Source organism: Pistacia vera, unplaced genomic scaffold, assembly GCF_008641045.1.
Source record: "Pistacia vera cultivar Batoury unplaced genomic scaffold, PisVer_v2 Contig188, whole genome shotgun sequence".
NCBI lineage: Eukaryota > Viridiplantae > Streptophyta > Magnoliopsida > Sapindales > Anacardiaceae > Pistacia > Pistacia vera.
In genome coordinates, this window is record NW_022195981.1 from 887,140 (window position 1) to 948,087 (window position 60,948).

Consider the following 60,948-nt stretch of genomic DNA (forward strand, 5'->3'; position numbering starts at 1 on the left):
TTGGTCAAGAGAAAGTTAGTGAAATACTAGGGAATTTGGCCTTTAGAATAAGCTTAATTAGGTTAGCAATATTTGTCAATGTATAGGATTAAATTGGTGTGAAATCTGTGTCCTCGGTTTAGTCATATTGATTTTCAACCAAAGTTCAATAATCATTCTGCTGCTATTTACTTTTTAATTTTTTTTACTTTTAATATTTCTTTCTTAAGGATTTTGATTCATCAAATAGTACTAAGATAGATTAGTTTGGTACTTGGTAAGTAATAGTTCTCTTGGGATTCAACACTCGTTTACTCGAGCTTTACTACTTGCGCAATTTTGTACACTTGTGAATAGCTTGTCATCAAGGCATAAAAACTCGCCACAAGTGATGATAGATTATTGTTAAGGAAAATAAAACATGTAATAACAACTTGGAAATCTCTGCCATCACAACTAGGGTAGGGTTTTAATTTCATCGTGTATTTCTCTTTTATCATATATTTCATGATTGAGTATTTATCTCTTTGCTCAATGACTTTTGGATGCTTGATCATCATTCAAATGTATTTTGTTCACAATGAGACTGAGAAGTGATTTGTGATTGTGCCTCTTAGGATAAATACCATAGATTGAGCGAAAACTAGAGATAGATAAACGCGATCTATGAAATCTAGATAGAATTTCACAAAGCTTAAGAGACTTCAAATTATTAATCTTCATTTTGTTAGGTGCGGCAGCTTAATAGGGATAAGTAGGAAAATATAGCTTGAGAATGTATGTTTTACAACTTAGGGAATTCGATTTTCAATCAAGGAATTAGAACTTGGGTAATAGATTCTATGATTTGGGTTAGCGTATCTAGGTGAAATCAGCACCCTAGCATTTTTTTAGCATTGGTTAATTAGTTAAGTTGTTGGGTTTTGCTTTAATTTCATTATCATTCATTAATATTTTTTTAATTTGTATTTAGTTGTTAATTTTCCATCAATCCAATAAATTGTTGCTTCAATTAGGACTTAAACTAGAGAAATCGGTACTTAATAACACTATCCTCGTAGGAACGATACTCTACTTATCATTTTATTACTTTTTGCGACTAGTGCACTTTCTACTCATTGCATGTTGTAAAATCAATGCATCAAATTTTTGGCGCCGTTGCCAGGGATAGTTGATTATTAATATTGATAGTATCTAGTGTAGTGCTAAATTGAAGCTTTTATTTCATTTTTGTAGTTAATCGTAAATATTGTATAATCTTAAGCTTGAGTTCTTTTGGTTGTAGTTTTTATTTTTTATTTTGTAGTTAAGCTTAATTAACTATTTCTTGTAGTGCATGTGGAGATCATGGCAAAAGTACATAGAACGTTGATGGATTATGCCATACCAATGGTGAAGAATGCAATTATGGTATTACAAGGCCACCTGTTGCAGTGAACTTTGAGATTAAGCCAACAATAATTCAGATTATCCAACAGTCAGTCCAATTTGGTGGAAATTCATATGAGGATCCAATTTTGCATATTGCTAGCTTTCTGGAGATCTGTGACACATCCAAGGTTAATGGAATGACTGATGATGCAATTAGGCTAAGATTGTTCCCATTTTCAATGAGAGATAAAGCGAAAGGTTGGCTTATGTCACACCCAACTGGAACAATCACCACATGGGACAGATTAGCTTAGAAGTTTCTTGCAAAATACTTCCCACCAGAGAAAACACCAAAAATGAGAAACGACATTATCTCTTTCATGCAAGGCAATGATGAATCACTATATAAAGCTTAGGAGAGGTACATGGAGTTGTTAAGGAAATGTCCACATCATGGTCTACCATTTTGGATACAAGTATAAACATTTTACAATGGGTTGCTACCAAATATTCAAACTATGGTAGATGTGGCAGTAGACGAAGCCTTAAATAACAAGACCCCAGAAAATGCTTATGAATTGCTTGAGGTGATGGCCAACAATAACTACCAAAGACCTAATAAGAGAGCAATGCTAAAGAGAACAATGGGTCTACATGAAGTCGACGAGTTCGCCACATTATCTGCACAAATTGCATCACTTCAAAACCAATTGGGAGGTATGAATGTAAATTCTATTCACTCACCTTTTATAACTTGTGAATTTTGTGCAGGAAACCATGGGAGTGTGGAATATGAAGATGGAAACCAGTTAGTCTTCTCAACAACCAAGCAAGTGAATTACATGGTTTGTTCACAAAGGCTACAAAATGACTCCTTCTCCAACATACACAATCTTGGTTGGGGGAATCACCCAAATTTGTCATGGAGCAATCAAAGTAGTCAATCAAATCAAAGGACAGTGCCAAACCATCAACCAGTGGTGAATCATCAACCATGTGAGCAAAGAATGTCGAAATTGGAGGATATGTTCGAGAAATTCAGAAAAGAAACCACAAGATTTATGAATGAGACACGCTCAAACTTCATAAATCAAGGAGTGTCCATTCAAAATTTGGAGATTCAAGTGGGGCAATTGGTTGAACGATTGATAGAGAGATCTCAAGGTTCTTTGCTGAGCACAATGGTCACAATTCCTAAAGAACAATTAAATGACATAACATTGAGGAGAGGTATAGTGTTGGAGCAACCTCAAAAGGAAGAAAAGTGGGAAGAACATGAAGACAAGACAAATGAAGAGGAAAATCTCAAAGCGAAAAGCTGTGCAAGATACTTAGGGGAATTTCAACCAAGCAAATTGCCTCACAAGGAACAATTTAATTTGGTGTAAATGTGCACAAGTCAAAATTGGTGTTGGAAAAGACTCCAAACATTGGACTCAACCAATCACCATCTCATCTCAAGTACGCATATACAAATTTGAAGTTCTAAAAAGATGCTTATGAGAATGCCCGAAATTCCAAAGGAAAGACCAAGAGGTGGCAAAGGGAAGTGAAGCACCCCACCAAGGATCCACATTGATGAAAAGAATGAGAAAGTCGAGCTTTCGACTATAAACAAGCACTTCTTGGGAGGCAACCCAAGCGTTCTCATTTTGAGTTGTTTTACATTTGTTTATGCATTATCTGACTTAGTAAATAGCTTAATTTCGTTTTCCTTTTTGTGTTTCAAGTGAAAGATCAAAATTTGGCATGAAGCAAAGTTTTTCTAGATTTCGCCGTGGCAATGTACACACTGTGATCATTAAGGAAATTCAAGAACTTCGCCATGGCGAAACCTGAGAATCTTTATAAACCCACCTTCATTCTCTCCATTTTTGCAATTTCAAACCCTAGCCTCCAAAGAATTTCTTTTTCTCTTCTTTAATTTCTCACCTTTTTCCCTCAAAATTCTTACACCATTCCACTCCCTTACCTCTTTAAACAATCATGCACCTTTCAATTTTCCCGGTTTAAACATTTTGAAAAAAATTTTAGCAACCCCTAGTTTTGAAAATTTGGAGCTTTCCTTTTGCGATTTTGAATGAAATTGGAGCAATTGAAGGTTGGAAAGCTTGGGCTTGGTAAGGTTAAGAGTTTTTGTGCAATTTATTTGTTCACTTTCAATTGTGGATTTGTTTTCGTGAAAAATTGCTTGAATTTGTTGATTGTTGATGTTGGTTGAGAATTTGAGGATTGAGTTGATTGTGGAGTGTAGAAATTGTTGATTTTGATTTAATTTGGTGTTAAGGAAGTTGGGTTTGTTGTGTTGAAGTGCTTTTAGCAAATTTGGGAGTTGTGTGAAGAGGAAGAAGTAGAAGAAGATTTTTGCTTTAATCACTTTTCTTTTTAGTTTTTGTTTTTATTTCTTTATGTTTTGTAAGTAGGAATTGATGTTGATTTCCTAGTTTTTAGCTCTTTATTTGTTTTTGTTTAGATTTTATGTTTAATTTAATAAGGTTGAGATCAGGATGTAATTCTTTCATATTAATCGGTGAGGGTATCTAACACATTTGGCACCATAGATTTTCATTTGTTTGACAGATGATGATGATGAGGAAGCCAAGGAATGCATGCCAGGATTTTGCACAAAAATTGGCCTTTACAGATTAATCAGGGGCGTATCTTGTAACCTGTAATTTGTTTTTCTATTCCTTGGATATGCATGATGTGACATTGGGGACAATGTCATTTTAAGTTTGGGGGTAAGAAAATATTGAAAATTTTTGTGTTTAGTTTATTTGTGTGTTTTAGCAAAAAAAATTGTGTTTCTTTTTGTTTTAAGTTTTTTTATTGTTATTTGTTTAGTGTGTTTTGTGTGTGTTGTGTTGTTGTTACCTAGATGAATTGCATAAGTCTATGAGACTAGGATTGTTGGGATATTATTTATCGAAAATGCTAAGCATATTGCTTCAAGTTTATGTTGGTTGATTAAATTTTTTTTTTTTCTAAAGGTTTGTTGAGTGGTTTAACCACCATTTTCATTCTTTTAGCATGCTTAGATTCATTTTATGTGGTTAGGTGAAGTCTTGATAATGTTGGTGGACTCTAAAACCTAGTTAAGAAGTGCTTGAGGCAAAATTCTAGGATTAGACATTGTTGAGGAAATGATTTAGGCATTTTTTTGGAACATTTGAGCCTTTCCAGCCGACCCATGAATAAATCTTTCCCTAGTCACCCATTTGAGCCTTATGAGATTATCATTGCCTTATTTTTCTTGCAAACCAAAAATTGTCCAATCCCTATACCTTAAACACTTTATCATACCCTTTAGGAGAATTATGGACCTAATGTATGACACAAAAGAGCTTTGAGAGGTGTGTGAATAAGTGATGGACCAAAATTTTAAGTTTGGGGGTTGCTAAAAGGGCAGGAAGAAAGGGCAATAGACATCAATGGTGTTGTAAATATTTGTTATTGCAAAAAATAAATAAATAAATAAATAAAAAATGGTTGACACTTTGATTGGTGGTTGAGAAAGAAAGCGGAGATTGATGTAGCTCATAGTGTTTGCATGAGGAAACTGAGTTCTCTTACTTTGTTTATCCTGTCCTTTTCCTTGGAGCCCAGTACCCGAGCCTAATGTCACAACCTTGCAAAAACCTTTAAATCCTTAGTGATATCTAGTTCACATTAGTTGAGAGTAGTTCGATATTTAGGCTTATGGAGTCTACTACCATTTGATAAACTTTACATTTCTGCATAAAATAATCTAGGAAGTCGGAAGGTGGACTGAAGTGGGGATTACCTTCTCAAGGGACCGACAGAGAAAGATAGACAATTCAATTTATGACTTCTTGGAGTGTTGAGCATTTGTTTTGTAATAATGTACCAACTATTTTTGAGACTTGCATTGTGATTCAATCTAGGTATTTATCTTTCTTTTTGTTTTGATTTTTATTCCTTTTTGCTCGAAGACGAGCAAATCTTAAGTTTTGGGGTATTTGATAATCCTATTTTTCACTATGATTTTGCATTGAATTTTGATAGGATTTAGGATACTTTTCATAAAATTTGGGCAATAATTGCTACCTAATTATATTAATTTTTCTTTGCAGGCCTAAACGATGATTTTGAGCATAAATGACAGTTTTGAGCGTAAATTGCGTAACTTGAGCTTGGAAACCTGCAATGACTTGAATTTAGAATCTTTGGAAAGCTAAGAAGTAGAGCTACAACTTTCATGTTTTGGGTTTTTCCTAATTTTGACTGGACGAGGGTGAAAACTTGGCTTGAAGTTGGGAACTAAAGAAAAACGGCTTTGGATGTGCTTCAGTAGTTTGGCGATAACTTGCGATTTAGACCTCTGATCTGGCTTATTCTTGAACAAGTAGAAACATAATTGAAAGGGATACAATTCATATGTTTACCACTTTCCAGATTCAAAATATATCATGCTCAAATTTGCCCGAAAGATCCTCACTGCAGCAAAACTGCTTTAGATGTGAAAAATAAAACGACACTTTTTGGCTTGCTAGGGCTTTGTCCTTAAGTGAAAGAGTATAAATTAGCACGAAAAGGAAGGGAAAGGGTCTTGGTTCATCATTTGGAAGGCAACTCTTGGAAGGAGAAGATTATTGAAGATTTGGGCTTCAAATTAGAGAAGATTTCTCCATCTTTTGCTTGTTTTTCAATGATGAATCTTGATTCAGTTTGTTTTTTCTATTTTGTTTTGTTTTTGAGTATGAACTGAGTTGTTTAGCTAGGGTTTGATGCAACCTTGATACAATTATTCAAATTTATATGAATTGATTTACTTTGAGTTTTAATTTCATGATTGAGTCTTTATCTCTTTGCTTAATGACTTTTGGATGCTTGATCACCATTCAAATGTATGTTGTTCACAATGAGACTAAGAAGTGATTTGTGATTGTGCCTCTTGGGATAAATACCATAGATTGAGCGAAAACTAGAGATAGATAAACGCGATCTATGAATCTAGATAGAATTTCACAAAGCTTAAGAGACTTCGAACTATTAATCTTCATTTTGTTGGGTGCGGCAGTTTAGTAGGGATAAGTAGGAAAATATAGCCTGAGAAGGTATGTTTTACAACTTAGGGAATTCGATTTTCAATCAAGGAATTAGAACTTGGGTAATAGATTCTATTATTTGGGTTAGCGTATCTAGGTGAAATTAACACCTTAGCATTTTTTAGCACTGTTTAATTAGTTAAGTTGTTGGGTTTTGCTTTAATTTCATTATCATTCATTTATATTTTGTTAATTTGTATTTAGTTGTTAATTTTCCATCAATCCAATTTATTGTTACTTCAATTAGGACTTAAACTAGAGAAATCGGTACTTAGTAACACTATCCTCGTGGGAACAATACTCTACTTATCATTTTATTACTTTTTGTGACTAGTGCACTTTCTACACATTGCATGTTGTAAAATCAATGCATCAAACACCAAAGCAATGAAACTGACAAACTTGCTGCTTTGCAACTCAGCTTATGATCTTGAACCTGCAGCATTTACCATGGTTGCAAAGATACTACCAATAGGCCCCCTTTTTGCGGGCAACCCCTCAGGAGACTCAGCAAGAAATTTCTAGCCCGAGGACTTAACTTGCTTGAAATGGCTTGACAAGCAGCCACCTCAATCAGTCATATATTTTCATTTGGCAGTTCCACCTTTTTAGACCAAACCCAATTCCATGAATTAGCATAAGGACTTGAACTCTCCAATAGACCTTTCCTATGGGTTGTTCACCCTAGTATTACATATGCAGTAGATGATGCCTACCCCAAAGGATTTTAATTCAGAGTCGGTGTTTATGGGACGATAGTTATTTGGGCACCATAACTCAAGATTTTGAATCATTCGTTAGTTGCTTGCTTTATTAGTCATTGTGGTTGGAACTCCACCATGGAAGCCTTAAGCAGTGGGATACCTCTCCTATGCTGGCCTTAGATTGTTGATCAGTTCCACAACGAGAGTTACATTTGAGATATGTGGAAGGTAGGATTCAAGTTAAACAGAGATGAAAGAGGGATCATTACACCATAAGAAATTAAAAATAAGGTTGTGGAAATGGTGGGAAATGGAAAATATAAAGCAAGTGCTTTAGGTCTCAAGGAAATGGTCATGAGTAGCATCAAAGAAGGTGGGAGCTCCTACAACAACTTCAAGACTTTTATTAAATGGTTGAAATCATAGATCATTATATTAGTTACTATTATTTCTAAAGAAGTACTGCTCTCTGCCAAGTTCAGAGTAGATTAATTTAATTTGTGTTTTCTCTTCTCTTTTTCGATAAGTCAAAATAAGATTTCACTAGCAATGGAGGATTAATTCTTTACGTTCTTATCATGTCATTCTGCAATGACACTTATAATATCTCAACTCAAATTAGCTACTGCTTTCCCCATCTTTGATTATAGAAAACGAATGAATGAAAACATATAGAAACTCAATTCAATTGATGTTTGGTAATGAGAATGAATGATGAAACAATAAGAGAACAATAGCATGATACTATTTTGTACAAGAGTTTATATCTATCTTCATCTGTCTATAAGCTTCACTAACATGTGTTGATACAAAAATTCGCACCAACCAAAGAGATCTGATTGACCTTGGCGGAATCAAAACAGATGTAGGCGTGATTACGGATAATCAGCGATTGGTGAATGATAAGAGCAATAAAGTAAAAGACAATAAAAATTTTAAAGCGGTTTGGTGAGGTAACCTCTTATGCCTATGTCCATTGTTCTTGTATTTGCTGTGAGAGCTTACAATAAAGTTCTGTGGAAAATTTATAACCCTTTTTTCATCATTTGAGGGGGTTTATATACAAGGTTTGTACAAAGGAAAGAGCAAAAATAAAGGGATTACAATTGATCTGAACTGTAATTCTGATATTCTCACGATTGGGCACTGTGATTGTGCAGAGATAGTTGTTAATCTAGTCATTCTCATAATATCTGGGATCTGAAGTTATCTGGGAATTGATTGAATGATCATTCGGGTTGTTCGCGACTAGTGTTAGGTCGAGCTATATGTCGACGAGCTTATGCTGGGTTAGACAACTGGTAGAGTCAGACTGATTTTGGGTCAATCTATTGCCTCGCAATTTACCAAGCTTGATGAAAAATCACACACAACAACTGCCCCTAGTGTTCGATGCTCGTTTCGGGCTTCGAAGACCATTACTCGATTCGACATCAAGCTCGACACTGCTAACAGGTCACCGGATGCAGGTTCGATTAAGCTTTAAGAGTCGACCTCACGCTCAGTCAATGTACTTCACACTTAGAATTTCATTTCCTATGATACTTGGCAAAACTCAAAAAATGAAAAGTTAGGGGAAATATGTAATTTCCATGTGGTCATGTTGCATTAAATACAACAGCCTTTGTCAGTCACATTTTATCGCACATGGGCGACTACAGTTGTCCACGCGTGAAGTCGCAGCGATGGTTATCATTGTAACAGTTCGACGGTTCGTCATTCCTCCTAGATGGATGACACGTGGCCACATCTAAGGGCTGAGATTGCTCAACGAATGAAGGGTCGAGATTCACTATAGATCGACGGCTACGATTAAACCTTGCCCTTTCGTTTTCCATGCAAACCACTATAAAAGGTGGCGAAGTCGTCAGAATACTCATTCAATCCATGAAAGTTTTTTGACGCCTTTGTTTTCTTCGTTGCTGTTTCATCGTCATCATGGTGCTTTCTAGCGAGTTCTTGCACTTTTTTTGTTCCGGTAAGGTTCTTTTCCCTTTCTTTATTTGTTTTTCCAATTTTCGCTTCAAAGGGTGGCCATTGTTGTGGCCACATTGAGTGTTCTAAGGCTTTAGTAGGGTTTTTGAGTGTGTCTTCAACGGTCTTGGGTTTAAGGTGGGTTTAACACGATGGCCACCAGAACCCTAGGTAGGTCGCCTACGTTCGTCGTGTGGTGCAAGCTATCTTGGGTGCCTGAACTAAAAGCAAGTGTGAAATGGTCACCAAGTTTTTCGAGCTTTGACACATGTTTGCTTCTGTTTGAGGTACCCAAAAGCGACCTATAATCATGTCTTCCTCTAGCAGTCACACAATCGATCGCATGTTCGACTTACCCGCAAGCTCGGCAGTCTTTAGGGATGTAACCCTCGAGGTCTCCGAGGATATCTTCTTGCAAAGCTTGGACCCCGATGTGGCGGGCTCTTCTAACCATGCCCCAATACATTTGGCTCAATCAAGCGGTCTCCAGTCCATAGGCTGTGAAGAGAACCACAATCCTTGATTACCATCGGAGATTTAGAGCGCATAAGAGTGGTCTACGTGCTATAAATTAATTTGATGGTTTTGGAAGAATCCCCCGCCCGAATGGGTGGCGATTTCTAAGACCCTCTTGAGATGCGAGATATCCATTCCTCCTCACCGTTTTATTGACAATGTGCTAAAGCGGTTCGACATCGTTCCTCTCTAGTTGTTCGCAAATTCGTATGTGATTATCATCGTCTTGTACATAGGGTATATGATCGCTGAATTGGGCAAGACATTTGTTGAGGAGCTCGTCCATCTATATAGGCTCAAGAAAGGGCAAGACCAGACGTACTACCTTTCCAAGGTGAGGAAGGTACGTTTTAACAGGCTGGTCGATGTCCCGAAAATGGTCTCGAATTGGGACTTGAAATTTTTCTTCTATGAAGCTTGGGAGACCCGCCCCTTCGATTCAGAAACAAGTAAGACTTCGACTTTCCGTGTGTGTGAGGATTGCTTTTGAGCTTTGCATTCTAGCTAACTATGTTGCTTTATTTTGCAGTTAATGTCGAGCAGAACTATCTCCCTGCCACGAGCTTACAAAGGCTCCAACGTTTCAGCGACCTTCCCTATGAACAACGTAACATTAACGAGATTATCATGCTTCCTCACTTGAAGGCATATAGCTTCTATCAAAACGACGCCAAGTTTCCTACCATTTTGGAAAAGGGTTTAAGTTATTGTTTACTCGTGCTAATTTTCCCACACATATTGGTTGCTCACTGTTTGCTTCTTTTTTGCAAAAATGTGGGCTAAGAAACTAAAAGGCCTCAAGAAGAAGGTGTCAGCTTCGGCAACTACCAAGAAGGCACTAACTGCTTTGGTGATGAAGCAATCTGCTGATGTTACCAACGTGAAACGCGATGGTGGCGAGTTTGGGGAAGGCTCAAGTGCGAAGAAGCCCATGACTGCCTCAAAGGCAATTGGCATGAAGAGTGTCTCCAAGCCCCAAAAGGGGCCGACAAAGAAAATGCCCTAACTAGCTGGCGGCTTGGGAAAACATAAGGGCCCCTAGCAGTACAATGGCTCAGGCAAGAAGAAATTGTCCAAGCCTTAGGCGGGTTTAGGAAAGTAGAAAGTGGTTGAGTAGTAAGTTAGCTTGGACAAAGACGTCACCACGCAGGCTGGCGCTGCAGAGGGGAGTAAGTCTAGCTCGTCCCAACCGAAAAGCAAGTAAGACGAATGAAGTAGCCAAAGCTATAGTCGATGCGCTAATCAACCAACTCCCCAACCATATTAGTGTTAGGGACACAATGGCTAGGGATGAGGTCACCCTGCGAACATTCGCGGTTGTTAGGGACGCAACTCCTACCAATATGTTGGCCTTAGTATGCAGTTGTGCAGCAAAGGTATCGACAGTTCACTCCTCTTTTCTTTTATTTGCATGCTATCCTCGCTTCTTACTGACTTTCCATCTTATCTTTTTTTTTTTTTTCAGGCTGCCATGGCAAGCAGACTTCTCTATGATGAGTGCTATGTCACCTTGGAGGGCACTCACAAAGGTGGCAACTAGTGGAGATGGTGAAAGAGGACGCTCTAACCAGGGCCGACTTCTCTTTCCTTCCTCAAGCTTATCAAAAAGAAGTTGAGAAGATGAAGGTCAAAGCCCAAGGAATGGCATATGTCTACTCGGATGACTACGAGGATGATGGTGAGGGCTAAAAGGAAGTCGAGAAAGGTGAAGAGGAGATTGGGCTCAAGCAAGAAGTCGAGGATCCAGCTCCCATATCTATAATTCCCCCAAGCGAGACTCCCAACCTTGAAAAAACTACGGCCATTCCTTATGTTGAGGAACCATCCCTTCCCTTCGGTAACGAGCTCCTTGGACCGGTAGAGGATGATTTCCCTGCTCCCTAGCTACCTGAAACATCATTTTTTTTTTTTTTAATGTAATAGAATTTTATTAATGAAAAGAAAATTTTTCAGTATATCCTCGTCGAGCAAAGATTTTATATTTCTACATTGTCATTTATGTTATCCCAATCGGGCTTGTAGTAGAAGATCCAAATTTGTTCCAAGTTATGCGTAGCTCGCTTCTTGAGGAGCTGTTTTGGATGTGCGCAAGGAAATCTTTTGTGACAAGCAACTCCAATTCCAGATCAGTAGTCCGTTTCGAGTTTTGGTCACCGGCTTAAGGTCGATTTCCTTTTGAAGTGTTTTTTCTTGAAATTTTTCTTTCAAGTTTAACTTCGTCGATTTGGGATATTTCACAGTTACAGAGTTGGATTTTGGCATGGCTTATTGAGATAAGCTACCTTTTCCTAGACTCTTTGACTCCGAGTTTTTTTTTTTTTTTTTTTTTTTTGGGAATGCTATCTCGTAGGTCGCAAACTTTGAAGCAACGAATAAATGCTAAACAAATTAAACATTAATAATGAACAAAGAAAGATTATGAATAATACCTTTTTTATTGATAAAGCACTTTGGCTGTGACTAACCTTACATCGAATGCTAAAAAGAAAGACATAAGCGAAACCTGAGCTGCTTATTGGTAATACCTTCGCAAATGCTTGGCGTTCCAAGCTTGCAAAATTGCTTCGCCGTTAAGGCGTTCCAGGTGAAAAGATCCTGGTATGAGCTTTTCGGAGATTCTGAAAAGACCTTCCCATTTGGGCCCAAGTGCCCCCAAGTTCGGGTTTTAGGTACCCTAGACGACCTTTCTGAGAACTAGGTCACCCACTTCAAAGTCTCTGTTTTGTACTTTGGTGTTGATGGATTGTTTGGCTCACTACTGATATGAGGCAAGCCTTAATTGAGACTTGTCCCGATGCTCTTCAATCAGATCTAGCCTCAGGCGGAAAAGGTCTTCATTTGCTTCCTCGTTAAAGACTTCCCTTTGGAACGAACTGATTCTCACCTCAATCGAGGCCATTACTTTACATCCGTATGATAGAGAAAAAAGGGTTTCGCTTGTCGAACTCTTGGCTATTGTTATGTAGGACCACAAGGCTTCTGGCAATTCTTCGGCCCATCTTCCCTTCAAGGGGTCGAGCTTCTTTTTAATAGTGATCTAAAGTCTTCACTGTCAAACTGTTTCCTGTTGCCGATTATTATAGTGTAGGGGATTCCAAACCGACAAATAATGTTTTTGTAGACAAAATCCTTCAGCTTGTTCAACATGACGATAGCCAAGGGTTCTGCCTCTATCCACTTGGTGAAGTAGTCAATGACGACCACTGCAAACTTAACACCCCCTTTTTCTTGAGGCAACAGACCGATTAAGTCGATGCCCTAGATCGTAAATGGCCAGGGGCTTGTCACAATAGTCAATTCCTAAGGTGGAGCTCGTGAAGTATCTGCAAACCTCTAGCACCTATCGCATCTACGCACATAGTCTGCTGTATCGTCAAAAACTATTGGCCAATAATACCCTTGGCAAAGTACTTTGTAGGCTAGAGATCTACCTCCTACATAGTTTCCAAAAATTTCCTCATGGATCTCCCTCAGAACATAATCCGTGTCCTCATGGTCGATACATTAGAGCAACGATACGTTGAATCTGCATTTGTACAATTTATCATTGATGAGGGTGTACTGACCTACTTTTGCGCGCAGTGTTCTAGCTTCAGTTCTCTCCTCTGGTAGTGTATCATCTTTTAGGTAGAAAGTGATTGCGTCCATCCAATTGTTTCTCTGACTCATTGCTAAAACTGGTCCTTGTGGGGCAGAGATGTTTGGTCTTGGGAGGAACTGGGATAGAATCGGCTTTCTTTTGGTTCATTGTAAAGGCTAAGCGGGCTAATGCATCTGCTTGCAAGTTCTTCTCCCTTGGGATCTGGAGAATTGTGAAGGATTTGAACTACTTAAGCTCGGTTTCCACCAACTGGAGGTAGGACGCCATCCTATCTTCCTTCACCTGGTAGTCCCTAGTAATTTGGTGGACTACAAGCTGCGAATCATTATAAATCTTAACGGACTCTGCCCTCATTTCCTTAGCGAGGCGGATCCTTACGAGCAACGTCTTGTACTCAACCTCATTGTTAGAGGCGGCGAACCTGAATCTTACTGCGGCTCTGATCAAGTTTCCCTCCAGACTTTCAAGCAAGAGCCTCGCTCCTACCCCTTTCTCATTCGAGGAGCTATCCACATACAAAGTCCACTATCATAGGTCATCGAGCTTTGGTTTCTATTGCTTGACTTCTCCTAAGGTATCTGCCCCTAGTGAGCCTGGTTCATCCTTTGGCTGATAAGAGAACTCTGATATAAAATCTGTCAAGGCTTGACCTTTGATTGTTGTTCTCGGAATATACTTGATATCGTACTGACTCATTTCCGTTGTCCACTAGATCAATCTACTCGATCTCTCAGGTTTTTGTATTATTTTCTTCAAGTGAAATTTGATCACCACGTGAATAGAGTATGCTTGGAAATAGGGCCACAGCTTCCTAGCAATGATGACAAGGGCGAAGGCGAGCTTCTCCAATTCATGGTATATTGTCTTTGCATCGAGTAGCCTCTTGCTCCCATAATATACCGGCCATTGCACTCCTCCCTCTCTGCACACCAATGTCGCGCTGATAGTAGACTCTGATACTGATAAGTATAATAGCAATGGCTCACCGTGGATGGGCTTTGACAACAAAGGAGGTTATCCTAGATGTTTCTTCAGCTCTTGGAAGGCTCTTTCACACTCCTTTGTCTACTTGAAACATTTCTTCCCTTTCAAAGTCTCAAAAAATGCTAAGCATCTGTTTGTGGCTGGGGAAACAAACCTGTTGAGTGCGGCCACGCGTCCCATCAAACTTTGTGCTTGCCTTATGCTGGTCAGGCTTTTCATATCAAGTAAAGCATGAATCTTCTCCGGGTTGGCTTATACGCCTTGTTGGTTTACAAGGAAGCCCAAAAATTTCCCCGAGCTCACTTTGAAAGCACATTTTAAAGGATTGAGCTTCATTCAATATCTTCTGAGGATGTCAAACATCTCCCCCAAATGCTCAATGTGGCTTTCGGTGACCTTTGACTTGACAAGCATGTCATCAATGTATACCTCCATGGTCTTGCCAATTTGATCGACAAATATCTTGTTCACCAAGCGTTGATAGGTCACCCGAGCATTCTTAAGACCAAATGTCATAACCCTGTAACAATAAATCCCATAGTTAGTAATAACAGAAGTATGTTCTTCATCGGGCTGGTACATCCAGATTTGGTTATATCTCAAGTACGCATCCATGAAGTTGAGTAGTGCGTTTCCAGTTGTCGCATCTACTAGCTGGTCAATCCGTGGTAGCGAAAAGCTATCTTTTGGATAGGCTTTATTCAGATCTGTTAAGTTGACGCAAGTCTGCCACTTGGCATTTGGCTTCTTGATTAGGACAAGGTTAGCAAGCCAATCTGGGTACTTCACTTCCCGATGAAGTTGATGTTCAAGAGCTTGTCAACTTCATCCTTGAGTGCTCTAGAGTGTTCTGCATCCATTAACCTTCTTTTCTGTCTTATCTACTGAGCTTTTGGGTCGATGTTCAGCCTATGACACATTACAGTAAGGTTGATCCCCACCATATCTGCATGCACCCATGTAAAAACCTCGCCAGATTGTCTGCCATGTCTTTGCTCAGGCTACTACCGACCTTTAGTATGCAAGTTGAATCTTTCTCACTGACACTTGTCTCTTGCAGCTCTTCCATTGGCCTTGTTATGGGTTCCTCTCTATGGATGTGACAATCAATGGTATCCACGAGAGGCCCAGGGTTTGGCTCAGATTCTGCAATAACAATTATTCTCAGGAGCGGACATTTCTATGCAAAATTTCCAAGATTCCTTTCTGTAGCTTCTGATCATCACGACTCCCTCAAGAGTTGAAAACCTCATTGCTTGGCAATGCACTTATGTGACTGCGCTCAAGTCATCCAAGATTGGCCTTTCGAGGATGACATTGTACGTGGTTGGGTAGTCTACCATTAAAAATTTAGCCATCACTGTCCTGATCTTGGGCTCCGTCCCTAGAGTCACAAGGTGGTCGATTGTCCCCTTAGGAACCAGGTTGTCCCCAGTAAATTTGTAGAGCGGCGAAGGGCACTCCCTCAGGTCTCTCTTGTGAACCTCATTCCTTAGAAAGCTCCCAAGAAAATGATGTTCATTGCACTCCCATTATCAACCATTACCCTTTGTACTCGGGCATTGTCTATTTTGGTCGCGATTACGATCGCGTCATGATTGTGGCAAGGGGATTCTTCACATTCCTCGCTTGTGAACTCTACGACCTCGCTCTCTTGTCTGGGTCACTTGGGCGGCTTCTGTTCATAGCTGATTATCCAGGGGACTGAGTCTGTTTTTGCCTCCCAAACATACTGCTCACGAGCACGCCTTGAGATCCTTGCTATCTCAAGCCCCCCCGTAGATCATGCCCACCCAGACTTCGTTGTTGGCATTTAGCGAAGCTTACTAGACCTGGTTCTGGGCCTAGTTTTGGTCCTGGTTTTGGTCCTGGTTCTAGACCTGGTTATTTTACTCGCCATGATTTTCGCGAGCTGGTGTCATCTTAACAAATTCCTTTAGGTGGCCCCTTTTTATCAGGTCTTCGATGGCATCCTTTAAAGCCCAACATTCATTGGTGTTGTGCCCAATGTCCCGGTGGTATCGACAATATCTTTGTCGATCTCTTCTGCCTAGAGCCCCCCTCATCCTTTGTAGAGTGGGCAATCTCTTTGACTCATGAGAGACTTCATAGATGTGAGATATATCTCGTGTGAGGGGGTATATTCTGTATATCGCAGGAAAGGTTACGTGTCCCAGCGATTATCTATTCTCTGCCTTTTTTGGGATCTATTGCGATTCTTGTCATTGTGGTTTTGACCCCTACACTTGTCTAATGGGCGATCTTGTTGCCTGTCTAGGGCTCCTCGCGTCAAGCTTCTGGCCAATGGTGCCAGCAAGCTTTCTACTAGTTAGTGTTTTGCAGCCATTTGGTAAAACTTGGCCAGGCTCACGTGATCTTCACTTTGGAGCTCTTTCCACAGCTCCATGTTTGACCTGATGCTTGTAATCAGCAAAGTTCAGATGGACTCCTCAGATGCATCTATAACCATTGCTTGTTCATTCTGGAACCTTGTTAAATACGAGGTTAGTGTTTCATCCATTTCCTGACAAATGTTGCTCAAGTAACTAAGAGGCATTGTGAATTGTCTCCTCGCTTGAATTGTTGTAGGTAAAGCGAGGAGAATTATTGCCAAGAACTGATGGAGTTCGCCTTGAGTCTCTTGTACCACCTCTTGGCATCCCCTACTAATGTGACTGCGAAGCAGCAACACTTCGCCAAGTCACAGACCTGGTGTAGCTCTATCAGGTCATTGAAATTGTCAAGGTGGTCTCTAAGGTCCCCTCTCTCATTGAATTTACTCTCTGGCGCCCTGAATCCCTATGGAAGTGGGGCCTAGTGAACCTCCTCTGTGAAGGGGGAACTCACTATTCTTCCACTGCACCGTTCTGACGGGCCATTAAATCGTTGGGCATTTTCTACACGCGATCTAAATCTTCATTATGGTTGCCCTGGCTGGCTCAGTTTAGCCTAACTTCGAGCAAGTGAGTTCACAAGTCCATGGCTTGTGAAGCCCCTCCATTGCGCGTGTTGATGCTCGAAGTCGAGTCATGATGACTAGGTTGATAGGTGCTATCATCCTCGTCAGTGCGTTGCTCATGACATCGGTTATAATCGAAACGTCGGTTATTGCCGGATTAGCACACAGGACTCACCTTGCGAGCTTGCGAGGATTGAACCTGTCTCGCGCATGGGTTAAGACTGGCACGCTGACGTTGGGAATACTGTCGGGCATCTCGGGGGTGATCGTTGCCTTTGCTCTCACCCAGTGGTTGCTTCCCTGGCCGTCTTTCGGGGTTAGTTTGCCTACGGGATTCATGCTCATGAGCGAAGTGAAGTTTATGACGGCGGGGGTATCGATCGCCTCTCGGTGCTGACAAGTTAGACTAGCCACCTGTTGAATTCATACCTTTTGGGGAGGCATTGGCGAAGCATGGTTGGTCGAGGTTCTAGGCAGTTGGCTGTTGATTTCTCAGCTCAACCATGTTTTGTTGCACCGCCTGCGCAACCATTGTTCTGATCATCTCCACCAGCTAGTCATTTTCAGGGTTTGACGTCCTTGCCCCCTGGTTATTCATGACGTGCATAGTTCACGACACAGGTGGTCAGCATCTAGCGGCATCCTATTGCACCTCCTGATGGGTGGTTTCCACATTTTCATGGTTTCTGATGGTAGTCTTCAATCGAGTACGCACCATCGCAAGCCTGAATTGAGTAGGTTGCTATGGCTGTTCATCGAAATTTCCAAGATGCTGGCGAAGGGCCCTCCTTCTACTACCAAAATGTTGATATGAAAATTAGAATCAACCAGAGAGATCTGATTGACCTTGGTGGAATCAAAACGGATGTGGGCGTGATTAAGGATAATCAGCAATGGATGAATGATAAGAACAATAAAGTAAAAGACAATAAAATTTTTAAAGTGGTTTGGCTAGGTAACCTCTTATGCCTACGTCCACTGTTCTTGTATTTGCTGTGAGAGTTTACAATAAGAGTTTTATGGAAAATTTCTAGCCCCTTTTTCATTATTTGAGGGGGTTTATATATAAGGTTTGTACAAAGAAAATAGCAAAAATAAAGGGATTACAATTGATCTGAACTGCAATTCTGATATTCTTGTGATTGGGCACTGTGATTGCACAGAGATTGTTGTTAATTTGGTCATTCCTATGATATCTGGGATCTGAAGTTATCTGGGAATTGATTGAATGATCATTCAGGTTGTTTGCGACTAGCTTGTGCTGAGTCGAGCTATATGTCGACGAGCTCATGCTAGGTCGGAGGTCGGACAACCGGTAGAGTCAGACTAATTATGGGTCGATCTATTGCCTCACAATTTACCGAGCTTGATGGAAAAATCACACACAACAATAGGCTTATTGAGAAGTGAACTCTGAAAATTTTCGGACATTTCATTCCCATGCAAATCAGTTACTGAATTACGTCAGGTTGAACCTGTTTCCAGGCAATGAAAATGAAAGTATACTGCAGAAGAACAAAGACAAAATTACAGCCCAAACCCACAGGGCCACAGGTCACTCAGCACAAGTATACATAGCATATCAGATCAGAGATTCATTAAAAAATATAATTATTTAAGCTCATTCATGTCCCAACTTGGGTTATTAAATAATCATCAAATGCTCGTGCAGGGAACACATTAGCCTTTCAGAATCTGATCTCATTGACTTACATATTACATAAAACGGATAAGAAATATTAAAAATAGAGTCGTTGAACCTACTCCAATACAAACTTATGCCCACAATTCTAGTTAATTATCGAGATGACAAATGCACCAGGCTGAAAGCACCTCAATTATTTTATTTGGAGAGAGACTGGGTCCATCTGTCTATTTAATCCTCCTCTTACGGATCAAATTACTCAACCTGTTATGTCATATCAAACTAATTACAATAATACACGAAGGATTTTAAGAATACAAGAATTCAAACTACAGATTCAGTCCCACCCTCAATCATCTGTTTATTCGGAAAAAAAGGTCAAAAGATAAGACAAAAGCAGGACCCGTTTACACAGATGCCTCAATAAGAGAAGCAGAAACCCACCTATACTGAAAGACAACAAAACTATCAATGAGATGACTTCAGTGGTGGGAGATCATGCAATGAAAAACATACATTCGATATTAATAACATAGAAATAAAATCACATTACAAGAAAAACACGATATTTACATGGTTCAGTATAACCTGACTACATCTACAAATGAGAGAAATCCAAGTTTTATGAACACGATACACAAGAGTAAATAATACTATAAACCTGGTACAAAATTGTTGGGATATAGTGGCTCGCTTTCCTATTTGTTCCCGTATGAAGTTGTATGTCTTTAAGAAAACTATTTAATAAAGAATACAATTGTAAATAAGAATAAAATTTAGAAGTGCTATTAAGAATTGAAATATGAAACCTATTAGAATTAGAATATCCAATATCTTACCTATAAATATAAGGGTGAGAATTAACTAATTCAAGGTCATAAGAGAATGTGAGAACATAGGGTATTTAATGTAAGGGTTATTAAACACCATGGGTAAACTACCTTAGAAACTGAGATTGTTTTCACTCTAGGTACTGAGTTAAGCGTGGTTAGAAACTATGATTGTTTCCGCTCTGTTTTATGTACCAGATTTATGGTATTGTGTACTTTTGTATATTCTGTTTCTGAAACTATAGTGGATTTCTCTCATCCGTGGATGTAGGTGGATTATGCTGAACCATATAAATATCGTGTCTTTTTATGTGGTATAATTTTATTCCTATGTTATTATTTCAAATGTATATTTTCGCTGCATGATCTCCTACCAATAATTAACATAGTGGAAACAATTCTAACCACGACAATACCTAGAGCGAAAAGAATCATGGCGTTTAATACAGTAACTCTTATATCAAATGCCTTATATTCTCACATACTCTAATAACCTTATATATATATAAGGATTCATATTTTAATTCTTAATAGGATACCTATAATTCTATTATTATTTATAAGTATTCGTTATTAAATAATTTTCCTAAAGAAATTCAATTTTCCATGGTAACTATTAAAAATACGAGCCACGTATCCCAATATTGAGGACCCCTCCACAAATCTTTATCGAACCAGAAACCAACATAATATATACGAACCCAATGTTTAATTTGTTCATAAGAACATACAAAGCAGAAAATTAAAATGAGTCGTCCACATGTCCTGGTAATACCTTTTCCAGCACAAGGCCATGTAATTCCTTTCCTTGAGCTTTCACAGTGCTTAGCGAAGCAAGGCCTCAGTGTCACATTTGTAAACACAGATCATAATCACAAACGGGTCATCAACGCATTGCAGGAAAAGAAGCATGTAGGAGATGATCAAGAAATCCGCCTGGTATCGATTCCAGATGGATTGGAACCCTGGGAGGATAGAAATGATATAGGCAAGTTATGGGATTCACTTGCAGAGGCGATGCCTGGGAAGCTGGAAGAGCTCATACAAGAGATGAACAACAAAGAGGAAGATGAAAAGATCACTTGTGTTATTGCTGATCTGCATGTTGGAATGGTACTGCAAGTAGCAGAGAAACTGAAAATTAAGCGGGCTGCGTTTTTGTCGACAGGAGTGGTGGCTTTGGCCTTGTACCACCATATTCCCAAAATGATTGATGATGGAATCATTAACAAAGATGGTAAGACTAGATTTTTAACATGAGATGAAATTGATTTTGCTTTGCTTTGCTTTGATAAAAGGTAGCTAGGCCATGCAGTTATTTATTTCCTTAAGCACTTTAATTATTTCAGGAACTACGACCTACAGTCGACATATGATACAGTTGGGACCAAACATGCCTACAATCAGCTTTGCAGAATTTATCTGGAAAATCGGTGACTTAATTAGCCAGAGAAAGATTTTTCAACTTATTGTTAAGGCCACAGAAGGTACACAAATGACAGCTGACTACCTGATTTGCAACACAATGTATGACCTTGAGCCTGAAGCATTCAACTTGGTTCCGAACATTTTTCCAATTGGACCTCTTTTAGCGAGCAACCGACAAGGAAATTCAGCGGGATACTTCTGGCCAGAAGACTCAAGTTGCTTGAAATGGCTGGATCAACAGGAACCTAAATCTGTCATTTATGTTGCATTTGGCAGCTTGACAGTTTTTAACAAGATCCAATTCCAGGAGCTGGCACTAGGACTTGAACTCACCAACAGGCCATTCCTGTGGGTTGTGAGGCCGGATATTACTGAGGATGCAAATCAAGCCTACCCAGAAGGCTTTCAAGCCAGGGTAGCCAGTCGTGGCCGGGTGGTGGATTGGGCACCTCAACAGAAGATTTTGAGTCACCCTTCCATTGCCTGCTTCTTCAGTCATTGTGGTTGGAATTCCACCATGGAAGGTGTAAGCAACGGGCTTCCTTTCTTGTGCTGGCCGTACTTTGGTGACCAATTCATTAATGAGAGCTACATTTGTGATATTTGGAAGGTAGGATTGAAATTTAACAGAGAAAAAGCTAAGATCATCACACCAGAAGAAATTAAGAGCAAGGTAGATCAAGTGCTTGGTGATGAAAATTTCAAAGCAAGAGCTTCGGAACTCAAAGAAACTGCATTGAAAAGTGTCAAAGAAGGGGGTTTATCTGACAAGAATTTCAAGAAGTTCATTGAATGGATAAGGACCCAAGAAATGGAATAAGATACCTTGATATTAATGGATCATTCCTTTGAAGATTCGTTCAAGTAAAAGAGCTCTCGTGGTGGTCTAGATTTTCTCCTCGAACAAACAAACTTGTCATTGTCGTGTAATATGTTGGTAGGTTCTCTCTGCGCTAAACTTACGTCTTCTGTGGAAAGAATTTAATTTCAAAGCTTGAAATCAAGGTTCATTAAAAAATAATCATGGATTAATTAAGGCTAATGATATTCACCTACATTAAGCTGACCTGTTTCCCAGGCAATTGAAAGTTTGAAACTGAGCGTTATAAAGACCAAAATTACAGCCAAACAGGTCAGTAACGACGAGTCTATATAGCAGTATGTGATAGCATATGAGATGTATTCAAAAATCTAGAGTACCACTTCAAACTACTTTATTCATGCAACTATCTATTGAACTTATGTCGAGGTTTTTTTCTTTTTTCTTTTCCCATCTTTTCTCCTTTCTCGTTTATCTTTAGATTGATTTTGATTGATATATAGTTACCACATGCATTAACTTTTGGTATTGAGTCAACAATAATATTGCGATACCAGAGACTATCACTTTTAAAAAATATTATTTCATAACAGTTGAACTTGAGAGACAAGTTGAACAGATTGAAATCAGTAGTTCTGAGCTTTAATTCTAACGCTTAGCTAAGGAAAATTGGGCCAGCCATAAAGCACAAATCATAACCTCACTGGGCAGGATGCCCAAAATATGTGTTAATTTGAGGCAATGCGACACTATGACCAACCAAGATGTTATCCTTCTCGTGAATCTCAACACAAGATATTATAATTAGAACAAGGAAACTATAGCAACAGACAATAAAAAGTTCAAGAAACCAAAAACACCGAAGACTTTTTTAGCCATTTAACTCAATCAGTGGCTGTCACATTCACCTTCTCCAACTTCCTAAATGATACATGATTTAGTAGCTTAGATCACGGATCATAAGAAGATGAAAAATTACAAAATCTGACAGGACCCATCCCGACCCTCCCTATCTTACAGGATCCAAGGCGCTCCTATAAGATCCAAAAGACAGCCGCATAATGCAAGCCATTGGTAATAGACCCTATGTAGTGAAAGACAAAATATGCAACGTTAAACACAAAATGGAACAAAATGGAATGATGTGTGTGGGCCCAACCTCGATGCGAAAGTCACAGCTCCATACGATCCCTGTGGTGACTTGGGAGAGGGGAAAATTTGAGCTAAAAGTATTCAGTGAGTGATGATTTTGTAAAACTTTTTTCAGAAAATCATAAAGTATGAAAATAAGTTCTTAATAACGGTTTACCTTATTATTTCATTTATGATATAGTAAAACTGATAATTGATAATTGATCTAATGTCATAAACTAATAATTGTTTTAATATTGTAAAAATAAGAACTAATATGATACTATAAAATTAGTAACTGATATTGAAGCTCTCACCACAACTAGTACCGGGGAGAATATCTATCATACTTGGTGGGCGTCCCACACATAGGCAGAGCAAGGGAAAATATGTCATACCCAGCAAGTTCTAACATCACACGAGCAGAGCAACTAAATATGTCATACCTAATGGGAAGCTCATCGCTTAGGTAGAGTAAATGAATCTATCGTACGCATGAACAAAGCCAATATATTAAATCTATAGGTCTGTATTTGAAATCTCAAATTCTAATCTTCGAGGGATGGGTACTTTTAGGACAGTTTACAAAAACCACTATAAATCTCATACTTAATCTAATACATTATTTTTCTTCAAAATATAGGCCTTTATAATTATTATAACGTTAATAACAATAATTTATAGTATACTATTCTTCTGTAGGGATAGGCACGGGCCGGGCCAAGGCCGGAGGCAGTTGCCCAAGGGGATTCCCCCAAAGCCCAAACGAGGAATCACCGAATCAGGCCTAATCCCCGAATTCCCTGTTTGGGGATATAGGGAAGCCCAGGACATCCTAGCCCACCCTGAAGCAAAATTTGTTTTTATAAATAACAAAAAATATAAAAATATAACAAGAGTAATTAGGTAATGAAATTTAAATAATGATTAAATGAATTGAAATATCAAATGATACGTTATACATATATAACATGTATATTATATATGTATTAACATATGATATATTATTGTAATGTATAATGTATAATTTTTGTTTCATAACATATTATGTGTAATGTATAATGTATAATACATATGATACATTATACATATATAACATATTTATTATGTATTAAAAAATATTTATAATAATTTATTTATTTATTTATTATAATGAATCAAAATATCCAATGATTACAAATAATAGCATATTATATATAATGTATAATATATAATATATAAATTTTGTTTCATAGCACATTAGGTATAATGTATAATGTATAAATTTTGTTTCATAGCATATAATGTATTAGATCTTTTTGTTAGATCTTTTTGTCGGATTTCAGGTACTTTCTGGTGCATTTTGATCTGAATTGGTTCTTAATTCGTTACTTTTCGTATTTCAGGTTAAAATGGACATCTTGAGCAAATAAGCACAAAATTGGATATTTTTTACTCAGAAATTAGCGGATTTCAGAAGATAGGGGAGTACCGGAGTAGGATTAAGCACGATGAAGCTTGTTTCCAAGGAAGAGCACCGAGAATCGAGGAATTAAGCGAAGAAGCAAGCGGAGTGGCAGTTCTGTAATTTCAGAACTCAGGAAGAAGCTTCGCCCCGGCGAAGGAAATGTCTTCGCCGCGGCGAAGTAGGCCAGGGACGAACTTATCTGATTCATTCTTCGCCGCGGCGACAGTCAATTTATTCAGTTTTGTTAAACGCACAGTTTCGTGTTGTGCGTGTTTTGGCTGGGTTTTTGGACTAAGTATAAAAGAAAAACTTAACCTTTTGCCAAGGGAGCTTGAGCTGTTTAGGTTTAGCCGTTTTTACACTTTTCTTAGAGTAAAGCTTTGAGTTTTTCGGATTGTTTAAGGGAGAAGGTTCAGATTTTGACTAGAAGATTCATCTTTTGGGGAGATTTCTTATCTTTCATCTCAGTTTCATTATGTTTAACTTGTTTATTTCTATTTTTCGTTTTTGTAGTATTAATTTAGCTATGAACTAATCTTTTATGGGTTAGGGTTTTGATTGTAGTTTGGATTTTAAATGGGTTAAGTGTTTGATTGTGTTATTTCCATGTGAATAAGCTTTGGTTGTGTGTTACTCTGAAATTGAATGCTGTATGTGATGAACATGATGAGATTGAGAAATAATTCATGTTAGGCTTCTTGGGTAATCACCATTATAGTATTGGATGCTAGAGATAGATTCAAGAATTAATGAAATCAATTTAGGATTCTTGTGCTTAATGAATTTAGAATTATTAACCTTCAATTTGTTGGGTGCGGAATGTTAATAAGGATGAATAGGAAAACATAGCCCGAGAGGGTATGTTTAACATATTAGTGAATTCGATTTACAACCATTGCGCATGAATGTGAATATAGTGTAATTTTTAGGTTTAACCCATAAAAGTCCAAACGAAGTCAAAACCCTACCCGTTTTGCTTGAATTGATATTCTGTGTTTCATCTTGCTTTCTTAATTAAGATTTAATTCTTTGTTTAATTTCATTGTTGTTTTTCATTACAATTTGCTCCCACCAATCCAAAGAATTCGATTTCTTCAACTTGATAACGTTAGGAAACTTAGTGCTTTGCTAATATTCCTCTTGGGAATGATATCCTACCCATCATTTTATTACTTGAGCGACTAGTGCACTTGCTAGTTTTGCATGTTGTAAGAAACACGCATCATGGAGCAGCTTCGGTCACCTTAGCTTTCTTCGACCGAGGAAAATTGAACGGCCTTCGTCCCGGCTGCTCTAGCTCCTTCGGAGGCATGGTCGCTGCATACAAGACATCGTTAGCAAAGGTATTCTATTTCACGACCAGAAAAATAATCAGTTAGCAGGACTTACTCAGTGGAGGCTCTAACGATGCGTTTGTGTTGAAGAACCCGTATTTTTGCAAATGTCGTCACGAGTTTCTTCGCGTCACGCTTATCCTCGGGTAGGGAGCCGAAGTGCACGATTCTTCTTCTATCGAAGAGCAGCCCTAGGTCGGTCGTCTTGTTAACTGTTAGAAAGAAATCAAGTCGTTAGAGCAAACACACTTCGAACGCAACGAGTTCACCAAAACAAAACAAAAAACAAGCAAAGAGAAATAGGCCTACTCGGTTCCTGGAAGCGGCAATGGCCATCGTAGCAAAAGAATAAAAACTTCGTTTCGTAGGCCCCCGCGTTGCTGGGATAACTGTGTATCCCGTCGGCAATAGTAGGTCGCCTGGACAAGTAATACGAATCCTTGTCCTTGCTCTTTTTCAGAAATACGAGCAGCCAAGCTACATAGCGGTCAGCTCGCCCAGCCCGTTCTCCTGGCATGCGATGTACATTGCAACAGCAATGACGTACATGTTCGAAGTCAGCTGCATCAGTGCGACCCCGAAGTGGTCCAGAAACAACCTTATGAAAGAGTGGAAGGGGATCAGTCCCCCACCCTTGATAATCTCCTCGGAGATCACGGCCAGGCCGCTTGACGGATATTGCAACGAATGCGTCAGGTCGTGGAAAACGTCCACCTCGATACCATACTGACTTATTACCCTCTCAAGCTCGTCCTCGATAAGTACTGAGAAGACCTCGAGAGGGATGCTAGGAGCACCCTGTAGGGACGAGCTGGTTCCCTGCTCGAATCTGGTTGCTGAGGGGTCCATTTTGCCAGTTTGCAAAAGCGAAAAGCAGAAGGGTCATTTAGCCACTGTACGCTATTTCGTACGATGACGTGGGAGGAAACAAACTCCATAAATCCGAAAGAAAGCCCTAACAGCATGATTCGAGCCACCATTCATGGCTCGAACTCGACACAAGCGTCTCGTCTCCAATGGGTTACCGGAAGACTGACGCCATTAACCCATGAAAATAATGAAGTAACGACAGAGAAGTTCTTACCTCTTGGAGTATGACAACAGCTTCTGCTTCAAATGTCGGAAAAATGCAGGTTTGGAAGACAAAGGTTCCAGGTTTATGAAAATCTTTTGCTTTCTATGAAAAAGGCTCTGGTGACATTGCCTGAGAACGATTTGAGGTTTTTATAGCGTGTGAATCAGCATTTGGATTTCCTTACCATTGATCTCGGCCACGTGTCGCTTATCAGTGTGAAAGGGTGAACGAAACGACTGGATAAAGTCAAACTTTCATCTTTCCAGTTGAAAAGCTCAAACGACGGCCATACCTATCTTAGAGCATTTATTGCGTCTCAAATCCACATTTAATGCTCTGATAAAGGGCGTCGTTCCAACGTATAACGCATTTAATGTTCTAATAAAGTGCATTGTTTCAGCATACAACGCATTTAATGCGATTGGCTGGCACTTATCACGCACAGGACACACCTGTCAACGCAGGGATTGCTTCATTAAATGCATCCCTATCACCAGAACAACGGGTGACGGTAGACGAAATCAGGTCGCTCGTCCTCTACAAACAATGAACATGCGAGTTCGCGCTCATAAAAATGCCATCCCGACCTACTTTCAAACAGGCCAGAATTTCCAGAAATCATCCCGTTGCAGCATGACTTATAGTTTCCAAGGTTCAATCCTCAAATCTTAAAAACTAGGGGACTTCTGTTATGCCTAAAAAAATATAAGGGCTGACGTCAGGTCCATTCAGTCCACAAAAGTCAAATCATTGGAACAACCACCACCTGCTTCCGTCAGGATAGTGGGTGCGCATCAGGCCAGCCAGGAGTTGTGGTGCTCCCACGTGTCCAACCCCTGCTCTAAATCGCCCAAATCACTCTGGAAGGTGGGCAATGTGACATAAAGAAGGATTTGCACGGATAATCCCACCAACTTACAGATTTAGTAATCATTGCCTCAACGCATCCCACTATAAATTGGGAGTTCCTCTCTCATTAAAGGGGATTCGCACATTTTTACGCTTGATTAATTACTCTCTCTTTCCCTAGAATTCTTAGCATTTGATACCTTGTAATATTATTGTGAAGTCAGTTAGCTAAAAGCGACCTGACCCTTATTATCAATATAAGCATCAGTGGACGTAGGACTTGCTACCTTAGCATCCGAATCACTTTAAAAACTGTCCCCATTGCATTTACTATCTCATTATCCTTTACATTCATGTGTGTCTTCTAGGTCAGCTCAGCATTTCACACGTGCGTTTTGTTGGTGTAAAAATCACGCATCAACATTATTATTATTATTATTATTATTATTATTATTATTATTATTATTATATATTAAAGACCTAGCTCACAACCCACCGCCACAGTCCTACACTTAAATTATGGAAGCTCAGATAGAGAATCGAACCTGAGACGGTATGTATATCCACACTATCCCCAATTCATTCTAACTATCTAGACTAATCACAAATGGATTATATCAAAATATTGAAGTTAGGAAAAAAAAATTAAAAATTTGTATTTGATACATCATTTTAAAGGGTCGAAACAGAAAAGTAAAATTATAACAAAAGTTATAATATTTTACTATAAAAGCTAAATAAATCCTTGAATATTTTATTAGTATAAATTTTATGTGAAATTATAACAAAAGTTATAATATTTTACTATAAAAGCTAGATAAATCCTTGAATATTTTATTAGTATAAATTTTATTGCAATTTAATTTAACTAGTTCATTAATAAATTTTCTTGATTTTATTTTACACTCGTTAAATTATTAAAAAACTATTTCATATCATGAAACACAATCATAAATATATTAATTATAAATAAATTTTCGTATTTTTATATAGCTTATATGTAATATATTAATTATTATAAATTTACTTATTGTTAATGATATGTCCCGGTCTCAAATCACATGTTTCCTCCGACTTGTTTAACAAGCAAATTTCATTTTCAAAGCAAAGGAAATTTAAAGCTTTGACTCAATTGATGAAAATCTTTAAAAAAAAAATCATTTCACTATTGACTATTCTACCTTATTCAAACAACTTTTGGAAAAGGAAATAATAATATACTATGATAAAACAATATTCAATGCACTCTCTTTCAACTACTTGCAACTTGTATAAAGCTTGTAGAAAAAGAAAACTATTTGATTCCTTAATAAAATACTGTTACACAAAAACGCAAGTAAAGAAAAACAAAGAAATAAACATGAGATTACTTCTTCGCTACGTTTTGTTTTGGTAATGTTTAATTTCAAAAAAAAAAAAAAAAATTACCAGTAATATAGATAATCTTAAAGATTAATGGGTATAAATTGTTATTGTGTTTGGCCCATGTGAGCTATATATAGAGAGAGAGAATAAATCCTCTCTATAGTCATAATGATAGGATCAAACGAATTTATTACTATAAAGAGATTATAACTTAATAGAGGTGTAATAATAAAAATTATTGTTTTGATTTTGTTATTTTGTAATTCATATTTTAATAGTATTTATTAAGATTTCAATTAATTGTTTTAGTAGTCATTGTTGCAATTAGACAATAAAAAAATAAAAAATAATCCTAAGGATGATAATATGTAAATACAAAAAGTTTCGTGTTAATAAACTCTAAACATGCTTGAAAAGCTAAAAATATTTTAGCTTTTACAAAAAAAGTGTCTATGCTAGCGAGTTATTATGTACCCGCAAGCTAAAAAATGTGATAATAATTCTAAAGCATAAATCATTGTCCCAAACAATTTTAGATAAATATTTTATTTCATATTAAACCTTTAATGTAACATAACATAATTTATTTTGCAATATACAGATAATTATTACTGTGTGGAGGCAACTTTCTTAAGACAGGTATTAAAAAAATTATAACTTATTACAATGTAAAATTTATACAGTAAAATCTCTCTATAATAATACTCTATATAGGAATAAACTCTACATAGTCATAAAAAATTCTAGTCCCAATTGGGATAATTATAAATAAGAATAAACTCCACATTGTAATGAGTTATAATTTTTCTAATTCCCGTCTTAAGGAAAGTTGCCTCCACATAGTAATAATTATATGTATATTACCAAAAAAAAAAAATATGTTATGTTACATTAAAGGTTTAAGATGAAATAAAATATTTATCTAAAGTTATTTGGGATAATTATTTATATTTTAGATTTGTTACCACATCTTTTACCTTGCTAGTATGTAATAACTTGCTAGCATGGACACCTTCTTGTTGAAACCAAAATATTTTTAGCTTCTCAAATATCTTTAGAGCTTTATGGCATGAAATTTTTTGTATTTCCGTACTATCATCCTTATGATTATTTCCTTTATCTTTTTTGTCTAATTGTAGCAATGATTTCTTCTTCGGTTAAAGCATACACGATTTGTTGCTCATTTGGATGATCGAGGAAAACATTAATATCCATTCGATTAGTGTAGTGAAATTGTCGAATTTGATCACTCAATTTTGCAATAACTCCTTTAATTTCTTGTCAGATTTGATCACTCAATTTTGCAATGACTCTCTTATTTTCCTCGTCCACTTCATTTGTAACTTGCAATTCATCGAAATCGGGTGTCCTAATTTTGCAATGCTTAAAACCATTGGCAATTGTCTGTGGCTTCACATCAATTGACTATGCATCAACTGTATTTATAGTTTCATCAATGACACTTATTTTTGTTGGTTCCAAGACACGGTCTTCTATCAATTTCAAAAGTAAGCAATTGAAGCGTTGAATTGAAATCCTAATACTATCAAAATATGAATTGAAATCCTAGTACTGTACTACTAAAACATGAATTAAAAAATAAGAAATCAAAACTATAATTTTTGTAACTACACCTCCATTAAGTTATAATCTCCTTATAGTAATAAAATTAGTTAGTCCCACCATTATAACTATAGAGAGGTTTTACTGTACTTATTTATAACTATACCAAGTTGGAATTATAATTTTTTCTGACTATATATATTTATATATATAAATATATATATATATATATATTATATATATATATTCAAAAATTAATTAATGAGGTTAAAAAAATCACTTAACAAGTTGGGTTAATTGTTATTTGACATCAAAACGAGAGCATTTGTGCCTAGAGTTTTTATTAAGGATAAAATTGAAACAAAAACAGGATTATCACAATAATCTTAAAATACCACTCTTTGAGTCGATAATCACATAACCCTCTATATCACCTTTTATATTACCTAAACAATAAAAGATTATTGGAATCTTTTATTATCTACCGAACCAAACAAGCAAAATAATAATTGAACTAACAGATAGATTACCATAATAAAGCAAAGTAATAATCAGATTAAAAGATATATTACTGGAGTAATGTTCTTAAAACATCTCCAAATGACTCTTTATATAACACACTCTGTGTTATAAAGAGTTTATCCATAAAAACAAGAGTCCAACAGACTCTTTATCTTTAAAATATAAATTAGAGAGTGAGTTTAGCTCTCCACATTTAGAGAGTCAAATTTCACTCTCCATCCTAATTTTAATTAATAAACTATAAGTTATTATACATTTTATTTATTAATTCTCTCCTCCATTAAGTCTCTTTCTTCAAAATAAAAAGCATCTTCATTAAATTTATGTAATCTATTAGATTTGAATAAAAATTATATTCTTTATATTTTAAAATTAATAAAAATATTTTTTATTTATATGAAAGATATTCTTTAAAATAAAGAGCACCATTAGAGATGACGCACTCCCATTACACAACTTATATTAATTGTACTAAAGACTAAAGAAATTTTACACTTGATTATTAAATACTATATGCAACTCACGTGACTTAAATACACATGACTAAAGACTAAAGAAATTATTAAATACTATATGCAACTCACGTGACTCAAATACACATGACACATACTGACAGTTGCATTTTAACTCTCGTAAAACTTAATACACTACAATTACCCTTATACCTTCAATAGTCTTGAACTTGACCTTAAACCCTTTGAGAGCATCTTTAATGAGCATATTTCACGTAAATAAAGAATAATTATATTAATTTCTAAACATAAAGAATAAAATTTATATTCAAATCCAACAAACTCTTTAAATTAGAATTAATAAATAAGAGAGAGAATTAATAATAAAATATATAAAAATTTGTAATTTATTAAACAAAATTGAGATAAAGAGTGAAATTTGACTCTCTAGATATAAAGAGCTAAACTCACTCTTTAATTTATATTTAAAGAATAAAAAATTTATTAGACTCTTATTTTTATGAACAAACTTTTTATCATTTAAAGAGTCATTTGGAGATGCTCTAACTCATTACACTTAAATCTTAATTCAATAGACTTAAAAACTGTTTTGGAAGAGGTGACTTATTCTTTACCCAACTTCAATTACCCTAAAAAAAAAGAAAGTATTTTTCTTACTATTAATATCATAAAGAAATCCTATTTAACTTGTTTAAAAACCTAGGCTTCAAATCCAGTAGGTCAAAACGTCACTTGGAAAAGGAACACAGACATAATTTAAACGCTAGATTTCGGGAGACATCACAAGATACTCCAAAATCTTGGATTTGATTTAATCTATATTAATTTTTGCTTGATGATTCATTTAACCGAGCATGAATTAGGAAAAATGCTAAAAAGTACATTCACAAATAAATATATCGAGATTATGCAAGCATTTTATACTCTTTTAAGATTTTTACCAATCAATATAGTTGTTTTAGAAAAATAGTTTACGAAGTTCAATCTAAGAGAATCTCCAATGATGCTCTTTATTTTAAAATACATTTTTTATATAAATAAAGAGCATCTTTGTTAATTTTTAAATATAAAAAACTAATTTTTTATTCAAATCCAATAGACTCTTTAAATTTAATAAAGATACTTTTTATTTTCAAGAAAAATATATGAGAGAGAATTAATAAATAAAATACATAGAAACTTATAGTTTATTAATTAAAATTATGATAAAAAATGAAATTTTACTCTCTAGAAGTGAAAAGTCAAACTCACTATTTAGTTTATATTTAAAGAGTCTGTTGGATTCTTATTTTTATGAATAGAATCTTTATAATAAAGAGTTTGAGTCATATAAAAAATGTTATAGAGATGCTTAAAAGTGATATTGAAATTCATAAAACGGTCTTTCCACTTCTTCTCGTGTTTACCCAAAATTCAAAAAATATAATTAGAATCCTCAATATAAATAGATGAAGAAAATGAATCAAGTAAAGTCTTAATATTAACTGTTACCAAATGAATTAAATACAAATCTCTTGACAATTCAGCAGCCGCCTCTACAGTGTCATTGTTTGCTTCTCCAACTCTTTCAGCCCCCAAACAAGAAAAATCAGGGGATTACAAAATCATATACGCAAGTCAGTAAGAGACAAGCTGCTAGCCAATCCCTGATCCTTATAAAACTGGTTATTAACACCATACAAATATGCGAAGCCAAAGTTTTTTCATAATTAAGAACAAAACAGAAAATAAAAATGAGTCGTCCACATATTCTGGCTATACCATATCCTGCACAAGGCCATGTAATTCCTTTACTGGAGCTTTCACAGTGCTTAGTTAAACATGGCTTCAGAGTTACATTTGTCAACACAGATCATACTCACAACCGAATCATCAACGCTTTACAGGAAAATTCTACTGGGGATGAAATCCATCTGGTATCAATTCCGGATGGAATGGAACCGTGGGAAGATAGAAATGATTTCGTGAGGTTATCTGAAACAATGCCGAAGGTGATGCCTGGGGAACTGGAGAAGCTCATAGAAGAGATCAACAGACTGGAAGAAGAAAAGATTGTTTGTGTGATTGCGGACGGTAATGTTGAATTTGCCATTAGAGTTGCAGAGAAGATGAAAATTAAGAAGGCTGCATTTTGGTCTTTAGCAGCTGCAAGTCTGGCCTTGCTTTACAGTGTTCCGAAGATGATTGATGAAGGAATCATTGACACTGATGGTAACGCACTCTCACTCGTTTCTGCTCTTCTGAATTTTGTTGCAAGTTTAGGGAACTTAATGACACACAAATTAAGGAATACTATTAGCACTATATTACTGGTTAACGCCTGAAAACGGTAACTTGGAAACTTGAGCCCATGGTGGTTGGCTCTTTTCCCCACAACATTACTCATATTATCTTTTGCTCTAAAAGGGGTCCGACTTACAACCTCAGTTAAGAAAACCAGCGCTTAAAATAATTAATAAACTGAAGAAGAGAATTAAATTTTTAGATTTATTCAGGGTGTTCTAATATAAGGTAGGCCAAGCATGCAGTTATCTATTTCTTTTATGTTCACTTTCTTTTAATTCTAGGAACTCCAATCAAGAAACAAATGATTCAGCTCGCTCACAATATGCCTGAAATCGACAGTACAAACTTTCCTTGGGCCACCTTTGGAGGCGGCTTAGCTATCCAGAAGAAAATCTTTCACTGCATAGAGAAGAACACAGAAGCTGTGAAAGTGGCAGACTGGCTCATTTGCAACTCAACACCAGATTTTGAACCTGAAGCGTTCACCTTGGTTCCAAATATTCGTCCAATAGGACCTCTTTTGGCAAGCAACCGACAAGGAAATTCAGCAGGATACTTCTGGCAAGAAGACTCAACTTGCTTGAAATGGCTAGATCAACAGCAGCCTAACTCGGTCATTTATGTTGCATTTGGCAGCTTCACAGTTATAGACAAGATCCAATTCCAAGAGCTGGCACTAGGACTTGAACTCACCAACAGACCGTTCTTATGGGTTGTGAGGCCAGACATTACTGATGGTGCCAATGAAGCCTACCCAGAAGGGTTTCAAGACAGGGTAGCCAATCGTGGCAAAATGGTGGGTTGGGCGCCACAACAGAAGGTTTTGAGTCACCCTTCCATTGCCTGCTTCTTCAGCCATTGTGGTTGGAATTCCACCATGGAAGGTGTAAGCAATGGGATTCCTTTCTTGTGCTGGCCATATTTTGCTGACCAATTCATTGATGAGAGCTACATTTGTGATATTTGGAAGGTGGGATTAAAGTTTACCAGGGACGAAAGTGGTATCATTACGCGAGAAGAAATTAAGACTAAGGTGGATCAAGTGGTTGGTGTTGAAGATTTTAAAGCAAGAGCTTTGGAACTCAAGGAAACTGCATTGAAAACTATCAAAGACGACGGCCATTCTGACAAGACTTTCAAGAAGTTCATTGAATGGATAAGGTCACCGGAACCCGGCCATGCTTGATAGAATTAATATTTCAAGAGTTATTCGTTGTGACTTTTGCTTTTTCAAAATAATCTATATGATTGAGTAATTATAATTTGAAGCAATGTGACCATTTAACCAACCAAGACGCTATCCTACCCCTAAATCTCAACACAAAATATTTGAAAATATTTAAACCAAATAATTTTTTATTTTAGTAATCAGATAAAAGACACACTTTAAGAAGCCTTGAGTTCCTGACCTGCCCAGAAATTGTTCGTCCATACTATTTATTGAATCTCTGTTTTGTTTTATTCTGTTTGAAATTTTGGTAAAGTTCTCAATGAAAGACAAAGTAGTACTGGAAACTCATAATGAACACCACTAGGTGCAAAAGATGACAGTAAAAACATCACTGGCATCTCTTGGGATCTGTTGGGAATCCATCCCTGATCTCTATTAATTAAACTAGTTATTAACATGATATATACGAAGCCATATTTTTTGTATTGTTCAGAAGAACATACAAAACAGAAAACTAAAATGAATATTCCACATGTTCTGATCATACCTTTTCCAGCACAAGGCCATGTAATTCCTCTAATGGAGCTTTCACAATGCTTGGTTAAGCTTCGCTTCAGAGTCACATTTGTTAACACAGATTATAATCACAAGCGGGTCTTCAACGCATTACAAGAAAATAACTCTATTGAGGATGCAATCCTGGTGTCGATTCCAGAAGGAATGGAACCCTGGGAGGATAGAAATGATATAGGGAGGTTATGTGAAGCAATTTCAAAGGTGTTGCCTGGGAAGCTGGAGGAGCTCATAGAAGAGATCAACAGAGTGGATCAAGAATAGATTGTTTGTGTGATTGCGGATGGGAATATTGGTTTGGCTACTGAAGTTGCAGAGAAGATGAAAATTAAGAAAGCTGCGTTTTGGCTTGCAGCAGCTAACACTCTGGCCTTGTTTTACAAAATGCAAAAGCTGATTGATGATGAAATCATTGACGGCGATGGTAACACACTGGTTTTCATTTGTTGGGAGTTAAAGTCACATCATTATGCACATGTATCATTATTTATTTCTTTTATGATCAATACTTGTGTATTTGTTAATTACAGGAACCCCAATCAAGAAACAAATGATTCATTTGGCGCCCAACACGCCTGAAATCGATAGTAAAAACCTTATTTGGGCAAACATTGATCGAGGTTCAGCCCAAAAGACGATCTTTGATTTTGTATATAACAACACAGAAGCTGTGAAAATGGCAGACTGCCTCATTTGCAACTCAATTTATGACTTTGAACCTGTAGCCTTCACCTTGGTTCAAAATATTCTTCCAATAGGACCTCTTTTGGTGAGCAACCGACAAGGAAATTCAACAGGATACTTCTGGCAAGAAGACTCAACTTGCTTGAAATGGCTAGAACAACAGCAACCTAACTCAGTCATTTATGTTGCATTTGGCAGCTTCACAGTTATAGAAAAGATCCAATTCCAAGAGCTGGCACTAGGACTTGAACTCACCAACAGACCGTTCTTATGGGTTGTGAGGCCAGACATTACTGATGGTGCCAATGAAGCCTACCCAGAAGGGTTTAAAGACAGGGTAGCCAATCGTGGCCAAATGGTGGGTTGGGCGCCACAACAGAAGATTCTGAGTCACCCTTCAATTGCCTGCTTCTTCAGCCATTGTGGTTGGAATTCCACCATGGAATGTGTAAGCAATGGGGTTCCTTTCTAGTGCTGGCCATACTTTGCTGACCAATTCAATGATGAGAGTTGCATTTGTGATATTTGGAAGGTTGGATTGAAGTTTAATAGAGACGAAAGTGGTATCATTACACGAGAAGAGATTAAAACTAAGATAGATCAAGTGGTTGGTGATGAAAACCTTAAAGCAAGAGCTTTAGAACTCAAGGAAATTGCATTGAAAAGTGTTAAAGAAGGTGGTCAGTCGAACAAGAGTTTCAAGAAGTTGATTGAATGGACAAGGGAACAGGAAAACTGACTCAGGAAAATCTTGTTGAGAATTTACTTGATTTGGGTGGATGTAATATTGGGCTTGACACTTACAGTTGATCTAGCAAAACCTGTTATCATTAGCCCAATTTTTTTTAGTCCAAATCAGCTAAAATCTGGTCATTGGTAACAATGATTAATTAAGAATAGGCTAATGATATTCTTGTGCAGATTGTACATATATAAATGAAGCATAAAGCTGATCTGTTTCCAGCCAATTGAATGTCTGAAACTGAAAACGATATTGCAGAAGACATTAGTACAGCCCGAATCACTAGGCAAGCAGGCCATTAACCAAGCAGTGAGAAACCATTCCCACTCAAATTTTCCCAAACCATTATCACTAATTTTTTTTTCAAACCTATGAGTCCCATGAGAAGATTACGAAAAGTGTTTCAATTTATCTTTATTCTTAACGATGTCCCTAAATTAGTAGTTAATATACTTACGTGAGATCTGACAAATCCAATTAACACAGATAATTCATAATTAAGCTTATATCAGACGTGTTTTAAGATCGTTTTAGTTTTCTGTTTGTTTGTTTTTTTATTTATTTAGGATTTTTTTTTTAATTAATTTAGATTTTATTTGCATGATAGGATTGATTCAAACTTATTTATCAATTCTGAAGATATAGTTGAACGCTTGTTATTAGGCTAACTCGCTCCGTCAACATCTCCCTATGCATGAGCAAGTCAAACGCCAGAGAGGCATAAACACCTGATGCGAAATATTAAAGGTAAAATAATGATAATGAAGTACTTAAATTTTATATTTAAATGATATCATTATTCATAAAATATAATAGAGTAGTAGTTTTGGTTCATAAATGGATTTCGATACATAAAATAATTTATCTATTGACAATCATTTACATTTTTTTTTTTAGTATGACGGTAGTAAATCATTACTACTTCAGTAAATCATCTATTATCGTCATCTAACACTAAAGATAAGCATATAATAAAAGCTCTATGATATTTTTTTATACGAGTTAGTGACTTTTTTCCACCTAAATAATAGTTTAATGACATTTTACTATTCACAAACTTTTAAAATATCACTTTATTACCCAAATTTATACTCGGACAACAAACAGAGAGCAAACTCGACCCAAACTGTTGGGGTTTTTGAAGAGAGGAGGCAAATGAGTCTTTTGGTGGTGAAAGATTGGATTTTGGTGATTGAGATTGATCGGAATTTGACTTGGGAGGGACGTCTGTGCAAATCCTAATCGCTCAGTTGTCGGTGATTGGCAAGGTCAACGGGAGTATGGTTTGACGGTTTTGGTGAGTGATAATCGAGGAAGAAAATGATGGTGGTGTGGAGTAGCAACGATACTAGAATCAGAAACATAATATATATTTGGGTGATAAAATGATATTTTAAAAGTCTGTGAGTAGAAAAGTATAATTAAACCTTTATTTGGGTGCAAAAAAGTCGTTTACTCTATTTTAGATTCTACATAGAGATTATAAAATTTAGATCAACAATGAATCACCAGAAACCTCACTATATTTTAATTAGAAGCAGTGTGACTCTTTAACCAACCAAGAATCTATCTCTTAAATATGTTAAAATTACTGTCAAGCTCCAACATTGACAAGTAGCTTTACCCATTCTACGGTGAATCTCTATTGATCTATCAATATTTTTGTTCCTTATTTTATACTTTTTTATTTTATACTATTTTCTCCTTCTAATTTCATGTAAATTAACCTCATTGATAATGTTGATGCTTGACTTTGATACCAACGACTCACACATACAAAATGCTAAGCGGGTTTAGAAGTTATACGTGATATGGAAATGTATAGCAAAAGAGAGTAAATAAAAGACGGTTTTTAAAGTGGTTCGGATGCTCGAAAGCAATTCCTACGTCCACTGTGATTGTTTTAATAGATGGTTACAATCAGGTCGCATGTAGCGACCTGAGTTACAATATATATATATATATTTAGAGAGAAAGAGAGAGAGAGAGAGTGTGTGTGTGTGTGTATGCTATTTTAGACTAAGATAAGTCAATCTCGTACATGAGAGAGAAGCCTTCTATTTATACTAGGAGGATTCAAGGTAATAATCATAAGCCTACAATCCGGCAGGTGGGGTACAATTCCTAACCCGCTTCTCATTAGTTGTTTGCACGAGAGATATCCTTAAATTGCGTAGGCCTTAGGTAGGTGGACGATTCTAGCCGCTCACAAGCCTGACATTCACCTGCTGCACTGACGAGAACCATACCTGTTTCATCATTGCGCAACGTGGCAACGTCTAGACAACACAAATCCTCCCTGAATTCTAATTGGCTCTTGCTGACGAGAGTCCATGTTAGCCCTGACTTTTTAGGCATAACAAAAGCCCCACAGTTGTTAAGGTTTAAGGATTGAACCTTGAGAACTTCATGATTATGCCACGACTTGACTTGTCTCGAATGACGTTTGGTCACGTTGATCGAGCTGCAAGGAGCTCGTAACATGTACCTCTAAGGATAACACAAGCGACTTGAGGTGGCCTTCTCCCGCAAGTTCAACGACCTAAGTCAGACCCCACTCAGTGCCATACCGACATGCTTTGAATCTCATTCGCAGCTCGCGGCCTAAGAATACGTAGCACATTTTTTACCGAAAGCAAGGAATCACATCGTCTTGAAACCGATACACGGCGAAGAGTGTTTCACTTGAACGACCACTTCAGATGTTATCCGTTGCGTTTGATAGCTAGTCTGGTCAATAAAATAATCTTTATTCTGACAGATGTGCCTATTACACAAAGTGTCAGCCATGCGTATTAAATGCAAGTCATGTTGAAACGACATTCCCTTTCAAAGCATTAAATGCGGATGAGGGTGCATTTAATGTGGTGGAGATAACCTCACTGACGCTTGGTTGCTCCAATGGAGGGAAGCGTCGATTGATACTCATGAAGCATGGCTGTTACTTCTTCTCGCGGATTAACGACACGTGGTCGCAATCAATGGCAAGAAACGTATCCCGCCCAACCGTCGCTTGCCTAGGGAAGCCAATAGTTGTTTTTCCCCTATAAAACCCTGGGCTTGCCTCAAGTTTTGTCACAGAACTCATATTTTCAGAGAAAAAGCAAAACTCTCACAAAATCAGCTCGCTCTTCTTCCAGTTGATGCGTACTCACCTTTACGATAGGAAGTTCATTCCCCGTAGCCAAGAGGTAAGGAGGATTTCTCCTTCGTTTCCTTTTATTATTTTGCTGATTGCTTGAATTTTGAGATAATGGTGGGTATGAACTATCTGATAAGCTTTTGTGGTGCGTACTTCCTGACAGTGGTGAGAAGAGGGTTTTTTCTTTCATAAAGAGTGAAAACTTAGGGCACGAATCCTTGGGGGTTCATTCCCAAGGGTTTTTAGGGTTTTTCTAGGGTTTAAGGAAGGCACATTAGGGTTTCTTTTGCTCTTCCATGTCATCATACGGAACGCTGTACAAAGACTGAGTTATCTCTGTGTGTCACTCCTTTTTCAGACTTTAGGAGCAATGGATGCCTCAACGACCAGAGCAGCCAAGGGGACGAGCTCGCAGGTGCTGAGCGCCCTAGTGGGTCTCGGTCAAGAGACCTTGTTAGTGGCCACCCGGTATGAGATATAGAAGACAGTGGACCAGTACGCACTTAGCGTGGATGTCTACCAGCACAGGACATATACAGCTCAGAATCCCTTAGAGGGAATGGTCACGATCTCGGAGGCAATCTTTAAATGTGGGGCATTCATACCTTTTCACCCCTTCATTAGATCAATCCTTGACCACTTCGAGGTCGTGCCATTGTAGTTGACGCCTAATGCGTATATGATAGCTGATGCTATGTATATCGCATGTGGTGAGAATGGCCTTGGTGAGCTGACAGTGCTGGAGCTCGCATGCTCTTACTATCTGAAGAAGAGCAAGGATAAAGATTTTTTTTACCTCTCGAAGCGATCTATGATCGAGGGAGGAATATTTGGTTACCCTAGTAACGTCGGGGCTTATGAAACCAAATTTTTCTTTTTTGAGTATGATGGCATCCACCAGTTCAGGGAGCTAAGTAAGTTTTCCCTTTTTTCAATTTACGAACTGTTCATTTTCCTTCATATTTTGTTTTCCAATGAACTTTTTCGCCTCATTGCAGGAAATAAGACAACCAGATTGACGGCTCTAACTGATTTCAACCAAATTATGGCATTCAGTAATCTACCCGAGCAAAGTAGCGAGGCGAGACTGCTTGTGACTACTACCAACTTGAGAAAATACGGTTTTTTCAATCCTAAAGCATCTTTGGAACCCTTAGTCTACAAGTATCCTCACACTTAGAACCTCTTTCTTTTGCCTGTAGTAGCCCTTTCACTAACATGCTTTCACGCAGCGACTATGCCATCAGAATTCTGAGGCCGACAACAAGGACTAGGGGGTTCGTATTTTCCTGGGTCGCTTCGATTGAGCCAACCTAGGTGATCCCTGGTGATACCCCTACAAGAGGGATACAGATTGGTGTACGAACACCTTCAGAGTGACATGGGGAAGCTTCTCTGCCCGCAACTGCTCGCACCCCTAAGTAGAAAACCATGGGCCAAAAAACTAAGAAAAGAAAGCAATTGCAAGCTAAAGAATCGGGGTCTGAGCCAGAGGCTTAGGGGTGTAGCCTAGAAGATCGCAGCCTTACCAAGCTTTTCACTCAAGAGTGCCTTCAAGGCACGTGCCTGGCATTTCAATGATCCCTAAGAGCTAGCGCAGAGGAGAGGGGGAGGCCGCGGTTGCCGGAAAGAGAGCGGGCAAACAACGGGTCGACGAGGTGCCAGTTCCTCTAGGGGCAAACACGTATGTGCTGGACTCCATGGGACAACTCCCGAAACACCTGTAGCTAGTGGTGTATACCCTGCTAGAGTGTCAACTGGCTACAACCTTTGAGGAGTTCGTGGCTTCCCGACCCACGGACCTAATGGCCACAGCGCTTCAGTTGAAAATCCAGGTAAAGTAACTCGTTCTTGTTGAAGACTTCTCAATATCAGTTGATTTTCTTACCCTTTATGATTTTCGGGAAAATAGAGGTTAACTCTTGTTTCTTTTATCATGCAGTCTCTGCTCACCTTGCATATGACCCAACAGAAGACCAATCTGGACTCTATTGGAGGGCTCCATGAGCTGAGGGATGAGAATGCCAAGCTGAAATAGGACTTCGTGGCTCTGGACGCAAAGACAAAAGCATATCACATCCAGGCGAATCAATACTTGATGGAGAGAAACTCTGCCCTATGCACAGTGGAGTTCCAGAAGGCTGAGCTCGGGAAGAGAAGCGAGGAGAACAAAGAGCTCCAAAAGACAGTGGCCAGACTCACCAAAGAGTGTGACGAGAAAGAGAAAGAGCTGAAAGTAAACTCTGAGCGAGCCATGAAGGCAAAGGAAGAGAGAGCTCGATTGTGGGAAAATTCTAAAAAGTAGAAGAGTGCACTGGAAATGGACCTCGAGCTTTCCCAATGGTGGGTCATTTCATTAATCAATCAGATGAAGCGGCAGAACCTTGAACTCAAAAAGAAGGCCGTTCACTGGGCAATTCAGGTCATCTACAGCTTGTGACCAAGGAACCTGGGATGGACCTCTCCGACCTCCCAATTGAATATCAGGACATCCTTGCTTCCATGGCCCAAGCTGATGATGAGGCCGAGGAGGAAGAGGGACAAGAGCCTCCTCCAAAGGATGACCAACAGAAGGAATACGTCCTTGAGGACCCAGTAGCTGATCGGATGGTCGGCGACTAACCAAGGGACACAAAGGTCACTCCCACTGAGCCTAGAGGTGGAGACTAGTTATCGCTTCTTCTGCTTCTATACAGCTTTTCTTTTGACTCTTTCTTTGTATCACTTATCTCTTTTTTGGCTGCCCACTATACTTATTAGAATTACATATATAAAAGAAGTAGTTTTAGCCATTTGTGATAGCACTTATAATTTCGAGTATTTCCCAAGACTAATGTTACATATCTGAACAGGAAACTTGTAAAACATCGTAACGAACAAGATCATACAAGATAAAGAAGAACGATCTTATTCATAAAGGTTACAAGGAAAACTTTACAAGTAAAAGAAATGGAAAATTAAAAGCGAGTTTGGAATTACTAGTAATAGGGGCGAAGATGCTCAACATTCCAAGCTCGCGGTACTTCGAAACCGTTCAGCCTTTTGAGGTGATACATTCCTAGCCGTATTACCTTGGCGATGTAGTATGGACCTTCCTAGTTAGGTCTTAGTACCCCCACACTTGGTTCCCTTGTACCGAGAAGGACTTCTTTTAGAACCAGGTCGCCGACCTGAAAGTCTCCTCTCCTAACCTTAGAGTTGAAGAACCTTTTCTCATGCTGCTGGTAGAATACTATCCTTAACCAAGCCTTGTCGCGGTGTTCTTCAACTAGGTCCAGACTTGCACGTAAAATTGATTCATTATTTGTTTCATTGAATAGGTCTCTCCGGAGCGAACTAGTCCCTACTTCCACTGGGATCATAGCCTCGCAGCCATATGCTAGCGAGAAAGGCATTTATGAAGTAGAGGTTCTCGGAGTTGTTCTATATGCCCATAGAACTTCTGGGAGGTTATCGACCCAATTACCCTTGGCAGCGCCAATCTTGGCCTTCAGAGTGTACTTAATGGTTTTGTTGATAGCTTGTAATGACTGCTTTATATTAGGCTACTCATAGAAGTATATCAAGTAGAATACATATATATTAGCAAAAGTAAATGAGCCCAAAATTTTCTTTTATTACATATAAACATTCTTTATACAAAATAGAATATCATTTACAAAATGCCATTAAAACAGCGGATAGTGTAGCTATTGCTCCTCGCTTGCCGACGCCCGTCCAATTGCGTTCTCACCTAGATCCTGCATCCACAAAGAAAACAACGGGGTAAGCACAAAATAATGCTCAGTAAGTAAATCCTCTAAGACTATCCCCGTAACTTCTTTCTTTTAATTCTTTCCTTACACTTTTCTCATCTCATTTATTATTTTCTCTTTCACACAGCTCTCGCTTACTTAACTTCTACTATATGTCACGGCCTCATCTTACCGGAGGCACGGTCGGGTGGAGTTCACACAGCACTAACCCACTCTTCGTGATGTTCAGGTGGAGATCACAAAGCACCAACCCGTTTTTAGTGTTTTTCTCATTCTCTCTACTCTTAGAGTAGTTCATCCACAAAGTTCTCTACTCTTTCTCAAGCCACTTCTCAATGCACAATTAATCTTTTCCACTAATACACTTATGAAATGCCAACATGCAATGTTGCAAGAATTAAGGTTTACTACTCATGATTCTCTTAGGCATTTCATCAAACATCTAGTGTGCATACACACACTCTACTTTATCTACAGTTTTCTCTCCCTGTTGAACTATCCAAAATGGGAGGAAACCCCCTCACATAACTATGATTCTTGTCATAAAAGAGCACTCCCAAAGAAATTACTCAATCTCCTCCAACTTCATTTCAAACTACATCACATACTAACACTTCTCATCAATGAAGTGTATTCAACAACCATACAACAAATACTCATCTCAACCCAATTTCTCAATATATCATACACATGCATAAATAAATCTCTACTTAATCTCTACTCAAATTTCAACTTGGGATGAATTTACTTACCTTGAAATGGAGAGATCACACTTGCACTTCCTCTTCCTTTAAAATGCTTGTCTCTTCTCTACCCTTTAAACAATAACACCATAAGACTTCAATATACAATATATGCCAAACTTCACATCTAAGCAAGAATCCTTACCTTAGGATGCTTTAGATTGATTTTCTACCAAGATCCAACTAAAAACCCTTAAAGATCCTTGAAAGATGGAAGGAATAATTGAGAGGAAATGGTGAAAGAGTATGGCGGTGGAAGAAGAATGAATTAAGGGTTTACTAAGCTTCAACCCTTTTTAGCTCAAAATATATTCATTCATTCCCATATTGCCCTTGCTCTTTCTTCAAAATTCTATCTTTGTCCTTTCAATCATTACAATCACACCCCTACTCTAACATATTCTCCATAAAATTCTCTTACATTTTACTCCCCACTTTTCCTACTAACTAAGGGTAGAAAGGTCATTTTGCCCCTATGAAAGAATTCTCTAGAAACCTCAATACACATTTTATTCAGCTTTTCGCCGCGGTGAAGACTCTTTCTTCGCCCCGGTGAAATATTACAAAACCTAGCTCTTTGGTTGCAGAACCTCGTCGTCGCAGCGAAGATTATTCTTCGCCCCGGCGAAGTTTGTAACACCAAGATTTTGCCAAGTCTTTACAATTTCAGGGCAACCAATCAACCAAACCAATACATCCATTCAACTAAGGGCCAACCAAACAATATGAACAATATACCAACTCAAATAAGAGCAAAACAATAAACATTAGCTACGTACCTCAAGTGGGGCATTACATAGCTTCAACCAAACCATTGGCTTGCGGTCTTGCGACTGAGGCAAACTTTTTATGGATTCCTAGCTCACCACAAAACTGCTTGAATTCCTCCTTGTCGAACTGCTTCCCATTATTAGAGATGAGTGTATGAAGAATCCCATAGCAGCACACTATATTCTTGAAAATGAAGTCTTTGAGCTTCTTGGTAGTGATCGCAGCCAAGGGTTCGGCCTCGACCCATTTGGTGAAGTAATCTACCGCGACCATAACATACTTGATGCCCCTTTTCGGTTGGCATGGGCCCAATAAGATCAATTTTCCACATGGAGGATAGCCAAGGGCTGGTCATTGTTGTCAACTGGTGGGAAGGAGCTCACGGGATGTTCGCAAACCACTGACACTTGTCATACTTTTTTACAAAGTTAAAAGTGTCTTCCTAAAGTAGGGGCCAATAGTACCTTTGGCGAACAATTTTGTTGGCGAGAGATCGTGCAACAATGTGATTATCACAGATCTCTTCATGTATCCCTTTCATAATATAGTCTACTTCTTTGTCGGTTACACATCAAAGGAGAGAGACGCTAAACCCTCGTTTGTATAATTGATCTTCGATAAGCGTGTAACGAGCAACTCTGGTGCGTAGAATTTTTGCCTCAGTCTTATCACTGGCCAAAGTCCCATCTCGGAGATACTGAATGATTGGAGTCATCCAGAAAATTGACTCTGTTGTAGCTACGGTCTGCTCGGGCGAGCTGATACTAGGAATCTCTATGTACCAAACTGGAATACTTTCTGGCATATCTGAGTCTAGCGACGAGGCTATTCTTGGCAAGGCGCCTGCGACAGAGTTATTGTCTCTTGGAATTTGCTTGATCGTGCTTGAAAGGCTCGAGTGCGGCCTTAGCTTTCTTCAAATAGCTGATCATGTTCTCTTCTTTGGCTTGATATTCTCCCAAGATCTTATTAACAACCAGCTGAGAATCACTGTGAACACTGATCGCACTTGATCCCAATTCTCTCGCTAATCGCAGACCAGTGAGTGCGCTTCATATTCGGCCTCGTTGTTCATAGCTTGGAACCCAAATCGAAGAATTCAATGGATGCGAGTCCCCTCGGGACTGAGGAGGAGAAGACTTGCCCTGGCTCTTTTCCTGTTCGAGGAACCATCGACATAGAGGCTCCAAGTCGATAAGTTCTGAACGATTTCCTGGATGACTTCGCTGGCTTGCTGCTCGAATTCCTGATTCGGCTAGTACGAGAATTTTAAAATGAAATCGGCAACAACCTGCCCTTTGATGGTTGTCTTCGGTCTGTAATGCAAATCGAACTGACTCAGTTCCATTGCCCATTTGAGTAACTTACCTGAAGCTTCTGGCTTTTGAAGAACTTGCCTGAGCGGGTAGTTGGTCAAGACATGGATTGTGTGGGCATGAAAATAGGGTCGCAGCTTTCGGGAGATGATCAGCAAGGCATAAGCTAATCGTTCTATTTCTGGATACCGCATTTCGGTGTCCAATAGTCGCTTGCTCGCGTAATATACTGGCCATTGAACTCTGCCCTCTTCCCGAATGAGAGTTGCGCTAACCTCATGCTGAGAATCGGACAGGTATAGGAATATAATTTCCTTAGGAAGAGGCTTGGACAAGAGATATGGCTTTCCAAGGTGTTCTTTTATACTCTAAAAAGCTTGCTCGCACTCTGGAGTCCACTCGAACTTCTTGTTGACCCTTAGTATATTAAAAAAATGGCAAGCAACGATCTGTTACTCTCGATATAAAGCGATTGAGAGCCGCAATTCTCCCATTCAGGTTCTAAACCTATTTTCTGTTCAAGGAGAGCTTGGATCTTCTTAGGGTTGATCTCAATTCCCCTCTGGTTAACCATACACCCCAGAAACTTTCCTGAGGATACTCCGAAAGAACATTTAAGAAGATTGAGCTTCATCCTATAACTTCGGAGTACGTCGAACATCTCAGCGATATACGCTATGTGATCTGAGGTGAAATGCGACTTGACCAGCATATTATCAACATAGACTTCCATTGACTTTTCTATCTGCTCAAAAAACATACGGTTAACCATCCCGCTGGTAAGTTGCCCCAACATTTTTTAGGCCGAAGGGCATGACCCTGTAACAATACAATCTCCGATCTGTAACGAACGAGGTATGCTCTTCATCTGGTGCATACATCAGGATCTAATCATATCCCAAGTAGGCATCAATATAACTCAGCAGCTTGTGCCCGAAGGTGGCATCGATGAGCTTGTCGATCCTTGGCAAAGGAAAGTTGTCCTTCAGACGGGCTTTGTTGAGATCGGTGAAGTCGACACAGGTTCACCACTTACCATTGGGCTTCTTTACCAAGACCCGATTAGCAACCCAGTTCGGGTAAAGCACTTCCCGAATGGACCCATTCAAAAGGAACTTATCTATCTCAGTTTTCAAGGTAGCATAGCGTTCAGGCTCTATTGCTTTTCTTTTCTAGCGAACCGGTTTGACCGCACTGTTAATGTTTAGTGCATGACATATGACATTCAGGCTGATCCCGATCATGTCAGCATGAGTCCATGCAAAAACGTCGACATTCTCTCTGAGGAAGCTTTTCAGGTTTTTGGCGAGCTGAGGGTTGAGATTACTCCCAATTCTCAACACTCGGGTTGGCTCATTTTGATTGACTGACACCTCAAATAAGTCCTCAATTGGCCTACTGTGAGGGCACTCTTGGATACAAGGATCCATGTTGTCCTCTACTGGGTCAGGCTATGGCTCAATCCTACTGATCGCCATAACCTGCTCGGGGATGCCTATTGGTCTTTCTTTTCCCTTGTACGTCATCTACACTGCTCTTATGTAGTAGTCGTATGATTCGCGTTGAGATCCATTTACTTTCCCGACCCCCGTTGAGGTGGGGAACTTCATTTTCAGATGGTAAATAGAGGGTGACTGCCTTGAAATTTCGCAGTAAAGGTCGTCCTAAAATGCCATTAAAGGCGGACGAACAGTCCACTACCAAAATTTAGTCATTTTGGTCATCTCGTTGGTTTCACCTAACATGACTAGGAGTGAGATCATTCCCCTAGGAATCAGATGATCCCCAGTAAAACCATAGAAAGGGATGGAGGTAGGCTTCAGGTCTACCTCGTCCAGTTGTATTTTCTCAAAAGCTCGCTGAAACAGGATATTCACAGTGCTTCCATTGTCCACCAACATTCTGTGGACTTCGCACCGACCTATTTCAGGCACGATGATGAGTGCATCCTTATGAGGATGATGTAATCGCACTGCGTCTTTCTTAGAGAAGGTGATCTCCTCTTTTCTGCGAACCTTAGTGGGTCACGGCGCCGTGCTCATTACACTTACGGGGTCATAACTAGCTTCTCGAGCATACCTCTCTTGAGCACCTCAAGAATTCCCCGTGAGGTGTGGTCCTCCAAAGATGATCCCTACACAATAGAGACCCTTGCAACCATGTCGCTTCTTCCCTTGTTCCCCTTGATCCTTTTCCCAAACGGTAGTCGAACTGTCAACATACTCTTTGAAGTGCCCCTGCTTGAAGAGGTCTTCAATTGCTTGCTTGAGAGCTCGACACTCATCGGTGTGATGCCCAATATCCTAATGATAACGGTAATATTTTTTGCTGTTTCTGGCTGAGGGGGGATTCTTCATGGGCTCTGGCTCTCCAAGCAAGCTGGTCTCCTTTGACTTATCCAGAATGGCCGACATTGAGGCATTCAAATAAGTGTATTGATTTTTTTCATGATCACGACGAGGAACTGGGGCATAAGATTTCTTGGGCCCAAATCGCTGCTTCTTTCCCTTCCACTGATCGTCATTAGCCCATCTGTGATCAGCCTTTCTACTAGTTTCCCCCCGGTTAGGAGCACTGCTCGACGGACCGAGGTCGTGGCGATTAAGAGCGGCCACAGAATTTTCAATTAAGAGATTCATCTGTTTATGTAAGACTGGAGGGATTCATCCTTCTCCTGCCGTATGTTACTCAGGTAGCTCAACACATTGAGAACTTCCTGTTCGCTTGGAAGTGTCTTAGGAATGATGAGCTCATTTGATGCCATAAGCTGATTGATCCCGCGAGAAGCGACCTAAACCAGCGCTTGGCATGGGCAGTTAGGGTTACTGCTAAGCAGCAACATTTGGCCAAGTTGGAGACTTGGTGGAGTTCCATGAGGTCATTGAACTCGTAAAGGTAATCTTGCGGATCTGAATTCTTATCGAATGCCCGCATGATGGGCATTCTGAATCTCGATGCGAGAGGTGCAGCTAAAACTGCTGAGGAAAAGGGAGACGCCTCTGCGACCTTCCCATGCTCATCCTGTTGAGCCTTAAGCTGATCCAAAGCTCGTTGTAGTTCCTCAATCTGAGGTAGCAGAGCTGCCTGGGGATCACTTTTCGCAACGTGGGTTCGACCCTCACGGTTGCGGTTGAGGAAAGATCGCAAATCGAGCTCTTTCTCAACTCGGCTAGAAGCTCCAACGAACCTTGACACACGCTAACTGGGGCCGTATAAAGGTATTGAATGGCTTGGAGAGTTTTTTCGATCTCCACGGTGGTCTGCACCAACCCGCGGACAACAGAGTTTCCCACATGATGACGGTCGAGGTCGTCATTTCGGCAATACTGGGAATCTTCCTGTCTTGCACTTTGGTGGGAGTGCCCATGCGACGTGGTGTGGGATGGCTCATGCTACGACATGTCGTCGAGTCGCAATGCCACAGGTATTCTACCCGGTACACAACTAGTGTTCGCTGCTCCCTCGAAGCCCTTCGGTCCGTTGCTCGCCATTTGCTTTCTCTTACTTTTGCGCACTGCAGTGTGCACAGTGTGGACTTTTTCCATTTTTTGCGCTTTCACGCGACCTGCAGGCCTCTTTGGCGGTGGCACCGCTTCATTGGACTTTGGTGGCACGACCCGATCCAAATGGTCCAGCCTTTGGCTAACTGTTTGAAAAGTATTATTGAACCTCTCCAGGTAACTCATTACAGTTAGGTCGAGCTGTGAGCTTGAAGGAATATCCGCCATGATACTTTGTTGGACTGGCGGCACTTCGGGAGAAGTGTCATCCTGTACCTGGGTGATTTCCTAATTGTCAAAGTTGGTTCGCTCAGTTTCGAAACCGCGAGCCATTTGCTGATGGGTAGGATCAATTAGTCAGAGGTTTTTGATGAAAAGCAGATACTAAATCAGGCACTCCTTCTAGCGTCAAACTGTTGATGCTTGATTTTGACACCAATGACTCACATGTGCAAAATGCTAAGCGGATTTAGAAGTTACACGTGATATGGAAATGTGTAGCAAAAGAGAGTAAATAAAAGACGGTTTTTAAAGTAGTTCGAATGCTCAAAAGTGATTCCTACGTCCACTGTGATTGTATTAATAGATGGTTACAATCAGGTCGCATGTAGCGAGCTGAGTTACAATCGAGAGAGAGAGAGAGAGAGAGAGAGAGAGAGAGAGAGAGAGAGAGAGAGAGAGAGAGAGAGAGAAAGAGAGAGAAAGAGAAAGAGTGTGTGTATGCTGTTTTAGACTAAGATAAGACAATCCCGTAAATGAGAGAGGAGCCCTCTATTTATAGTGGGAGGATTCAAGGTAATAATCATGAGCCTACAGTCCGGCAAGTGGGGTACAATTCCTAACCCGTTTCTTATTGGTTGTCTGCACGAGAGATATCCTTAAATTGCGGAGGGCTTGGGCAGGTGGACGATTCCTAGCCACTCGCAAGCCTAACATTCATCTGCTATACTGACGAGAACCATACCTCTTCTGTCATTGTGCGACGTGGCAACGTCTAGACTGCACAAATCCTCCCTGAAATTTTGATTGGCTCTTGCTGACGAGAGTCTGCGTCAGCCCTGACTTTTTAGGCATAAAAGATAACATTAAAATTTAAACTTTTTGGTATGATTCTACTAATTTTCCGACCATGACTAAGCACCATTGCTGTTATTTTACCAAGATTATGCGACAAATAAAAAATTTTATTTGAAGAAGCTTAAGCTCCGGTTGATTTCAACTTTGATTGTTACCTACTATAGTTAAATAAGATAAATGATGATTTTATGAAATCGAGGAGAGAAAATTGACTATTAGATTAAAGTATAGAAATTAAGAAAAACCCCGAGATAATGAAGATGTTCCAGGGCCTGCCAGATCATAATATATAAATAATAATAATAATAAAATGACAAACCTACACCAACGAGTCGATAAGCGACAAGCAGCAAACCAAAGCAAATATACGAATTAGATCTCCTGGGAAGTCACCCTGATCATTATAAAACAAAGCAAATTATGTTCATAGGAACATACAGGAAACTGAAAACTAAAATGAGTTCTCCACATATTCTGGCTATTCCTTTTCCTGCACAAGGTCATGTAATTCCTTTACTGGAGCTTTCGTTATGCTTAGTTAAGCATGGCTTCAGAGTCACGTTTGTCAACACAGATCATACTCACAACCGGGTCATCAACGCATTATCGGAAAATTCTATAGGGGATGGAATCCGTCTGGTGTCGATTCCTGATGGAATGGAACCCGGGGAGGATAGAAATGATTTAGGGAAGCTATGTGCAGCAATGCCGAAGGTGATGCCGGGGAAGCTGGAGGAGCTTATTGAAGAGATCTACAGAGTGGAAGAAGATAAGCTTGTTTGTGTGATTGCTGATGGGAATATTGGATTTGCTCTTGAAGTTGCAGAGAAGATGAAAATTAAAAAGGCTGCCTTTTGGCCTGCAGCAGTCGCTACTCTGGCCTTCTTTTACAATATTCCAAAGATGATTGATGATGGAATCATTGACAGCAATGGTAACACGCTCTCACTTGTTTTTACTCTTTTCTATCTTCCTCTGTAAACTTTCTGCAAGTTAAAAGTCACTGAATCACTGTCTTTGTTGTGTACAATTTGTTTCCAGGGACTCCGTTCAAGAAACAAATGATTCAGTTTGCACCCAACACGCCTGAAATCGACAGTACAAACTTTATTTGGGCAAACATTGGTGGCAGCTTAGCCCAAAAGATACTCTTTGACTATATAAGCAAGAACACAGAAGCTGTGAAAGTGGCAGATACCCTTATTGGCAACTCAACCTATGACTTTGAACCTGGAGCGTTCAACTCGGTTCCAAATATGCTTCCAATAGGACCTCTTTTGGCGAGCAACCGACAAGGAAATTCAACAGGATACTTCTGGCAAGAAGACTCAGCATGCTTGGAATGGCTTGATCAACAACAGCCTAACTCAGTCACTTATGTTGCATTTGGCAGCTTCACAGTTATAGACAAGATCCAATTCCAGGAGCTGGCACTAGGACTTGAACTCACCAACAAGCCATTCTTGTGGGTTGTTAGGCCAGACATTACTGATGGTGCCAATGAAGCCTTCCCAGATGGGTTTCAAGAAAGGGTAGCCAACCGTGGGAAAATGGTGGGTTGGGCTCCGCAACAGAAGGTTTTGTGTCACCCTTCCATTGCCTGCTTCTTTAGCCATTGCGGTTGGAATTCAACCATGGAAGGTTTAAGCAATGGGCTTCCTTTCTTATGTTGGCCATACTTTGCTGACCAGTTCATCGATGAGAGCTACATTTGTGATGTTTGGAAGGTGGGATTGAGATTTGAAAGAGACGAAAGTGGAATCATTACACGAGAAGAAATTAAAAGTAAGATGGATCAAGTGGTTGGTGCTGAAAATTTTAAAGGAAGAGCTTTGGCACTCAAGGAAACTGCCATAAAAACTGTTAAAGAAGGTGGTCAATCGAACAAGTGTTTCAACAATTTCATTGAATGGATGAAGCCATAGGAACTCACCACAAGTGATGATGGATCATTGTTAAGGAAAATAAAACATGTACTAACAACTTAGAAATCTCTGCCATCGAAACCAGGGTTTTAATTTCATCGTGTATTTCTCTTTTATCTTATATTCGAAGAATCGAAGTCATTGTTTTTTAATTTGTATTAGTCTTTTGCATTGCGAGGAATAAGCTCATGTAATACAGTAGTTGGTCTGTACCCTTGGGTCACCCTGTGGCTCTTATCGCTGTTGATGTCTCTCCCTCTGAATTGCGTCAATCGTTCGTCTTGCATCTCTGTCATTAGGAGTAGGGAAAAAGCCCGGCCCAGAGTTGGCCTAGCTTGGGGTTATGTCCAGATCGGACCTCAGTTAGAGTTCTAGATCCAAAGTAGGTGGCCCAGCCTGGAATTTTGCCATCTCTATCTATCATGAAGAGTGTACTAATCGCTCTAATAATACAATTAAATGAGTAAAGTATCGTTTTAAATTATTTGAAAACAATGAAAATTGAAATATTGTAAATTCTATGAATTAAAAGGTAAAATTAACTAAAGAATGCAATAAACAAGATCAAATCACCAATGAATATAAATGCTATTGCTAAGGCATTTGACTTCACCTAACCAATTCAATCTAAATCCTAAAAACATGTTACTAAACATTTATCATCTAATGTTGACGGCAAAGTACTCTAACCTATTCAAAACCCTCTCTCGAGTAGAATCAAAATTACTCACATATAATAACCCACAGTATCCCTATGTGAATTTAAAAACATATGAGCATATTAAGTTTTATAGTATTTCAATAAAAACCACACAAATCACTTTGATTTTACTTCTATATTAGTGGATATCTTTAATATTACTTACTTGGTTGGCAAGTATTATTAAATAGGAAATTTATTATTTTGCCTTTGGAAAATTTCAGGTACTACACCATGTAAACAACTAAACAAAAAGCTATTGGCGCAAAATGGTAGATGCAAATAATATAAATTTTAAAAAAAAAAAATTAAAGATATAAAGCTGAGCGTATGAAATGGTATTGATCGAACCTGTATATGTTTTCTCTTATAGATAGACTGGGTTCTTTGTTAAATGAATGACACTTTAACTATCACAACACAAAATACTCTTCTCATAATTCATACTCAAATCTTCTAGGAATATTGGTAAACATATCAGCTTCTTACTAATTTTTGTCACAGTAAAATGCTCAATTTCTTAATTCTGACCCAATTCTTCCGGCATGATTATTACTAATTTAACATGCAGAAATTAGTAAAAAAAAAATCTTAAATTAAAAAAAAAAAGTTTAAATGGAAAAATAATGCTTAAATAAAATAAATTAAGTGATTTTCAGGCCTGAAGCAACCCGTTGTCGTCATGGGCTATCAGCTCATATATGTCCAATCCAACCACTAAGACTAAATAAAATAAAGTATTTTTCTTACTAGTAATATCTAAAGAAATTCTAATTAACTTGTTTAAAAACCTAGGGTTCAAATCTAGCAGGTCAAAACGTCACTAGGAGAAAGAGCACAAACATAATTTAAACACTAGATTTCAAGAGACATCACAAAATACTCTAAAATCTTGGATTTAATTTAATCTATATTAATTTTTGCTTGATGATTCATTTAACTGAGCATGAATTAGGAAAAATGCTAAGAATTACATTCACAAATAAATATATTGCGATTATGCATGCATTTTATACTCTTTTAAGATTTTTACCGATCAATATAATTGTTTTAGAAAAATAGTTTTCACTCACAATTTTAAAGCTCAACCTAAAGTGGTATTGAAATTCTCTGATGGTCTTTCCACTTCTTCTCGTGTTTACCCAAAAATCAAAAAATATATAATTAGATTCCTTAATATAAATAGTCGAAGAAAATGAATTAAGTAAAATCTTAATGTTAACTGTTGTCTGTTACCGAAACGTGAGAAAAGGAAATATAATCCTTTGACTCCTCTCGGCCACTTTTTCTTTTCTTCCCTCTTTCTCCTCTCTTATCTCCTTTCCTCTCTTGAGTCTTGGCTCACACTTGACTCAGAGATTTTCATAATTAAGAACAAAATAGAAAATAAAAATGAGTCGTCCACATATTCTTGCTATACCATACCCTGCACAAGGCCATGTAATTCCTTTACTGGAGCTTTCCCAATGGTTAGTTAAACATGGCTTCAGAGTCACATTTGTCAACAAAGATCATACTCACAACCGAGTCATCAACGCTTTACAAGAAAATTTTACTGGGGATGAAATCCATCTGGTATCAATTCCGGATGGAATGGAACCGTCGGAAGATAGAAATGATTTCGCGAGGTTATCTGAAACAATGCCGAAGGTGATGCCTGGAGAACTGGAGAAGCTCATAGAAGAGATCAACAGAGTGGAAGAAGAAAAGATAGTTTGTGTGATTGCGGATGGTAACGTTGAATTTGCCATTAGAGTTGCAGAGAAGATGAAAATTAAGAAGGCAGCATTTTGGTCTTTAGCAGCTGCAAGTCTGGCCTTGCTTTACAATGTTCCGAAGATGATTGATGAAGGAATCATTGACAGTGATGGTAACGCACTCTCACTCATTTCTGTTCTTAATTTTGTTGCAAGTTTAAGGAACTTAATGACACACAAATTAACGAATACCATTAGTATTATATTACTGGTTAACGCCTGAAAACGGTAACTTGATCCCATGGTGCTTGGCTCTTTTCCCCACAACATTACTAATATTATATTTTGCTCTAAAAGGGATCCAACTTACAACCTCCGTTAAGAAAACCAGAGCTTAAAATAATTAATAAACTGAAGAAGAGAATTAAATCTTTAGATTTATTCACTGTGTTCTATTATAAGGTAGGCCAAGCATGCAGTTATCTATTTCTTTTATGTTCACTTTCTGTTAATTCCAGGAACTCCAATCAAGAAACAAATGATTCAGCTCGCTCACAATATGCCTGAAATCGACAGTACAAACTTTCTTTGGGCCAACTTGGGTGGCGGCTTAGCTTTCCAGAAGAAAATCTTTCACCGCATAGAGAAGATCACAGAAGCTGTGAAAGTGGCAGACTGCCTCATTTGCAACTCAACATCAGATTTTGAACCTGAAGCGTTCAACTTGGCTCCAAATATTCTTCCAATAGGACCTCTTTTGGCAAGCAACCGACAAGGAAATTCAGCAGGATACTTCTGGCAAGAAGACTCAACTTGCTTGAAATGGCTAGACAACAGCAGCCTAACTCAGTCATTTATGGCATTTGGCGCTTCACAGTTATAGACAAGATCCAATTCCAGAGCTGGCCCTAGGACTTGAACTCACCAACAGGCCGTTCTTATGGGTGTGAGGCCAAATATTATGATGATGCAAACGAAGCCTCCCAGAAGGGTTTCAAGACAGGGTAGCCAATCGTGGCAAAATGGTGGGTTGGGCGCCACAACAGAAGGTTTTGAGTCACCTTCCATTGCCTGTTTTTTAGCCATGTGGTTGGAATTCCACCATGGAAGGTGTAAGCAATGGGGTTCCTTTCTTGTGCTGGCCATACTTCGGTGACCAATTCATTGATGAGAGCTACATTTGTGATATTGGAAGGTGGGATTAAAGTTTACCAGGAACGAAAGTGGTAGCATTACACGAGAAGAAATTAAGACTAAGGTGGATCAAGTGGTTGGTGTTGAGATTTTAAAGCAAGAGCTTTGGAACTCAAGGAAACTGCTATGAAAGTGTCAAAGACGGCGGCCATTCTGACAAGACTTTCAAGAAGTTCATTGAATGGATAAGGTCACCGGAACCAGGCCATGCTTGTTAGAATTAATATTTCAAGATTAATTCGTTATGACTTTGCTTTTCCAAAATAATCTGTATGATGTTGGTAATTCTATTTTCAACTTCTGTTTTTTGCTCTCAATTCCTTTTCTTGATCTGGGAACTGGAAGAATACTGCGACGACAAAATTACAGCCAAACCACCCGTCAAACAGGTCACTAACCCATTTTAGGTTTCAGAATAATTGATTCATCAGTCAGCTGCAAGAGAAAAGAGCAAATTAAACATTGGCCCACCCCACTTAGATGAAATTCTTGAATAAAAGTTTTTGTAAGTTGAACGGCTGAATCTGAAGAGAGGAACAAGTTCAACAGATATAAATAAGCAATCATATGCGCTGGTAATTCCTTATGCACACAGGGTTGAACGAAATGGAGAGTCATATGAGAATAAAATAAACCGGAAAACAAATCATAGACAGTAAAGAGAGAAAATAATACGTACGATTTATCCTGATTCACTCAATATAGGCTACGTTTAGCTAAGTCAATATTATTATAATACTTCCTCACCTCTCTCGTTTACAATGAATGAATTGTCTTATAATTACAATTATACTCATAACAAGTGAAAAATATATTTATATATTACACCTAGTTTTATAAGGATTATTATTCCTAAGTCTAAACTCAATAATGATTAGTAACTTAAAGAAATCCTTAAGTGATTTTTCATGGAAAATGCCCAAATCACCTACGGGCCCAACGGCGCTACAGCACTATCCCCACGACCCTCGAATGCATCTGCTTTATCCATTAATACTGAAGTAGTCGACAACTCTAACAAGAGATATCTATCATGTACTAAAGTTTTCACAATGCTTAGCTAAGGATATATGGCTTCAAAGTCACATTTGTTAAAAGTGAGTGCAAACGCAGACGAATCATGAACACATTAACCGTTCCTGAAATTTTTAACATAAAGAACAAAGAATGAAGCTCACGACCACACAGCGTGGCATACCTAAAATATATTATAATTTGAAGCAATGTGACCCTTTAACCAACCAAGACGCTATCCTTCTCCTAAATCTCAACACAAAATATTTGTAAATATTTAAACCAAATAAATTTTTATTTTAGTAATCAGACAAAAGACACACTTTAAGAAGCCTTGAGTTCCTGACCTGCCCAGAAATTGTTCGTCCATACTATTTATTGAAACTCTGTTTTGTTTTGTTCTGTTTAAAATTTTGGTAAACTTCTCAATGAGAGACAAAGTAGTACTGGAAGCTCATAATGAACATCATTAGGTGCAAAAGATGACAGCGAAAACATCAATTAATTAAACTAGTTATTAACATGATATATACAAAGCCATTGTTTGTATTGTTCAGAAAACATACAAAACAGAAAACTAAAATGAATCGTCCAAATGTTCTGATCATACCTTTTCCAGCACAAGGCCATGTAATTCCTCTACTGGAGCTTTCACAATGCTTAGTTAAGCATGGCTTCAAAGTCACATTTGTTAACACAGATTGTAATCACAAGCGAGTCATCAACGCATTACAAGAAAATAACTCCATTGAGGATGGATTCTGTTGATGCATGATTTTTACACCAACGAAACGCACATGTGAAATGCTGAGCTGGCTCAGAAGACACACGTGAATGCAAGGAAAAGAGAATAAATACAATGAGAAAAACGTTTTTAAAGTGGTTCGGATGCTAAGGAAGCAAGTCCTACGTCCACTGTTATTTTATTAATGATAAGGGTCAAGTCGCATTAGCGGACTAACTTACAAATGATAGTACAAGCGAGTGAATGCTTTTTATTATAGAGAGAATAGCCAATCAAGAGTAAAATGAGTGAATCCCTTGAATGAGAGATGAGCTCTCAATTTATAGTGAGATACATGGAGGCAATGATTACTGAATCTGTGAGTTGGTGGGATTATCCGTGCAAATCTTTACTTATGTCACATTGCCCACCTTCTAGAGTGATTTGCACGATTTGGAGCAGGGATTGGACACGTGGAATCACCACAGCTTCTGGCTGGTCTGGTGCGCACCTACTATTCTGACAGAAGCAAGCTACGGGTGTACCCATGTTCTGACTTTTGCACGCTGACTGGGCCTTACGTCAGCCCTATATTTTTCAGGCATAACAGAAGTCCCCTAGTTTTTAAGGTTTGAGAATCGAACCTTGGAAACTATTAAGTCATGCCGCAATTGATGATTTCTGGAAATTCTGGTGATTCCGACCTGATTGAAGATAGGTCGGGGTAGCACTTTTTGCAAACACGACCTCGCATGGTCATTGCTTATTAAAGACGGGCGAGCGACCTGACTTCGCCAGGCGTTGCCTGTTGTACTTTAGGTATGGATGCATTTAATGAAGCAGTCTCTGCACTGACAGATGTCCTGTGCGCGATAAGTGTCAGCCAGGTACATTGAATGCGTTATATGCTCACACGGTACCACTTTATCAGAACATTACATGTGTGACATGCTGAAACGACAACCCTTATGAGTGCATTAAATGCAGCTTGGGGCGCAATTAATGCTGAAGGAAAGAGAGTGCCGTCGCTTGAGTTTTTCAAAAAAAAAAACGATGACGGTTTGATTTTCTGTAATCGTGACGCTCACTCTTCCTCAATGATCTGCAACACATGGCCGTGATCAACGGTGAGAAATTTTTGCCGCCCAAATTTTGTTTTGATTCCGAAAAAAACAAACGTCGGTTCATGCGCTATAAAAACTCAAATCTTTCTCAGACAATGTCATCACACTCGTCCTTTTCACAGAGAGCAAGAGATTTTCGCAAGCTTGGAACCTTTGCCTTCCAAACCAGCGTTTTTTCGATATTTGAAGCAGAAGCCATCTTCGTACTCAGAGAGGTAAGAATCTTTCTTTGTTTTTGTTTTCTTATTCCCGTGGTTGGTAGATGGCGTTAGTCTTCCGGTAACTCATCGGGGACGAGACGCTCATGTCAAGTTCGAGCCATGAATGGCGGCTCGAATCATTCTGCTAGGGTTTTCTCTAGGTTTTAGGGAGTTTTTCCTTCCATGTCATTGTACGGAGTAGTGTACGATGGCTAAATAACCCCCCTGCTTGTCGCTTTTGCAGACCAGTAGAATGGACCCCTCAACGACTAGATCCGAGGAAGGAACCGGTTCTCTTCGTAGGGTGCTCCGAGTGTCACTCCTGAGGTCTACTCGATACTTATCGGGGAAGAGCTCGAGAGGGTAATAAAACAGTACAGTATCGAGGTGGAAGTTTTCCGTGATGTGGCACACTCATCGCGATACCCATCAAGTGGGATGGCCGCGATCTCTGAGGAGATCATCAAGGGTGGGGGATTGATCTCCTTCCACCCTTTTGTCAGGTCGATCTTGGATCACTTCGGGATAGCGCCAATGCAGCTCACTTCGAACGCGTATGTTATTGTTGTTGCCATGTACATCGCGTGTCATGACAACAAGCCAGGTGAGCTAACCGTGACAGAGCTCGGCTGCTTGTATTTCTTGAAAAAGAGCAAGGATAAGGATTCTTATTACTTGTCCAGACGACCTACTATAGCCGAGGGGATACATAGCTGCCCTAGCAACGCGGGGGCGTACGAAAAGAAGTTTTTCTTCTTTCATTACGACAGCTATTGCCGCTTTCAGGACCCGAGTAGACTCTTTTCCCTTGGCGAACTTATTAAATTCGGAATGCATTTTTCTTTCTAACGACCTGTTTCTTCTCTAGCAGTTAACAAGACGACCGACCTAGGACTGCTTTTTGATCAGGATATGATCGTATCTTTCGGCTTCCTGCCCGAAGACAAGCGCGACGCGAAGAAGCTCATGAC

The 60,948-nt window shown here is 38.7% G+C and overlaps 4 protein-coding genes, 1 non-coding gene and 1 pseudogene across 5 annotated transcripts; 5 read left to right on the top strand and 1 right to left on the bottom strand.

Annotated features, from left to right (window-relative positions):
• Positions 1-1,703: 1,703 nt before the first annotated feature.
• Positions 1,704-1,810, bottom strand: LOC116127056. Its single transcript, XR_004127567.1, has one exon. It is a non-coding gene; the product is annotated as a small nucleolar RNA R71 (small nucleolar RNA).
• Positions 1,811-20,365: 18,555 nt separating this feature from the next.
• Positions 20,366-22,199, top strand: LOC116127024 (UDP-glycosyltransferase 83A1-like). The gene is made up of 2 exons (XM_031412689.1): positions 20,366-20,869; positions 20,982-22,199. The coding sequence occupies exons 1-2, from the start codon at positions 20,380-20,382 to the stop codon at positions 21,878-21,880; spliced, it is 1,389 nt and encodes a 462-aa protein (XP_031268549.1). The 5' UTR covers positions 20,366-20,379; the 3' UTR covers positions 21,881-22,199.
• Positions 22,200-33,369: 11,170 nt separating this feature from the next.
• On the top strand, positions 33,370-35,111 carry LOC116126988 (UDP-glycosyltransferase 83A1-like). Its single transcript, XM_031412653.1, has 2 exons — positions 33,370-33,850; positions 34,207-35,111. The coding sequence occupies exons 1-2, from the start codon at positions 33,373-33,375 to the stop codon at positions 35,109-35,111; spliced, it is 1,383 nt and encodes a 460-aa protein (XP_031268513.1). The 5' UTR covers positions 33,370-33,372.
• Positions 35,112-35,615: 504 nt separating this feature from the next.
• LOC116126989 lies at positions 35,616-37,092 on the top strand (annotated as a pseudogene).
• Positions 37,093-51,843: 14,751 nt separating this feature from the next.
• Positions 51,844-53,324, top strand: LOC116126920 (UDP-glycosyltransferase 83A1-like). The gene is made up of 2 exons (XM_031412597.1): positions 51,844-52,333; positions 52,441-53,324. The coding sequence occupies exons 1-2, from the start codon at positions 51,856-51,858 to the stop codon at positions 53,322-53,324; spliced, it is 1,362 nt and encodes a 453-aa protein (XP_031268457.1). The 5' UTR covers positions 51,844-51,855.
• Positions 53,325-55,416: 2,092 nt separating this feature from the next.
• On the top strand, positions 55,417-56,604 carry LOC116126990 (UDP-glycosyltransferase 83A1-like). Its single transcript, XM_031412654.1, has 2 exons — positions 55,417-55,894; positions 56,240-56,604. The coding sequence occupies exons 1-2, from the start codon at positions 55,417-55,419 to the stop codon at positions 56,602-56,604; spliced, it is 843 nt and encodes a 280-aa protein (XP_031268514.1).
• Positions 56,605-60,948: the final 4,344 nt, after the last annotated feature.

Coding starts and splice junctions, on each gene's coding strand:
- LOC116127024 (XM_031412689.1), top strand. CDS start 20,380: ATGAGTCGTCCACATGTCCTGGTAATACCTTTTCCAGCACAAGGCCAT. Junction 20,870..20,981: donor TGGAATCATTAACAAAGATG/GTAAGACTAGAT, acceptor TAATTATTTCAG/GAACTACGACCTACAGTCGA.
- LOC116126988 (XM_031412653.1), top strand. CDS start 33,373: ATGAGTCGTCCACATATTCTGGCTATACCATATCCTGCACAAGGCCAT. Junction 33,851..34,206: donor AGGAATCATTGACACTGATG/GTAACGCACTCT, acceptor TTTTAATTCTAG/GAACTCCAATCAAGAAACAA.
- LOC116126920 (XM_031412597.1), top strand. CDS start 51,856: ATGAGTTCTCCACATATTCTGGCTATTCCTTTTCCTGCACAAGGTCAT. Junction 52,334..52,440: donor TGGAATCATTGACAGCAATG/GTAACACGCTCT, acceptor ATTTGTTTCCAG/GGACTCCGTTCAAGAAACAA.
- LOC116126990 (XM_031412654.1), top strand. CDS start 55,417: ATGAGTCGTCCACATATTCTTGCTATACCATACCCTGCACAAGGCCAT. Junction 55,895..56,239: donor AGGAATCATTGACAGTGATG/GTAACGCACTCT, acceptor TGTTAATTCCAG/GAACTCCAATCAAGAAACAA.